The sequence below is a fragment of the Mercenaria mercenaria genome, unplaced genomic scaffold (genome assembly GCF_021730395.1).
Source record: "Mercenaria mercenaria strain notata unplaced genomic scaffold, MADL_Memer_1 contig_3414, whole genome shotgun sequence".
Lineage (NCBI taxonomy): Eukaryota > Metazoa > Mollusca > Bivalvia > Venerida > Veneridae > Mercenaria > Mercenaria mercenaria.
The window spans coordinates 1-62,939 of record NW_026461549.1 but is presented as its reverse complement, the minus strand read 5'-3'; the positions used below and the strand labels follow the sequence as shown (position 1 = coordinate 62,939).

Here is a 62,939-nt window from a genome sequence, read left to right as displayed (position 1 = left end):
CCGCTTTATATCAAAGACGCGAAAAATGGTACCAGTAGCTCCCTTGCTTGTTGCTCAGCATTAAAAGGGAAACTGGCCTTTTCTCTCATGGATTCCATCATGAGTGTAGAGAGTGATTAATATAAGTTGTAGAACTTCCTTCAAGATCAACCTAAAATGAATTATAAATGTATAAACTAAAACAATATTATTTTGGCCTTTGTTCAACGAGGCGCAGCAAGATAAATATATTAGGCCAGTCATTAATCGTTATGTTATAATATTTTATTGAAATTGCTGTATATAATATGATTCCTTTTTAGCTCCACAGTATTTGAATGTTTTGGATGGTACAGTTATTCACACTGGCCATAGCTTTCGCAGATTCCGCGGTTCCAACACTGCGATGGTGGAGGATTCATGGCAGAAATGGTGGATAAATATGGCGAATGTAATCGGTAAGTTTTCTAATGAGTTTTAACTTATTTTTTCATGTTTAGCTGGAAACAACAAGTGAGACAGGAGCCCACATATGTACTTTTCCAGTCAGAAGCGCTATTAAAATCTAGCTGGAACTGTTTTAGTGGAAGATTTGTCATGTATTTTGTCAATATTACTCCAGAACAGTCAACCACACAGAAATGTGATTGGCTAATAATGATACATGTTAGTAAATGTTAACCTTTTTAAAATTGTGAAGAATTTAATGCCTAAGCCGCAGATGAGATCCAGAACCATTAGTATGTTTTCCCAAAATTTTGACTGGTTCACTGAAAATTCAGGATGTTAACTTTGAAGAAGACTCTGAATATATATGTACATCACAGTACAAATGTATTTGACTTTGTTCTTGATGATAAAAGGGAAACAATATGCCCAATGAACAGTATGATGACCTGGACATAGCTTAAATTTATTTAGGTTTATGTAAACTAAATTGATAACTAAATTAATCTAACATTTTACAATAAGACTAATTTATTGTACCCCCCGACAACAAAGTTGTAAGGGGGGGTATACTGGTTTCAGGTTGTCTGTCTGTCTGTCCGTCTGGCCGTCTGTCCGTAGACGCAATCTTGTGCGCACCATCTCTCCTTATCCCCTTGACAGAATTTAATGAAACTTCACACAAGTGATCAGTACCAACAGTAGTTGTGCATGGGGCATGTTAGGTTCTTTTAGAAAAAAAATTGGCAGAGTTATGGGACTTTGTTTTTTTGTTACTATACTATATACATAGACACAATCTTGTGCGCACCATCTCTCCTCATCCCCTTGACACAATTTAATGAAACTTCACACAAGTGATCAGTACCAACAGTAGTTGTGCATGGGGCATGTTAGGTTCTTTTAGAAAAAAAATTTGCAGAGTTATGGGACTTTGTTTTTTTGTTACTATACTATATACATAGACACAATCTTGTGCGCACCATCTCTCCTCATCCCCTTGACACAATTTAATGAAACTTCACACAAGTGATCAGTAACAACAGTAGTTGTGCATGGGGCATGTTAGATTCTTTAAGAAAATTTTTTTGCAGAGTTATGGGACTTTGTTTTTTTGTTACTTTACTATATACATAGACACAATCTTGTGCGCACCATCTCTCCTCATCCCCTTGACACAGTTTAATGAAACTTCACACAAGTGATCAGTAACAACAGTAGTTGTGCATGGGGCATGTTAGATTCTTTCAGAAAATTTTTTTGCAGAGTTATGGGACTTTGTTTTTTTGTTACTTTACTATATACATAGACACAATCTTGTGCGCACCATCTCTCCTCATCCCCTTGACACAATTTAATGAAACTTCACACAAGTGATCAGTAACAACAGTAGTTGTGCATGGGGCATGTTAGGTTCTTTCAGAAAAAAAATTTGCAGAGTTATGGGACTTTGTTTTTTTGTTACTTTACTATATAGTGTATACATAGACAAAATCTTGTGCGCACCATCTCTCCTCATCCCCTTGACACAATTTAATGAAACTTCACACAAGTGATCAGTAACAACAGTAGTTGTGCATAGGGCATGTTAAGTTCTTTCAGCGACAAAAATTGCAGAGTTATGGGACTTTGTTTCTTGTTAACATACTATGTACATACAGTCTGCATATGCAATCTTGTGCGTGCCTAATCTACCAAACCCTTACACACAATTTAATGAAACTTTACACAAGTGATCAGTACCAACCCTAGTTGTGCATGGTGCATGTTACATTCTTTTAGATAAATATTCTGCATAGTTATGGGACTTTGTTTTTTGTTACTATACTGTATACATACAGTCTCTATACATACAGTAATTATGCAATCTTGTGTGCGTCAAATTGCAATGTACTGTGTCAGTGCATACGGGGGGTACATTCATCACCTTTAGTGATAGCTCTAGTTAGTTTCAGTTTTAAAAATGGTGCCAAGTATGAAACCACGTTACTTAAGCATATTAAGTGATTGTGTTGGTCAAAAGATAAAAATCTGTAATGTGAATGTTATCTTTTGACCCAGTGTCATTACATACATACATAGTGATGATAGTATTATATTAGTAATAATGAATACTATTATAGAATTGATAAAAATTATCACTTGGATGTCGATATTTTTCTATTGTATAGCATGTTTTAATCTTATTTCAGATAAACAACCTGGGTTATGTCGGAGTAGATTGGGTATGCTTGGGATATGTCCAACCTGTCATTGTGCTGAATTTATCAAGGTATAGTACTGAGATTATTTCTTGGCTGATAATACTTGTATTGTATTATATTGTAACATATTTATGTGTTAAAGTTATCAGCCTTAAACAGTCAGGGGTGTAACTGTTTTAAGTTATGTAACCTATTTCAGTTACTTTTGCAAGCATTTTATAACCTGTATTAGTTATAAAATATAGTTAACTCAGGTAAGTTATTCAAAAAATGTCTTCTTGCTGTTCTCACAAAGTGACCTTTAAAGTGAAATTAGTAGCAAACTGTGGTTAATCAAATTCTCTTTTAGTTGTATCCTGACCTGATAAGCATAATGAGATGTTAAGAGTTTTATAGCTTTAAAACTTTTGCGTAAAACTTCATCAGCCTTGCATAAAAAACTTTACTGCATAGCTGGAAAGAAAAGGTCAAGGATTCAGGAAATAATTGCATAAGTCTCATTCAAAATGAGGAACTGGCACAGGAGGGCTTTGTAGTATTTTATGATAACTGAAACAAGTTATGAAAGTATAAGCAATAACTCAAATGGGTTATTAACTGCGATAACTTGAAACAGTTACACCCCTGACTGTTAAAGGTCAAGTTTCATTTTAATATAAACTAAATGTATTGAGCCCACCCCATTTTAGCTCAACTATTCAAAGAATAGGTAGAACTGTTGCACTTGCAAACTTGGTCCGTAGCACCATTGTAAATAGGACTGGGATGATCACTCTGTTAATCAGGTCCGATTCGATTACTAGGTGAAACCGGTTTTAATTTTGCAAAACCACTAATCGCTCTCAAACAATAAACATCACAAATTGAACTTTATCTTTATACATTTCTTTGACCAGCACATAGACCCACAGTATATTTCCTCTAAAACACATCAATCAACACAATCAATAGTCTCGGATTTGCCTGTCATGATATATTAAAAATTTTTATGGCTTACAGTAAACCTCATAAGGAACTTGGATATAAGGAACACTCGGTTATAAGGAATAGTATTCGATTCCCCGATCTAATTCCTTCTTTATTCAATGTAAAAATCCTCAGTTATAGGGAACTCGGTTATAAAGAACACTCGGTTATAGGGAACACTTTTTCCAGTCCCAAAGTAAGAAATTCAATGGAAAACCCCTCGGTTATAGCGAACAGACAAAAAGAATAAAAAATACCGAAAACCGTAAAAAATCAACAGGTGATTCGCTGATGACGTCAGAGTAACATTGGCACTTTCACGGACATAAATAAACACAATTTATTGTACCCCCCGACAACAAAGTTGTAAGGGGGGGTATACTGGTTTCAGGTTGTCTGTCTGTCCGTAGACACAATCTTGTGCGCTCCATCTCTCCTCATCCCCTTGACACAATTTAATGAAACTTCACACAAGTGATCAGTAACAACAGTAGTTGTGCATGGGGCATGTTAGGTTCTTTCAGAAAAAAAATTGCAGAGTTACGGGACTTTGTTTTTTGTTACTATACTATATACATAGACACAATCTTGTGCGCTCCATCTCTCCTCATCCCCTTGACATAATTTAATGAAACTTTACACAAGTGATCAGTAACAACAGTAGTTGTGCATAGGGCATGTTAAGTTCTTTCAGAAAAAAAAATTGCAGAGTTACGGGACTTTGTTTTTTGTTACTATACTATATACATAGACACAATCTTGTGCGCTCCATCTCTCCTCATCCCCTTGACACAATTTAATGAAACTTCACACAAGTGATCAGTAACAACAGTAGTTGTGCATGGGGCATGTTAGGTTCTTTCAGAAAAAAAAATTTGCAGAGTTACGGGACTTTGTTTTTGTTACTATACTATATACATAGACACAATCTTGTGCGCACCATCTCTTCTTATCCCCTTGACACAATTTAATGAAACTTCACACAAGTGATCAGTAACAACAGTAGTTGTGCATAGGGCATGTTAGGTTCTTTCAACAACAAAAATTGCAGAGTTATGGGACTTTGTTTCTTGTTAAAATACTATGTACATACAGTCTGCATATGCAATCTTGTGCGCGCCTAATCTTCCGAACCCTTGCACATAATTTAATGAAACTTCACACAAGTGATCAGTACCAACCCTAGTTATGCATGGTGCATGTTACGTTCTTTTAGATAAATATTCTGCATAGTTATGGGACTTTGTTTTTTGTTACTATACTGTATACATACAATCTGTATACATACAGTCCACATAATTATGCAATCTTGTGTGTGTCAAATTGCAGTGTACTGTGTCAGTGCATGAGGGAGGTACATTCATCACCTTTAGTGATAGCTCTAGTTTCATTTATATGATATTTACGGATATGATAAATGGAAAACATATAATATCATCGTTAATATTTAACAAATACTAGACAATAGTAGACTTATATTCACTCAAGATTATGTTCGAGAGCTACATGTATTAGGTTTTTCATGCTACCAATAGTGAATGAAAATCAGACACGGTCACGGTCATACTATCCTAAAGAAATGTGCTAATTACGCGGGATAACCGATGGCAAACAGTCCAGTTTACCAAATTTACATTTGTAAAAAATATAGCACTGCTAAAATGGACAGTAGCAAAACTTTAGGTATAATTTACACTTTAATTCGTATGTTTGGCGCAGTTGCCTAGTCGTAATGCACTGTATCTCATAAACGCCCTACTTTTAAATTTTAATGGGTAGTCTAATTTAACATTTTTGTTAAATTTGAACGTTTATTTTATATTAGTATTGATGCCTTAAAGACAGAGTTATTTTTCACGCTTATTAATGTACGCTAATTGACAGATGTTTGTCTACTTTATCTGTTATAAACACTTTTTTGGTCACTTAATAGTGCTTTGAAAAAAAATCGTGATCGATTATTATGTCATGTACTAAAGAAATAAGTCTTTTTTTTTTGTTTTTTATTTTTGTTTGTTTATGTATGCCTTGACTCTCAAACTAACAAAACATTTTAACACTATTACGGCACAAATAATTTATCGCGGAAACGTCACAAAGATCGTGTGCGAAATATAATAGAAAACAAAAAAGATAATTTGCTGGAACCAATGTTTTTTCACATTATTTTGTGCCATAGTAGTCGTTAAACGGCATTGTTGTTCCTCCCTAACTTTCCAAAAATTGTCCAGTAACGATGGTGAGAAGAAGAAAACAGCTTTGCCCAACGTTGACAAACTGCAAAATAAAAAATTGGTTGCATAATTTTGCTACCAAATCCAAATGTTTCCAGTGTTACACTTGACAATTTCAGCATTTATGATGGCAGGTGATCTAGATCGATTTAACCCTCGACTAATGTCGGGGCAACTCGAAAATCTTAAGATTTTTATCCAAAGTAGACCCTCGACTTAGTAGACTTATGGCCGAGAATATACAGTAGTGGCTTTGCGACCAGCATGGATCCACTGACCAGCCTGTGCATCTGCGCACTCTGGTCTGGATCCTAATGTTCGTTTTTAGAGCCTATTGGAGTTAGAGAAACTGTTAGCGAACAGCATGGATCCATGCTGGTCGCAAAGCCACTATGTTGGTTTTCTCATGGCGTGGCTCATATATTGCAGACTCCGCTTGATAGAACCAAGAGAATTTTATTTTGAAGACAGTAATTATGTCTTTAAAAAGTCACCCGGGGATGGGTTACGTAACTATTAATTATATATTATCTATTTATTGGGTTTAAAATTATATGTCATCACAGTATTTGTTTTCCAGGTTTTGACTTTAGCCTAGCAAAGATGTTGAATACAGGTCAGTCAAACAGCAAAAGGTTTTATGCAATGATACCAGATACATGTAGTGTATGTTTTATAATTCAACATGCAGGTCTTTGATGCACCGGACAAGATCTCCTCGTCTTCTGAATAGAAGAAAACGTGAAACTACATTTGATAGGAAGTCCTTGCATACACAGCTAGGGAAAGAGGAAGCTCAGGAGATAGAAATGTTGGCATCTCTAAAGAGAAAGGTAGGATGTGTTTGCTTGAGCTATACTTTATTTGCCAAAGAATGCAAGAGAAGGATACGGATATTACGTAATCGCACGGAAATTGCCGAGCGTCATTACGGGTGCAGTACCGTTATGTCTCTCAGATGAAGTGGGGAGACATGTTGATTTAGTGTCGTCCATCAGCCGTCTATCTGTATGTCAGAACGTTTGGCCATCCAGCTCCTCCAACACAGCTGGAGGGATTTACACCAAAACTCTACAAGAGTGGTTATTGGCAAGTCTAGTTGTGCATATTGTTGGCATTTTCTGGTTCGATGATTTTCAGAGTTATAGCCTTCGATGTGTCAAACTATGACGTGTCATCCAGTTCTGTTATATCAGTGGGTGGTTTTCCACCAAACCTTACAGGAGTGATCATTACCAAGCCTCATTATGCATATTACCAGCATTTTCTGGTTCGATAATTTATAGTGGAGTCAAATTTTATGATGTGTCATCCAGTTCTCTTATATTATTTGGCGGATTTCCACCAAACTTTACAGAAGTGATCTTTGTGAAGCCTGTTTATGCATGTTACCAGCATTTTCCGGTTCGATGATTTTCAGTGGAGATGTGGCCCTTGACTCATCAAATTTTATGATGTTTTGGCCACTTCCCTTATATTACTGGACAGATTTCCACCAAACCTTACAGGAGTGATCAATGCCAAGTCTAGCTGTACACATTATTGGCATGTTCTGGTTCAGTGATTTTCAGTGGAGTTATGACCCTTGATTTTTCGTATTTTAACTTGTCAGCGCAACAGTCATATATTTAGCCTGTACTCATATATTGTAGGGCAGATTTACACCAAACTTCACAGGGGATACCACTACCAAGCCTATTACTGTACATTGCTGGATGTTATGGTCCAATGATTTTTCCTGTAGTAATGGTCCTTAATATGTGGTAATTTACAATTTCTGCATGGTAAGTGGTTGGAGACATACATTTTTCAAGAAAAACAATCTCAAGGCATGAAAGTATAGTTATTAGGCTTGATTTCATGTTTGATGTCTGTAGCTTACGAAATAATATATATATATATAATGTAAATGAGTTATGTGTCTATTATTGGATGCAATGTATGTTTGTAGAATATACTGAACTGTATCATAATAATTTAATCATAAGACGTAACGTGCAAAACAATGACCATTCAAACAATTGTCACGCACTACCTTCCCCAGATTTGCATAACAGAAGTCATGCGAACAAGACAAGTGCTATCTGGAAAGGTTTTATGAAAAGAAAAATATTGCATATAATATTTCCGCACATTTTAAGTGCGATATTTGAAATGTTTCAAGTAGTAGAGCTTTCGTAATCACCCTTTCATGGGTGTTCAGGTGTCCGCATCACAAAAGGTTAAAGTTTTGCATGTAAGCAGGTTTCTCAGAACTACTTTGCCAAATGCTTTCAAACTTCACACATGTTAATATAACATGATTTCCCAGGACAATTTACATAACTTTAGCTTTTATTTTGTCAAAATTATGCCCCTTTTTAACCAGTTTGCCTCTAGAATTACTTATGTCTCCCACCCCACAGTGGTGTGGAAGACATATTGATTTACTCCAGTCTGTGTGTGTGTGTCTGTCTGTCACAAAGCTTGTCCGCACTCTTAAGTCGAACATTTCTCATCCGATTTTCACCAAACTTGAACAAAATAGGTTTGACCATAAGACCTTGCCCATTTTTCGATAAGTAGCCAAATCGGTCCAGGCATATTAGAGTTATGGCCCTTGAATTACCAAAAATCGGCCTTTTTACTCTTGTCCGCACTCTTAAGTAAAAAATTTCTCATCTGATCTTCACCAAACTTGAACAAAATGTGTTTGACCATTAGACCTTGGCCAAGTTTGATAACTAGCTAAATCGGTTCAGACAGTTTGGAGTTATGGCCCTTGAATTACCGAAAAATTGGCCTTTTTGCTCTTGTCTGCACTCTTAAGTCCAACATTTCTCATCCGATCTTCACCAAATTGGAACAAAATTTGTTTGACCATAAGACCTTTGACAAGTTTGATAATGAGCCAAATCAATCCAGGCATTTTGGAGTTCTGGCCCTTGAATTGTTGTTAATAAACAGTATATAAAGACTGACTTGCTATTTCGATGATTAGGCAATTGTGGGAAACATTCGCTATTCCAAAAAGCAGCTCTAGTTCAAATGTTTGTTTTCTGATTCTCTACGCATCTTTGGCATCATAGGATGACCTCACAGGGCAAGTTTCATATCTGTGGCTTACATTTTAGCAAAATTATGACCTCGTTTTATAAGCCTGTCTCTGAAAGAGCAGGGCGTATGATGTGAACACCCATGGCGGCAGTCGGCGTTCAAAGCATGTCCATTTCTCTAAGTCAGATCTTCACCAAACTTGCTGACAATGTTTGTGGGCATACCTAGTATTTCGGCTAAGTTCGATAACCAGCTACATCGCCCCAGGCACTCTTGGATTTTGGCTATCGAATTACTCAAAAATACTGCGAATTTAGCTTTGTCTGCTCTCTTAGTCGAACAGCATGTTTGTGGGCATAATATCTCAGCAAAGTACGGTAACTTTCCAAATCCCCCAAGGCACTCTTGGATTATGCCTCTTGAATTAGGCCAAGTACGGTGACAGTCTGGCAATCTTGTTCTACTAAGAAAATTTTGCTAAAGGTTTTGTATGGAAGCTGGTATTAGATGGAAGAGATTCAAATAATCAAGCGCACTTTCATCAGACAGCTCCTATTTCCGGGTTTGATATACAGACTTAGCTTTCCACAATGCTTAAAAGTTCTGTTGTGTCATGTCACAAAATTATGAAAATGTTGTGAGATAACTATTATGTCCTTGATAATCACACTGGACAGTAACCGTTGTTCTAAGCTGTGCTAGCTGGTATATAACATAATTCTGGACTGAAATACCTGTTACACTAACATTTGTACTCAACATCTTTTCTAAGTCCACACTTCATTTCTTGTAATTGACATATTTCAATGAAAATTTGACACATTAGTTAATGATCAGTTAGATATAATGAAACATAACAATTACAGTCTGAGGTTAATAATTTATTGAGCCATGATTTTAACCAACTCTGTTACCTTCTTCCAGAGATTAATTGCCACATTGAAAGACAAAACGGGCACAAACCATGATAAAAAGCACCACTTCCCATGTGCGGTATACTAGACCAGCCGTGAATATATCAGATGACAGAGAAAGAGGTAATTGTGCATTATTTATATCCGGCAACGGTTTATGACATCACTATTGTCAATAAATATCCCAGTTTAATCTTTTTTAAAAGTGACAAATTGAGATACCTCTTAACACAAAATTTTGTATAAAATGTATAGTCGTAACTTATGAAAGGTAAAAGTTTGAAAACCCGTATTAGGTATTTGTAAAAGTGCATGTGGAGTGTTCATTTTGTCCACTCTTGACTGTTGAACAAGTTGCTTGTGCCAAGCAATTTAAATCTTTAACAAATGTTTAGAGGAAATCGTTTACATAATTTAAAAGTAAAACGTTTTAAGGCCTCGAACCAGTCTGATTCACAAGAAACTGATTTTTTTTTGTCTGACCGTTGATTATAAGCAGGGCTCAAGTTTATACATTTGGAGACGAGTCCAACGTCTAAATCATCTGATTGGTAGATTCTTAGCACAAACTTAAACTTAACCAATGACAGGCCAGCATTCCGAGACTGATGTCGAAACTTTGGGACTCTGATACGTTTAACAAAGGAAAGTTGAGGAAAAAATTAAAATTTTGCAAAAGGTGTTTCAAGAAAAATATTTTGACTGAATCCATACATCTTGTTTCCGATAGAAATACAAATAATGAACTGGTACAAACTGCAGAAACTGTAAAATAACACCATCAACAAAACTAAAATCAAATTTTACTTTGACAAAATTTCTACTTTAACATTTGAGAAATGGGCCCCGGTCTTAGCTGATCATGGATCGGGTTAAAATCAAATATTTATTGACATTTTACTAACCTCGAAAGGCCAAAGATTAGTTTCAATTATAATGGAAAGTCTAAATAAAAACGTGCTTTGCCTTGCAGCAATATCCAAAAAATATTAAATATTTTGATTTCTTTATTTTTCAGACTGGTTGAGTCCCAAGCAGCCGGATGGAACGTTTCTCACTTCTTGTGCTGAATGGCAGTTTTGACTGTATTTCATATCAGTTTCTGTCTTTACAGCATTAAAACTTTTATCATTTCTATGATGGTTTTGTTAAAGTTTGCATCATTTCAGTCTAAATCGTCTTTACAGCATTAAAACTTTTATCATTTCTATGATTGTTTTGTTAAAGTTTGCATCATTTCAGTCTAAATTGTCTTTACAGCATTAAAACTTTTATCATTTCTATGATGGTTTTGTTAAAGTTTGCATCATTTCAGTCTAAATCTGGTGAGAGAGGCTTTAATAGGGCTTTCCATATTCTATTGATCAAACACCTTTGACCTTTGATGAACTTAAATGTGATGAAATATATTTTACAAACACAGCATTTCCTCCAAAAAGTGTCCCCTACTTTTTATGCTCCCACATTTATGTGGGGACATATAGTGCTGCTGCTGTCCATAGGTCTGTATGTCCAAGAATTTTGTGTGTCCAACTCCTTCCACACTATTAGATTGATTTGCTTCAAACTTTCATAGATGAACAAGCTTGCTCATGATGTGCAGATGATAAAAGGAAGGATTTTTCTCTGTCACTATTTTTACCGCAGTTATGGCCTGTTGATAGTTTTGCTATAAAGACTAGTCAAACACTATTGAATAATGAAACACTATTTAAAGGATATGCTTTAAAGTCTCAGATGAAGGACAATCATGTGAAGATGATCATAAAAAATGGACTTTTCTGTGGCTGTTTTTAGCTCACCTTAGTACAAAGTTAAGTGTCGTCAACATTTGTGTTTATGACATCTCCAAAACCACAGAATGCATTTTGATGAAACTTGGCCATGATGTTCCTTGGGTGGTCTACCAAATTTGTTCAAACGGTTCCGCTTGGTTGCATGGTTCCTTTCTTGAACTGGCAAGATCCCATAATGGGTTAAAGAGTTATGGCCCCTGAAAGGGCCAAAATTAGCTATTTTGACCTTGTCTGCACAAAAGCAGCTTCATTTATGATTTGATTTTAACCCAACTTGCACACAACTTGTATCACCACAAGATCTTGGTTCCTTTTTTAAACTGGCCAGATTCCATCATGGGTTCAAGAGTTATGGCCCCTTAAAGGTCCAAAATTTTCTTTTTTATGGCATTTGCAGCCATATAGAGACATTTATGGTTTTATTTGATACAAACTTCCAAAATATCTTCAACAACAATAAATCTTCGATTCCGTGAAGAAACTGTCAGACCCAATTGTAGGTTCCAGAGTTATTTTACATCTGATTACCTCCCCTGATTGTAATCAAAATGGACTTATATCTTTATCAATGCCCCGGGGTCCTAGGGGTCACTTGATTTTACATATGAAAATCTTCAAAAAATTTCTAAAAATAAACCAGAAGGCCTAGAGCTTAGATATGTCACATGTAGCATGGCCTAGTGGACCTCTACAACATTTGTTCAAATCATGACCCCCGGAGTCAAAATTGACCCTGCCTCAGGGGTCACTTGATTTTACATATGAAAATCTTCAAAAAAATTCTAAAAATAAACCAGAAGGCCTAGATCTTAGATATTTGACATGTAGCATTGCCTAGTAGACTTCTACAAAATTTGTTCAAATCATGACCCCCGGGGTCAAATTGGCTCCGCCCCATGGGGTTACTTGATTGTACATAGAAAAATCTTCAAAATTTTCTAAAAAAAAACCCCAGAAGGCCTAGAGCTTAGATATTTGACATGTAGCATTGCCTAGTGGACCTCTACAAAATTTGTTCAAATCTTGACCCCCCAGGGTCAAATTGACCCTGCCCCAGGGTTACTTGATTGTGCATACGGAAATCTTCATAAATTTGCTAAAAATAAACCAGAAGGCCTAGCTGTTAAAGCTTTAGCTAAGAAATTTTTTCAAGGAAGCAACTCTACTCAGGTGAGCGATATAGGGCCATCATGGCCCTCTTGTTTGCCAAATTTGGAGAAGAATTTTGAAGGTAGATTCACACAGATACCTTGTAACGACCTTAAAAGCTTAATGGTGGGGCAAGAGCAAAGGTGGTTTCAGGTACTGGTATGCACCTCAAGAGTAACAAGAGGACCATGATGGTCCTGAATCGCTCACCTCTTCCCACATGACCCAGTTTTGAGTATGACGTCATTTTTTCTATTATTTGACATAGTGACCTAGTTTTTGAGCTCATTTGACCCAGTTTTGAACTTGACCTAGATATTATCAAGATAAAATTCTGACCAATTTTCAAGAAGATCCATTGAAAAATATGGTCTCTAGAGAGGTCACAAGGTTTTTAGCTCACCTGTCACAAAGTGACAAGGTGAGCTTTTGTGATCGCGCAGTGTCCGTCGTCCGTCGTCCGTCCGTGCGTCCGTGCGTCCGTAAACTTTTTGCTTGTGACCACTCTAGAGGTCACATTTTTCATGGGATCTTTATGAAAATTGGTCAGAATGTTCATCTTGATGATATCTAGGTCAAGTTCGAAACTGGGTCACGTGCGGTCAAAAACTAGGTCAGTAGGTCTAAAAATAGAAAAACCTTGTGACCACTCTAGAGGTCACATTTTTCATGTGATCTTCATGAAAATTGGTCAGAATGTTCATCTTGATGATATCTAGGTCAAGTTCGAAACTGGGTCACGTGAAGTCAAAAACTAGGTCAGTAGGTCTAAAAATAGAAAAACCTTGTGACCACTCTAGAGGTCACATTTTTCATGGGATCTTCATGAAAGTTGGTCAGAATGTTCATCTGATGATATCTAGGTCAAGTTCGAAACTGGGTCACGTGCAGTCAAAAACTAGGTCAGTAGGTCTAAAAATAGAAAAACCTTGTGACCACTCTAGAGGTCACATTTTTCATGGGATCTTCATGAAAGTTGGTCAGAATGTTCATCTTGATGATATCTAGGTCAAGTTCGAAACTGGGTCACGTGCGTTCAAAATCTAGGTCAGTAGGTCTAAAAATAGAAAAACCTTGTGACCACTCTAGAGGTCACATTTTTCATGGGATCTTCATGAAAGTTGGTCAGATTGTTCATCTTGATGATATCTAGGTCAGGTTCGAAACTGGGTCACGTGTGGTCAAAAACTAGGTCAGTAGGTCTAAAAAATAGAAAAAACCTTGTGACCAACCTAGAGGTCACATTTTTCATGGGATCTTCATGAAAGTTGGTCAGAATGTTCATCTTGATGATATCTAGGTCAAGTTCGAAACTGGGTCACGTGGAGTCAAAAACTAGGTCAGTAGGTCTAAAAATAGAAAAACCTTGTGACCACTCTAGAGGTCACATTTTTCATGGGATCTTCATGAAAGTTGGTCAGAATGTTCATCTTGATGATATCTAGGTCAAATTCGAAACTGGGTCACGTGCCTTCAGAAACTAGGTCAGTAGGTCTAAAAATACAAAAACCTTGTGACCACTCTAGAGGTCACATTTTTCATGGGATCTTCATGAAAGTTGGTCAGAATGTTCATCTTGATGATATCTAGGTCAAGTTCGAAACTGGGTCACGTGCGGTCAAAAACTAGGTCAGTAGGTCTAAAAATAGAAAAACCTTGTGACCACTCTAGAGGTCACATTTTTCATGGGATCTTCATGAAAAATGGTCAGAATGTTCATCTTGATGATATCTAGGTCAAGTTCGAAACTGGGTGACGTGCGGTCAAAACTAGGTCAGTAGGTCTAAAAATAGAAAAACCTTGTGACCACTCTAGAGGTCACATTTTTCATGGGATCTTCATGAAAGATGGTCAGAATGTTCATCTTGAATATATCTAGGTCAAGTGCGAAACTGGGTTACGTGCCTTCAAAAACTAGGTCAGTAGGTCTAAAAATAGAAAAACCTTGTGACCACTCTAGAGGTCACATTTTTCTTGGGATCTTCATGAAAGTTGGTCAGAATGTTCATCTTGATGATTTCTAGGTCAAGTTCGAAACTGGGTCACGTGCGGTCAAAAACTAGGTCAGTAGGTCTAAAAATAGAAAAACCTTGTGACCACTCTAGAGGTCACATTTTTCATGGGATCTTTATGAAAGTTGGTCAGAATGTTCATCTTGATGATATCTAGGTCAAGTTCGAAACTGGGTCACGTGCCTTCAAAAACTAGGTCAGTAGGTCTAAAAATAGAAAAACCTTGTGACCACTCTAGAGGTCACATTTTTCATGGGATCTTCATGAAAGCTGGTCAAAAACGATGTCATACTCAAAACTGGGTCATGTGGGAAGAGGTGAGCGATTCAGGACCATCATGGTCCTCTTGTTCTATTATTTGACCTAGTTTTCGAAGGTACGTGACCCTGTTTTGAATTTTACCTAGATATCATCAAGGTAAACATTCTCACTAATTTTCATGAAGATCTCATGAAAAATATGGCCTCTAGAGAGGTCACAAGGTTTTTCTATTTTTATACCTACTGGCCTAGTTTTTGACCGCACGTGACCCAGTTTTGAAACTGACCTAGATATCATCAAGGTGAACATTCAGATCAATTTTCATAGAAATCCATTGAAAAATATGGCCTCTAGAGAGGTCAAAAGATTTTAATAATTTTAGACCTACTGACCTAGTTTTTGACCGCAGTTGACCCAGTTTCAAAGCTGACCTAGGTATCATCAAGATGAACATTCAGACCAACTTCCATACAGATCCCATGAAAAGTATGGCCTCTAGAGAGGTCACAAGGTTTTTTTATTATTTGACCTACTGACCTAGTTTTTTAAGGCACATGACCAAGTTTCAAATTTGATCTAGATATCATCAAGGTGAACATTCTGACCATTTTTTATGGAGATCCATTCACAAGTATGGCCTCTAGAGAGGTCACAAGGTTTTTCTATTTTTTGACCTACTGACCTAGTTTTTGACCGCACATGACCCTGTTTCGAACTTGACCTAGATATCATCATTGATCAAGATGAACATTCAGACCAACTTTCATACAGATCCCATGAAAAATATGGCCTCTAGAGAGGTCACAAGGTGTTTCTATTATTTGACCTAGTTTTTGATGGCACGTGACCCACTTTCAAACTTGACCTAGATATCATCAAGGTGAACATTCTGACCAATTTTCATGAAGATCTCATGAAATATATGGCCTCTAGAGAGGTCACAAGGTTTTTCTATTTTTAGACCTACTGACCTAGTTTTTGACCGCACGTGACCCAGTTTCGAACTTGACCTAGATATCATCAAGATGAACATTCAGACCAACTTTCATACAGATCCCATGAAAAATGTGGCCTCTAGAGAGGTCACAAGGTTTTTCTATTATTTGACCTACTGACCAAGTTTTTGATGGCACGTGACCCAGTTTCGAACTTGACCTAGATATCATCAAGGTGAACGTTCTGACCAATTTTCATGAAGATCTTGTGAAATATATGGCCTCTAGAGAGGTCACAAGGTTTTTCTATTTTTAGACCTACTGACCTAGTTTTTGATGGCACGTGACCCAGTTTCGAACTTGACCTAGATATCATCAAGATGAATATTCTGACCAACTTTCATAAAGATCCCATGAAAAATGTGGCCTCTAGAGTGGTCACAAACAAAAGTTTACGCACGCACGGACGCACGCACTGACGGACGACGGACACCGCACGATCACAAAAGCTCACCTTGTCACTTTGTGACAGGTGAGCTAAAAACCACACAGGAACCTACCCCAATGGTAAGGGAAGTGATTCGAAGCTGGTCTTTAGACTATGTACATAATATTTATTTCGTAATATTCAACCCTTACCCTGCTAAATTTCTACAAGAGGGTCATCATGACCCTGGATCGCTCACCTGAGTAATATGAGCTACATGTTTCAAATGTCAAACTGATGTTAAAATATTTTTGTTTGTTTTTTGGGTTAAACGCTGTTTTTCAACAGTATTTCAGTCATGTAACGGCAGGCAGTTAACCTAACCAGTATTCCTGGATTCTGTACCAGTACAAACCTGTTCTCTGCAAGTAACTGCCAACTTCCCCACATGAATCGGAGGTGGAGGACTAATGATTTCAGACACAATGTCGTTTATCAAATAGTCATGGAGAACATACGCCCCACCCGAGGATCGAACTCACGACCCTGAGATCCGTAGACCAACGCTCTTACCTAGTTAAAATATTAAAAAAGTCCGTAGGCCACATTCATGGTCAATGAAATTCAGTTTTACGATCGGTGTGCAAAACATTACATGTCATCCAAATTTCAAGGCTGTATCTAAAACAAGAGCTGTCTGATAACAGCGCGCTCGACTATTCGAAGAATTGATTGAAGAATGGGGTCAAAATATTTCCACGGATATTCAGACAAAAGAAATAAATAGATTAGACAAACAATGTTCCTGTATTACTTTGATTTCGATAAGTCTTGCACTAAATGGCAATATATGAGCCAATTTCGATGTCCAAAACGGGCCATAATTCAGTCAAAATAGTTATGTACTCTTGCCTACTGATGTAAATCATAATGATAAGCAAGTGTTCAAAGTTTAAAAGCCATATGTCAAATAGTTTTGACAAAACATGGACTTGTATGAAAACAGAACCAATATCAAAGTCCAAAAAGGGCCATAATTCAGCCAAAATAGATGACAGAGTTAATATGTTCTCTTTCCTACAGATAGAGACTATTATACTAAACAAGTGATAAAAGTTTCAAAGCCATATGTCAAACACTTCACAAAAAATATGAACTGGTACGAAAACTTAACCAAGATTTTTAAGTCAAAAGGGGCCATAATTAAAATCCTCGATGGAGTTATGTACTCTTGCCTATAACTGGACATGTTGATGGTAAACAGGTGTTGAAAGTTTCAAAGCTTTATCTCAAAAGGCTTTGTCAAAATATGAACTGGTACAAAATATTAACCCAGATTTCTAAGTCAAAAAGGGCCATAATTCAGCCAAAATCCTTGATGGAGTTATGTGCTCTTGCCTATAACTGGACATGGTGATGGTAAACAAGTGTTGAAAGTTTCAAAGCTTTATCTCAAAAAACTTTGTCTAAATATGAACTGGTACGAAAAACTTAACCAAGATTTCTAAGTCGAAAGGGGCCATAATTCAGCCAAAATCCCTGATGGAGTTATGTACTCTTGCCTATAACTGGCTATGGTGATGGTAAACAAGTGTTGAAAGTTTCAAAGCTTTATCTTAAAAGACTTGTCAAAATATGAACTGGTACGAAAAACTTAACCAGGATTTCTTAGTCAAAAGGGGCCATAATTCAGCCAAAATCCTTGATGAAGTTATGTGCTCTTGCCTATAACTGGCCATGATGATGGTGAACAAGTATTGAAAGTTTCAAAGCTTTATCTCAAAAGACTTTGTCAAAATGTGGACTGGTACGAAAAACTTAACCAAGGTGTGACGCCGACGCCGTGGTGAGTAGGATAGCTCTACTTATTCTTCGAATAGTCAAGCTAAAAACTGAATTGATTCCAAAGACAAACAAGAGCACCGCCTTGCGGATGCTGACCCTCATTTTTTTTTGTATAATAGAAATATCGTCCTACCCATGATTTTTTAAGTCTAAAAAGGGCCATCATTCTTGCAAAAAGCAGGATAGAGTTATGTTTCTTGCTGTGCAGTGTCCACTTATGATGGGGAAAAACTGTTGCAAGTTTTAGAGCAATAGCTTCGATAGTTTATGAGAATAGTTGACTTAAACATAATACTCAACCAAGAAAATGATTTTCTAAGTCCAAAAGCGGCAATAATTTTTGCAAAAAGCAGGATGGAGTTATGTTACTTGCTGTACAAGGTCAGCTTATGATGGTGAACAAGTGTTAAAAGTTTCAAAGCAATAGCTTTGATAGTTTAAGAGAAAAAGTTGACCTAAACATAAAACTTAACCAAGAAAACTGATTTTCTAAGTCCAAAAGGGGCAATAATTATTGCAAAAAGCGGGATAGAGTTATGTTTCTTGCTTTACAGGGTCAGCTTTTGATAGTGAACAAGTATTCCAAGTTTCAAAGCAATAGCTTTGATAGTGAATAAGTGTTGCAAATTTCAAAGCAATAGCTTTGATAGTTTGAGAAAAAGTTGACCTGAACATAAAACTTAACCAAGAAATCTGATATTTTCTAAGTCCAAAAGGGGCAATAATATTTGCAAAAAGCAGGATGGAGTTATGTTGCTTGCTGTACAGGGTCAGCTTATGATGGTGAACACGTGTTGCAAGTTTCAAAGCAATAGCTATGATAGTTTATGAGAAGGTTGACCTAAACATAAAACTTAACCAAGAAATCTGATATTTCCTAAGTCCAAAAGGGGCCATAAATCTTGCAAAAAAGCAGGATATAGTTATGTTTCTTGCTGTACTGGGTCAGTTTATGGTGGTGAACAAGTGTTGCAAGTTTCAAAGAAATAGCTTTGACAGTTTAGGATAAAAGTTGACCTAAACATAAAACTTAACCAAGAAATCTGATATTTCCTAAGTCCAAAAGGGGCCATAAATCTTGCAAAAAAGCAGGATATAGTTATGTTTCTTGCTGTACTGGGTCAGTTTATGGTGGTGAACAAGTGTTGCAAGTTTCAAAGAAATAGCTTTGACAGTTTAGGATAAAAGTTGACCTAAACATAAAACTTAACAAAGAAAACTGAATTTCTTTAAGTCCAAAAGTGGCAATAATTCTTACAAAAAGCAATATGGAGTTATGTTTCTTGCTATACAGGGTAAGCTTATGATGGTAAACATGTATTCCAAGTTTCAAAGCAATAGCTTTGATAGTTTAGGAGAAAAGTTGACTTAAACATAAAACTTAACCAAGAGATCTAATATTTTCTAAGTACAAAAGGGGCCATAAATCTTGCAAAAAGCAAGATGGAGTTATGTTTCTTGCTACACAGGGTCAGCTTTTGATGGTGAGCAAGTATTCCAAGTTTCAAAGCAATAGCTTTGATAGTTTAGGAGAAAAGCTGACCTAAACATAAAACTTAACCAGGCAAAGCCGACGCCGACAACCGCTCAAGTGATGACAATAACAATTTTTTTCCCCCAAAAATCAGATGAGCTAAAAAGGGCCAAAATCAGACAAAATACTTGACAGAGTTATGTGCTCTTGCATAAAGATGGGGATCCCCACGACAAACAATTGTTAAAAGTTTCAAAGCCGCATGCCGAATAACTTTGACAAAACATTGACTTTTGTTAAAATGGAACTAATTTCCAAGTCCAGAAAGGGCCATAATTCAGTCAGAATACTTAACAGACCTATGTACTCATGCCTACAGATGAAGGTATGATGATAAGAAAGTGTTCAAAGTTTCAAAGCCACATGTCACATAGTTTTGACAAAACATGTACTTGTACGAAAACTGAACCAATTTCCAAATTAAACTAGAGCTATCACTAAAGGTGATGAATGTACCTGCATGCACTGACACAGTACATTGCAATTTGACGCACACAAGATTGCATAATTATGTGGACTGTATGTATACAGTATAGTCGCAAAAAACAAAGTCCCATATCTATGTAGAATATTTATCTAAAAGAACGTAACATGCACCATGAAAGCTAGGGTTGGTACTGATCACTTGTGTGAAGTTTCATTAATTTATGTGCAAGGGTTAGGAAGATTAGGCACGCACAAGATTGCATATGCAGACTGTATGTACATAGTATGTTAACAAGAAACAAAGTCCCATAACTCTGCACATTTTGTCATTGAAAGAACCTAACATGCCGCATGCACAACTACTGTTGATACTAATCACTTGTTTGAAGTTTCATTAAATTGTGTCAAGGGGATGAGGAGAGATGGTGTGCGCAAGATTGTGTCTATGTATATAGTATAGTAACAAAAAACAAAATTATGAATACCATAATGATGATGACGTTGTTAAAATGACCTGATTTGCGTTATGCTTTCTGTGACTTTTCCCGCGATTTTCAACATTCTATAAATTACGCCACAAAATAAGAGTTTTACACATGAAATAAAAAGAAAATTTGTTTGCGACAGTGAAATATCAATCTTACTTCACTTGTGAGCATCAAAACGAGTCATTTTCACTCATGGCTATGCCACTCATGCAAAATATCAGTTTTTGATGCTCACTTGTGAAATGAAATAGATATTTCTCTGAAACAAACAAATATCCTATATACGAAAGATGAGTAATCACAACACCCCAGCTGTGAGCGGTTGGCTCAGGTGAGGTAAATTTAATAGAAAAAAACATTTCATGGCGATTCTTGAAATTTCTTCATCCAAAAACATGTCTTCGTTACAACAGCAACAACAGCACCTGCAACACAAAATTTATATTCTTTTCAATATACATGTAAAATACAAGTGTAATCATAATGTCAATACATTTTATGGTATCAAGTAAATAAATTAAATGTACTGACATTGCAGACTGACTAAGCAGAGCAATAAATTCAACATTTTGTACTTTGAGTAAACCAGTTCACACAATACACTGCTTTGTATATATTCATTTAAAGCACATGCTAATTGGGAACAGAAAAACTGTTAAATATAAATATGAATTCTAAGAAAATAGTTTAGAAGACTTACAAATAATAACTACCAACTTCTGCAAAGCAAATGCTCTGGTAAAATCTCAAACTGAAATCAACAAACTAGAATAGAATAAAAACTTTTACAAACTGTCAGTTGCTGGTTTGCCAAGGTTGCATATTAAAACTTTAGAAGACATCTGATTTAAATCTTAACAGATGTCATAATAAAGTCCAACAGCAGCTTCAGCTCAACGTTCTCCTCATTTGAAAACTTAGATTTCAGGAACAATCTAAGAAAACAAATCAGTGTTTGTCCTTTATGGTATCCATCTTCATTCCAGGTACCTTCTACAAAATAGGATTCACCCTCATGAGTCATGTTGTAATAATAAATTAAACACTAAATATAATTAAATTTACTAGCAAAAGATGTAACATTTCCAACATTTAATGACTTGCTAGCATTAGACAAAGTGAATGAGATAGTAATTTGATAATATATTTGGTGAACAATGCTTACAAGTTTAAATTAATACAAGTATTTCAGTTCAAGTTAACTTCTGGTTAAAAATGAACACGTAACTTTTAATTGCTATTCGTCTGTAATGCTTTTGCTGTTTAGTCTGAATACCTATCTCAAGTCATGGCCATGTGGAAATGTATTACCTCTTCAGCTAAAATAATTCAACATATTCACCTTTACAGCATACTTATCTCTTACCTGCATATTCTGCAAAATGAAGCATGCATTTACAGTCATCCAGTAAAAACTTTTAAAAGGACAATTCTAACACGATAAGATTTAACTTCCTATTAAACAAAGAAGGCAGAAAACAGTGAATAATTATACAACAAATTACTGTTCCGACATCACAATTATTACGTCATGACGTCAAACAGCATAGTAACGCGCTGAAAAAAATAAACCAATTGAAAATGAATAGAATCAAGGATTTATTTAAACTTCCTTTGATAACGTGTTAGAATCGAAATAATATATCTCATTTAGTGATTTGTTGTTGAATAAATCATTGTTTGTCATTCAGACGCGTATTATCATATCACTCAGGCTGCACCCTCGTGATATAATTCCTTCGCATCAGAACTCAAAACAATGATTTATTCAACAACAAATCACTGGACGATATATACTACTTCTTAAGCAATTCTTACATTTGAAAAATGAAATAAATAACTTTAATCTTACATTACTCTAACAAAAAAATTATATTTAGTTTGGAGTAACTCAATGACATAAATATATTAATATAAGTGCTGCATACCATCTGCAGTGAATTTTCCACTGCTGTCCTCAGTTGGGCATCCTGCAATATTATACAAATGAACTTCAAACCTTAAATATAATATTTTGATACATTTATTGGCATATAAAATAAACACAACAGTAACATTTAAATACTGTAGCGTCTTTTGTATGGAATGAGCACATACATTTTTTTTGTTTTGGGTTTAACGCCGTTTTTCAACAGTATTTCAGTCATGTAACGGCGAGCAGTTAACCTAACCAGTATTCCTGGATTCGGTACTAGTACAAACCTGTTCTCCGCAAGTAACTGCCAACTTCCCCACATGAATTATCAGAGGTGGAGAACTAATGATTTCAGACACAATGTCGTTTATGAAATAGTCACGGAGAACATACGCCCCGCCAAGGATCGAACTCGCGATCCCGCAATCCGTAGACCAACGCTCTTACCTACTGAGCTAAGCCGGCGAGCACATACATTTAAAGGCAAGCATTTCCAGCACATGATATATTGGGGTTTCAATGCATATTTAATTTGTCTGGTAAGAACCAACGAATTGCCTTCAGCAATTTGGGATAAAAATAAGACGCTTACATACCAGTTATTTTTGAAGAAATTACAATGTAAAGTAAGCCGAGACATTTTATATCATATTATACATTGAATTAACTGAAGAAAAGCAAAATGTATGATAATAAAATCACTCACTTGCATGTCACAGGAAGTATCCAATTAACAGGAAAAAAAGCAATATATTATTTCAAGAAACTTACTAGCATGCCTGGCAGAACAACAGACTCTTGTACACAAATTGCTGGGCTGGCAATAAAAGCAGCTACGATCTGCAAGTGAAAAATGTCCAATTTTATGTAAACTACACAGTAACTCTGTATAATTTTATCATCTGATAGAGTATTATATCCTGTGCAAAAAGTGTCTATGTCATGTTGCAGATATTGACGACAACATAGGTGGTATACACCAGAGTATCCGTGACAGAGCGGTTACAGTTGCCGACTCACATGCCACTCAAGTTTGAACATCACTTGGCATGTGATGAAGCCATCCAACTGACTTACTAAAGGTCTGTGGTTCTATGTAGGGGCCCAATGGAGTGGTAACTAGTGTTCCTCTGCCATTATCTATAGGTGGAAAGTTACCAAATCACCTAAAGTTGTGTCCGTGCAATGTTAAACACACCATGAACAAAATCCGAAACATGATATAGATTTTCTGTATTTGATTGTCCTGTGAAGTTGTAATGAACTAATGATATGGGTTTATACTTTCTTTGGTTGGTGATTGTATGTCATGATGTTATGTGTCATGGGTTTTAAATGTCAAAGTCAAGTTTACTTCACCTACTAGTAGTCCCTGGGGTAAAAGGGAGAAGGGTCAGGGCAAAAGGATGTCTGTTAGGAGATAAGGCTATTAAAAAATAAAAAGTTGGAAAGAGGCATTAGTGAAATACCCAATAAACTGGAATTGCATGTCCCATCGTCCGTCCTCATGGCCATGGTTTCTGGAGTCAAGTACGAGCTTCTCTTGGAGTGGATAAGGTACCCTAAAATTTATAGTATTGATTAACTGTCCCATGGGATTGGGTGAGTGGGTGGGTGACTTACAGAAAAATGAACAGTGGAGGGTGGGATGTTGGAAAGTGTGAAATAAGCCCAGGGCGATGGGGATTAGTTTGATGAACCCGACAAGGAAGGGGGTGGGAGGGGGGTATTTGGAGGTTAACAGGGTGAGAACGGGGTCAATTTTTTGGAAGGAGGGGATTACAGGTGTGTGGGTTACAATAATCAATATTGATTACTTGTCCCATGGGGAGCTACTTACAATTACAGATAATAGAACAGTGGAGGTTCCAGGGGGGGATGGGATTCTGGATAGTGGACCAGACAAGGAGGGGGGTTGGATTTGAACGTTAATGGGGTGTGCAAGGGGATCAATTTTGGGTTTGTTAAAAAAATGATTCCAAATGGGGGATGGGGGAGCATACCTAGATCTTTTAAGGAATTTCAGTTCTAGTGGGAGGAGAGGGAGGGGGCTGTAAATTGGGGGATGGGGGCGGTTCACCTTGTGATGGGGGGATCTGAGGAAGGGGTATTTTACATGGTAGGGGATGGGGAGAGGATATGAGGCAGTTCCCGTTGAGATGGGAGATTCTGAGTTAGGGGAGGAGGTATTTTACATGGGTGGGGGGTTGGGAGAGGATATGAGGCTGTTCCCGTTGTGAGGTAGGGGAGGGGGTATTTTGTATGGGTGGGGGTGGGGAGGGGAGGACATTTTTCTGGAATAAGCCTTTGGTGGGTGGGGAGTGTAAACAAGCTAGCACTGGGAATTTTTTTAAAGTTTTTGCTTAACTACTTGTTTAATTTGATTAAGTGATAAATACACAGTAGAAAAAAAAATAAATAAACAAAAATATACACTTTTACGCAGATAATAAGGGAAACCGAAGGTTTTTCCGTCTATAGATAATGTGTACGTGTATATATGTCAAAGTAAACCTATATACCGTTCAACTTGGGAATATGTTCTATACCTTCAACGGTTTTGTTGTTGTTGTTCTATCCCATAATTCTACAGGACCTGCTGCCGTGCTTGCGCAATAAATAATTTAGGATAGCAGGATTATGTAAGTTCCGGTATCTATACTACAAAAGAATATCAGAAGAACATGTCATTGAGGTTGTTATGCAGACTTAATGTGTAATTTTTTTATTTTTTTTTGGTTGTTTAAAAAAAATCTATTTGTAACAAAAGAACTGAAAAGAAACTGTGCATTCCCGGATTCAGAAATTGTATTAGAGAAACAGATTGACAGCAAAGGCATCATCGTTGAGGCGCATAGTTGTACCGAAGAGGGTATACTGAACAGTTTTAAATAAACATACGTATGTAACTGGTGGCCTACTGGTACTGATGATAAACCCGGACAGATGATAATGTCGACCACCCGGAATTATTTGATTGCAATCGCTTATTTATATAATTGAACACACCATCTAATAGCAACCACTTACAACACCAACTGGTGTAAACAAAACAAAATTGATAATATTCTGTATAAACAAATGACTTACATTTATCTGTATAATATAATATTTATCCAGAATTACTGGGGTAGAGGTGTTTTTTACGCATGTTCACTGTCAACACATAATGGCCTTACATTGGGTCACTTTTCATTATTTGATCCAGAGTGGCTGTTGCAGCATTTTTGGGAAAGTTTCAATATAACACAATGAGGAAATTTTTGTAAATGACAAAGTCGTCGAATTTAGCATCAGACAACGTTCGTACAGTCCCCATTTTACATACCCTTTTCAGGCCCTCACTTCGTGCGAGTTTGCTTACTAAATATAAATTTGAATTATGTAAAGTTTTCAGCAAATGTTAAGCATTATTTTGATACCAACCATTGATAACAATTTGCAGAAATAAAAAAGTTACAGGTAAAAAAATCCCCCGTATTTTCTGTCCGGGTTTATCATCAGTACCAGTATGGGTATAAACATGATAGAACTGTTTTTAAACTGCTTTTCTTGTTTTTAACACTATCAACTGTATTTATACTGCAATACACACCGTGTATTACTTTTATCCTCCGATCCAATCTACTTTTAACTTCTTGTACAGGCGCGCAGCTGCACATAATACTCGCAGAGAGGAGCGCTGCAGTATAAATAGATAGATAGGGTGCATTTTGGGACTAGATCTAGATTCTGTGCACCCAAATATCACTATTATCTTTAACTCATGAATACTATTTTCCATTGTCTGTCTAGTCTCGACACATTTGAAGAAATGATTCGATCTACGTTCATTTAAACAAAACATTTTAAAACCTTTGTTACTTTTTATAACAAGAGCAAAACAATCAGGCTTACTGTCAAAACTGAAAGCCAAACTGAAAATATCAGAAAGAACAATTTATGCAGAAAAAAAGAAAGAATCCGTACAGTGCTTTAGGGTATAGCGGATAGCTAACTAATTTTTCCTGCATTCCAATTCAAAGAAATGACAATAATGGTTTTTTTTAGTATATCAGACAGAAAACATCTATTCTTCTAAAAACAGTCAGATTTTCATAGAAATTCATGTGTTTTTTCTCTCCACGCCATTGTTTACTTATGAGCTGATTTAGGGTGTACAGGATAGCTTTGGTCATTTTTTACATTATTAGTTCAAAATCCACATCTTAACAAACTTTCCAAGACTTCTTTACTATAAATCAGAATAATAATGTATTCTCTTTTCAAAAACATTCAGCTTTTTAAATTTCTATCAAATACTTTTCATTCACTGACGTTTTTTATATATACAGATAACTCGCCAATAGCGGGTCACTATCAACACTTTTAACATGTGGTGAAGACTGTTTAAACTTTCATGATATCTAAACTTACTAACTCTTAAAACTATTGCTCAAATTCATTTAAATGTTTGATTTATTTGAATCTATCTTTTATGTCTGAAGTTATAATGAAATATTTAAACCTGTCCGATTCACCAATAGGGGGTCACTTTTGCCATTAGAGGGTCACCTAGTTTATCATATTTTCTATCCATTTAAAATAGTCTTTTTTCTGACAAAACATGACTGTGGTATTGGAAATAAACATTTCAAGGCAGAATATAATGAGAATCAGTATATTTACATTTCAAACGTGAGATACTAGGTAAAAGGAATATAGTGCTAGTTTTCACAGTTGTATTTCTAAGCATAATTAGCACCAATTATATCTATACTAAAAACAAAATATTGATGCACAGAACCTTATTAATTTATCTAATTTTGCCAGTTCAGACCATTATTACATCAAATAAACCATTGATTTGTATTTTTAAGCAGAATAAACAATCTTTTGATTATCCCTGATATGGGTGACCCTTTATTGGCTAAATGACCACCTCTGCTTGATGGCATTTTTTTGTCGTCAAAGTCAATCTAAAATTCATAATCATATTATTCCTATGAAAGTGTGTGTTTCACTCTTCAAAATGGTACCAAATTTGTGTGGTTTTATCTAAGAAGCTGTGAGGTATGCTAAAAAATATTCTACTTCGAAGAATTCAAGACTCACTGTGCTAAAATCCAAGTCAGGAAACATGGTTGCAAGAGTTATCTACTCATGGAACTCATACTCATTAGATTAGATCCATCTTCTTTTGTGTAATAATTGCTAAGTAATAAGTTTATATTACTGGATACTTAAACATTGTATACTCTAATATGTATAAGAGAGATTAACATTTTATATTCAACAGCATGCCCATTCACGCACTGCAGTACGTGAATCACGTACAAAATATCAAATGCACGCATAAAAATCACTTGTTGGGGGTACATGCACGCAGAGATTCGGAACTCTAGTTCAGCTGCAATATCGCTGTTTATTTCATCGCGCACTTGCCAATTGTTTGGTATGGTCTAAAACGCAGATCCGGTCCAAGAACGTTATAATTTCGTTTCCATCACCGAATTCTCGGCGTAATTGTCAGCTGTATAGAGGGGTTTGGTAAATGTTTTAGTCGGACGTCATACGGGTCGTGTGCAAAAAAAGAATGGATACGAAACGCAAAAAGGCATTTTAGCTTTAATAAACTCAGCAAAAGGTTAACAGTATTTTATTTTTCGATATTTAACTGCAATTTTGATACACATTGCATATCTGTAATAGTTTGGCTATTTATTATTGATGGACGAATTTTACCAGTCTTCAGTTGACTGTATGTTATTTCGGACGAATCGTGTTCCGTTCACGAAATTGGGAATACATGAACCTTGCTGAAAAATTATTTATATTTAGTATAATATAGGGAGGGGTGTTTTGATTCAGAATTTCCTATCTTAACTTTGGAAAAACATTTTACTTTTTCTAAAATTATCTCATCTGTTATACCCCACCCACGAGAGTTCTGTATGAAGAAAACAACAACAAAAAACAAACACAAAAAACATGTAATATACAAATTTCAGTAGTTAAATAGAAAATTTTCAGATCTGCCATGTAGTGTACCCCCAAATTTTGAAGTGTACCCCTATTTTGCAAAAGCAGGGGGTACATGTACCCTCAACTTTAAAAATGAGTGGGCATGCTGTTCAAGTGACCCGCTATTGGCAGTGATTCTCTATTGGCGACTTGACTGTACTGGTACTGATGATAAACCCGAACAGAAAATGAGTTTTTTTACCTGTAACTTTTTTATTTCTGCAAATTGAAATCAATGGTCGGTATCAAAATAAAGCTTAATCTTTGCTGAAAACTTTACATAATTCAGATTTATATTTAGTAAGCAAACTACAGGAAGTGAGGGCCTGAAAGGGGTGTGTAAAAAGGGGACTTTATGAACGTTGACTGATGATAAATTCGAACCCTTTGTCATTTACAAAATTTTCTTGGTATTATTATATTGAAACTTTCCCCAAAAAGCTGCAACAGTCATTCCTGATCAAGTAATGAAAAGTTAACAAATGTCAGGCCTTCATGCTTCGACAGTGAGCATGCGCAAAAAACACCCTCTTCCCCAGTTATTTTGGATAATTTTTTTTTTATACAAACTTCTGTAAGTCATTTATTTATACAGAATATTTACCAATTTTGTTTTTGTTTACACCAGTTGGTGTTGTAAGTGGAAACTATTAGATGGTGTGTTCAATTTTATAAATAACCGATTGCAATCGAATATTTCCAAGGTGTTCGACTTTATCATCTGTCCGGGTTTATCATCAGTACCAGTATACTGATTTAGTCTATAGTAGTCCAAATAATTGTACTCGAGAGTTGAATATCGTTATATTTATTTGACTTGTCGATAGACAACGTAAAATATCAAAATGTAAAATCGGTCTGCCCGAGGTCTCATTATTTAGACTAAGTCTATAGGGGATAGTTTTATTTTACATTTGATGACATATAAAAAATAACACAACAAGCAAATATTTAAAATGTATGTCAGAATGTCTGTTTGCATGCCAATAAAAGAAAGATATGAAAATTTATACAATAATTCAAGTCTAAATATAAAATTTATCAACCTATCCCTAAAATCCGCTATACCCTAAAGCACTGTATGACTAGGTTTTCCCGTATGATAGGCCGCGCCTAATTTCATATTATGACAACACTTTGAATATATCTGTAAATTGATCGTGTTTACCAGTATAAACGTCATTACGACCTCCATTTGGAGTTACAGTTTGTAGGGAGATTGCACGCGCGATGTTATTTTTAGCGTGACGTCATTACAGTTTTATGTTACGAAGCTAAATATCGTTGTCATCTAGACGTTATATATTCGCCGTTGTGCGGCCTAAATACATAAGCGTGGGGGGGGGGGGGGGGGCACCGGAGGGGTATGTGAACTCGTCTGTGTATGGCCTAAATACAGGGGCGGAGCAGTCAACTGTCATTCTGCGGCCTGAATACACAGCTTTAGCAAAAAGATATGTTGGGAGAGTGGGTCTGGGAGAATACACAAGCGTACCTAGGCCGGCTGGGGTGTACCTCAGGGGAGGAGGTTTATGTGAACTCGTCTGTTTTTTGCCTAAGTACAGGGGCGGAGCAGTGAACAGGTCATTGTGCTTCTTGAATACACAACTTGAGCAGAAAGGTGAGAGAGGGGCTGGGAGAATACATAAGCGTACCGAGGGGGGGGGGGGGGGGTATGTGAACTCGTCTGGTTATGGCCTAAATACAGGGACGGCGCAGTGAAGACAGGGGGAGGGGGTACGGATCTGGGAGATTAAATACAGTGTGCAGCTTAAATACAGGAGGGGTATGTGAACTCTTTACGGCCCAAATGTCACCTGCACATTATATACTCGTCGTTGTGTGGCCTAAATACATAAGTGTATACATTGGGTATGTGAATTTGTCTGTTTATGGCTTAAATACAGGGGCGGAGCAGTGAGCAGCCTTAATACACAGCTTGAGCAGAAAGACAGGGTGGGGTACGGGTCTGGGATACTAAATAGAGTGTGGAACTTAAATACATTAATGGAGCTGGGGGGAGTGAACTAGTGTGGCCTGAATACACTGCTTGAGCTTCCAGAGACGTGGGGGTGGGGGTGGTGTAAAGTAAATTTGTCTGTGTGCAACATAAATACATTGATGAAGCAGGTTGCGGGAGGATGGGCAGCCTAAATACACACATGGAGCAGGTGGGGGAAGGTGTCTGGATCATCTCTCCCCACCCACCCCAAATTTGCAAGGGGGCTGGATATGCTCCCCCACCCCTATATTTCGACCAAAAAACTGATTTGTCTCAGAATGACAGTACATAACTGATCAGAAATTAACGTGATGTCTATTTTTAACAATGGAATTTAAAGAACGAGGAAATTATGGGTTAGCATAGCTTGCAAGTCCCCTCCCAGCCCTCGCCTCCTCAAACGCGCAACGATGAGATATCTGTTACAGTAATGAAATGTGATTATGCAATTCCTGTAACTGTTTAAGGAGCTCAACACCATCTTCTTTCTAAGGATGTCATAAAATAGACATATTTAGTATTAATATACTTCCATTATATTATATTATATAAGTAATTTCTATAAACACGCATTGCATAACTAGCTATCAAATGTTAATCCAGTATAATTTGCAAGAGATTGAAATATCAGTTTTGTTTATGTTTTCGCGCAATAATTACCTAGCGGAGGTTGCATTGCTATTAAATCAGTCGGGCGCCACGGACAAGCCGGTACATCATGGGCATGCGATGAAAATAAACGAAGAGATTAGCTGATCTTAGTCAGGTAATTATCCTGTTTTCTCATATTCTCGGGGGCCTAAGGGGTTGTTTTTATTCCCAGTAACAGAATAACCATTTCATCAGCATTTGGGTGTTATTTTGTAGAAAATTCACTTGTCTTTCAGATGGAGTCATAAAATGTTACAGAAATTATCCCAATTTCCCGGACTGATTTAATTATTTTGTTACTGTATTTGATACCACCCTCACCCCCAGAAATGGACCAAGAGTTTCTCGTATTCCCGTGGTTAGAGCTATACATAGTCTCATAGAGTTTCGAATTTGGCTATTCCTTAACGGGTACGCCTAAAGTGCGCAATGGAGTTAAAGTACGCAATAGTCCAACTAGTTGTACGTGAGCCATGATATTGTGATAATTTTTGTATAGGTCAATATCTTTCCTCCATATATATAATGTATGATCCGTAAAGGAGTGATTATGACCAATCACAAAAATATCTCAGAATCACTTTTGACGTCAAATTATTTGGACTAAGTGCGCAAATGCCAATGGAACAAAAAATTTTCTTTTATTTTATTTTTATTTTTTTAAGTAACGATTTAATATCAATCTTAAGAATATGTCATTGAGAAAATAATTAACACAAACGTCGGATATCTTATATATTTTTTTTTTAGATTTCTGTTAAGTTTAAGGAAGTGTCTTGGGGTACAGATCGTGGTGGAACCTATGCTAACGGTATTTTGTACATATAAAATCTTTTTAAGAAGCAAGAAAAAATTATTATTTCGATTTGCCAATGCAAAAACATAAAGTTATCCTCTTTTATCGAAAAATGTAGTTGATGTGCGTCATGATGTGACTTAGTCGTCTCGTGAGCTATCGACACGGCATACGTGAAAAGGTGAAAATTCGCCCTGAAGGGAACCTATGCTGGCGGTATGTAATATTGATTAAACTAAGGGTGAAAAAAAATCAGCAGGCTAAAAATGAACAAACAAGCATTTCGCGGGCTTAGCGCAAAACGGTTGTAACTCCTTCTTTATTTCATATCAGTTACAACCGTTTTGCGCTAAGCCCGCGATTTGTGAATATAATATTTAGAACATTACTCATTTATTATGCGAAAAACAAGAGAAATGAGGATAAAATTTAGTATGTGCCTCTATGTGTATATTTCCCTTACAGAAATGGAGTCATTATTGGAACAAAGCTTAAAAACGTATAATAATGTTGTTTAAAAACAGAATGTTCAAGTATTAAAGATTCAGACAAACGACAGTGATTAACTCGCTAATGTTTTCTACACTTCTTTTGTGTGTAGGAAATTTACTCCTCTCTACATCTCAGAAAGAACCATTTGGACTTTGTCAAAATACTAAGATCAACATCGATCTTTCCATGGTCAGAAAGGCACTCATAGTGTAGCCAGGCGTCACATTCATCACATCTAAATTCTTGCTCTTAAATATATCTTATATCTGAATGTAATGCATGATTTCTAAAAAACTAACTTTAGTTGAGTGATTTTGACATATTTGTGTAAGATTTGTGCGACGGATACAGACTGCGTAAAATGTATCGGCTGCTGAACAGGTCACGTGAGCGGCACTCGCGGCTATCGCTACGTATGTTGTAAAGGCATTTCACCACTGGTCGGTGTTGAACATAGCACGATGAAATATTTTTATCAGTGCTTCTGCAGAGAGCATATTTATCGAAATGACCTCTCTAGAGGCCATATATTTCATGAGATCTTCATGAAAATTGGTCAGAATGTTCATCTTGATGATATCTAGGTCATTTTCGAAAGTGGGTCACGTGCCGTCAAAAACTAGGTCAGTAGGTCAAATAATAGAAAAACCTTGTGACCTCTCTAAAGGCCATATTTTTCATGGGATCTGTATGAAAGTTGGTCTGAATGTTCATCTTGATGATATCTAGGTCAGTTTCGAAACTGGGTCACGTGCGGTCAAAAACTAGGCCAGTAGGTATAAAAATAGAAAAACCTTGTGACCTCTCTAGAGGCCATGTTTTTCATGAGATCTTCATGAAAATTAGTGAGAATGTTCAACTTGATGATATCTAGGTAAAGTTCGAAACAGGGTCACGTACCTTCGAAAACTAGGTCAATAGGTCAAATAATAGAAAAACCTTGTGACCTCTCTAGAGACCATATTTTTCAATGGATCTTCATGATAATTGGTCAGAATTTTTATCTTGATAATACCTAGGTCAAGTTCAAAACTAGGTCACTATGTCAAATAATAGAAAAAACGACGTCATACTCAAAACTGGGTCATGTGGGAAGAGGTGAGCGATGGTCCTCTTGTTATTTTAGTGAGCAATCCTTTGTGTACTAATAACAGTTGAAACGGTATCCATTTCATGTACCAAAATCTTGTACTTTTTTGCAGGTAAATTTTATCATAACCCACCCACTTTTTTCTAATTTCAAAGTATGCGTCCCCTTAACCAGTGTTCACTTAAAACTTAAATCTAAATGGTTTACAGATACCAGCATTCACCCGCTTGTTTACCTTCTCTTTCAAAACTCCAAATGAATACACTGTTCAGGGCTCTCGTTCGGCAAAATTTGGGGCTGAATATTGGCCCTATTCCCCCCCTCAAAATAGTATGGTGGAACACATTTCTCAGCAATTGTTTATTTTTATTTCTTTACAAATGGCATTCATTTTCAAAGGGGGACAACTTTTTTAGAATATTTTCAGTACGGGACAGTACGGCAGAACATGTAATGGTCAGGTAAAATATTGGTAATGATGTTGTTCGTTTATAAAATATTTCTGTGTTTTGGTGATATACTCCTTAACCTTAACCGACATTAAGTAGAAGAAGCTGTAAAAACGTCCCTTGTATCTCGTAACGGCTACCAAACTTGCACACAACTTGAATCACCATAAAATCTTGGTTCCTTTCTTGAACTGGCAAGATTCCATTATGGGTTCCAGAGTGATGGCCCCTGAAAGGGCCAAAATTAGCTATTTTGACCTTGTCTGCACAATAGCAGCTTCATTTATGATTTGAATTTAATCAAACTTGCACAAAACTTGTGTCACCATAAGATCTCGGTTCCTTTCTTAATCCGGCCAGATCCTACAATGGGTTCCAGAGTTATGGCCCCTGAAAGGGCCAAAATTAGCTATTTTGACCTTGTCTGCACAATAGCAGCTTCATTTATGATTTGATTTTAACCAAACTTGCACATAACTTGTATCACCACGAGATCTCGCTTCCTTTCTTCAACTGGCCAGATTCCATTATGGGTTCCAGAGTTATGGCCCCTGAAAGGGCCAGAATTAGCTACTTTGACCTTGTCTGCACAATAGCAGCTTCATTTATGATTTTATTTTAACTAAACTTGCACACAACTTGTATCACCATAAGATCTTTGTTCCTTTCTTGAACTGGCGAGATTCCTTTATGGGTTCTAGAGTTACCTCCCCTGATTGTAATCAAAATGGATTTATATCAGTAAGTACTTATAGGACTTATTTGAAATTTCATTATTGTCATTAGTTGGACTGAGACAATCAGGGTAAATAACTATGGACTGATTTTATGTCAAATTACCTCCCTTTATTTCAAATTAAAATTGGTATATCTCTGTAACTAATGAAGATACTGATCTGAAATTTCATTTATGTCAGCAGATTTATTTGGCAGAGCCTTCTTTTGTTCACTTACAGTATTTTTTTTTAAATACTTCCCTTTTACGATACTATAAATAGCTTATTTTTAGTAACTTTTTTATTATTGGCCGTAGGGAAAAACCGAGACCACTTTTCTGTGGTACAACATGGATGGTACCTCCAATTTTTAGTTGTATTTTGACAAGATGCATAACTCTGGCACAATTTTTCATGAATTATTCCCCTTTTTACTTAGAATTTCAGGTTAAAGTTTTATGCACTTTCACTCTATCTCTGTTATTACTGAATGGATCTGATTCAGACTTAAACAATTGTTCAACATCATTACCCTTATCATATGACACAAGGTGCATAACTCTGGGACCAATTTTTCATGAATTATTTCCCCTTTTTACTTAGAATTTTAGGTTAAAGTTTTGATGCACTTTCACTCTGTCTCTGTTATTACTGAATGGATTTGATTCAAACTTAAAATAGTTGTTCAACATCATCACCCACACCATATGACGCAAGGTACATAACTCTGGCACCAATTTTTCATGAATTATTTCCCCTTTTTACTTAGAATTTTAGGTTAAAGTTTTGATGCACTTTCACTCTGTCTCTGTTATTACTGAATGGATTTGATTCAAACTTAAAATAGTTGTTCAACATCATTACCCACACTATATGACACAAGCTGCATAACTCTGGCACCAATATTTAATGAATTATGCCCCTTTTTGCTTAGGATATACTTATATAGTGTTTTGATACATTTTATCTTTACCTCTCTTATTACTTTAAGTTGATATTTTTGACATAGACTCAGGCTATTGTGCAATATCTTCATCCACAATTGGAGTCATTAAACACTCCAGTGACAGCTCTAGTTTCCTCAGATGTGCCCAGTTTCACTATCCAGCATCGAAATAGTCGAGCGCGCTGTCTCCTGTGACAGCTCTTGTTTATTATTGGCCTTAGGGAAAAACCGAAACCACTTTTCTGTGGCAATATAGGGCCATCATGGCCCTCTTGTAAAATTATTGGGCATGAATGTGTACCACAGTAAGACGATGTGTCGCGTGCAAGACCCAGGTCCGTAGGTCAAAGGTCCTAAACTCTAACATCAGCCATAACTATTCATTCAATGTGGCATCGGGGGCATGTGTCATCCTATGGAGACAGCTCTTGTTTATCTGGGTCCGCCCCCTATTTCTAGAGTTATGGCCCCAGAAATAGTCAAAAATGCACATTTTCACCTTGTGACACGCCTAGCTCAAAAAGTATTTGATATAGATTAATGAAACCTTGCATGAGTCTTTATCATGATATGAACTTGCGCACCTTCTATTTTTCGTCTGGCTCCGCCCCTAATTTTAGAGTTATGGTCGCTGAAATAGTCAAAAATGCATATTTTCACCTTGTGACACGCCTAGCTCAAAAAGTATTTGATATAGATTCATGAAAGCTTGCATGAGTCTTAATCATGATATGAACTTGGGCACCTACTATTTTTTATCTGGGTCCGCCCCCTATTTCTAGAGTTATGGCCCTTGAAATAGTCAAAATTGCACATTTTCACCTTGTGACACGCCTAGCTCAAAAAGTATTTGATATAAATTGATGAAACCTTGCATGAGTCTTAATCATGATAGGAACTTGCGCACCTACTATTTTTTATCTGGGTCCGCCCCCTATTTCTAGAGATATGGCTCCTGAAATAGTCAAAAATGCACATTTTCACCTTGCGACACGCCTAGCTCAAAAAGTGATATAAATTGATGAAACCTTGCATGAATCTTTATCATGATATGAACTTGCACACCTATTTTTCATCTTATTTCCCTTATGGCCCCTGAAATAGTCAAATGCACATTTTCACCTAATTATGTGCCTCACTCAAAAAGTATTTGATGTTAATTCATGAAACATTGCTTGAGTCTTTATCATAATGTGACCTTGCACACTTGGCATTCTTTTTGAGACATTCTTCTTGAGAATTTTAGCGTTTTTTATAGAGTTATGGCCCTTGAAATAGCCAAAATAGTGGATTTTTTGTTTTTGATGCTCATAGCTCAAAAGGTATATGGTATAGAATAATGAATCCATTTCATAATTTTTAGCTCGACTATTCATAGAATAGAAGAGCTATTGGACTCGCCCATGCGTCCGCATCCGCGTCCGCGTCCCGATTTGGTTAAGTTTTTGTATGTAAGCTGGTATCTCAGCAACCACCTGTGGGAATGGATTGAAACTTCACACACTTATTCACTGTGATAAACTGACTTACATTGCACAGGTTCCATAACTCTGTTTTGCTTTTTTACAAAATTATGCCCCTTTTTTGACTTAGAAATTTTTGGTTAAGGTTTTGTATGTAAGCTGGTATCTCAGTAACCACTTGTGGGAATCAATTGAAACTTCACACACTTATTTACTGTGATAAACTGACTTACATTGCACAGGTTCCATAACTCTATTTTGCTTTTTCACAAAATTATGCCCCTTTTTCGACTTAGAATTTTTTGGTTAAGGTTTTGTATGTAAGCTGGTATCTCAGTACTCACTAATGGGAATGGATTCAAACTTCACACACTTGTTCACTGTCATGATCTGACATGCACAAAGCAGGTCCCATAACTTTATTTTGCTTTTTTACAAAATTATGCCCCTTTTTCAACATAGAAATTTTTGGTTAAGTTTTTGTATGTAAGCTGGTATCTCAGTATCCACTAATGGGAAAGGATTGAAACTTCACACACTTGTTCACTGTCATGATATGACATGCAGTGCAAAGGGTCAATAACTCAACTTTGCATTTTACAAAATTATGCCCCTTTTTCAACTTAGGAGTTTTTGGGTTAAATTCTTATATTTAAGCTGGTATCTCAGTACCCACTAATGGGAATGGATTGAAACTTCATACACTTGTCCACTGTCATGAGCTGATAAGCACTATGCAGGTTCCATAACCCTATTTTACTTTTTTACTAAATTATGCCCCTTTTTCGACTTTCTTATTCATTCAAGCGACAAGGCTGTTAAAAAGTCGAGCGTTGCTGTCCTCCGCACAGCTCTTGTTTTTTGAGGTTATGCCCCATTAAGACTGCAAACATTTGAATGCTTTCCCCTTATTTGTGACAAATGTACCAGTGAGGGGCACACCCTTGTCCTACAGACACATTCTAGTTATTTATTCATTCGCAAGCTAAAACCCTTTGGATTATTATGTCTCACATATGACCCCATATAACAAACATCTTTTTTAAAGGATTCTTGACATTTCATTTTTGACCAAAAATGAGACAAACTTTCTCTATCTGATCTTGTTTTAGCTGTGAAGCATGCTAAGAACTAAATGATTATCTTCATTATAGTATTAGATCTAAACAATGCTGTGATCCAAACCCTATGAACGGAACTGACCAATCAACTGTAGTGGAATCATTTCAATGCCCTTAATGCTAGTCCAACTAATTTGACACAATCTTAGGAAATGGACAATATCTCCACTCGCATCAACAACTCGAAAGACCAAAAAATTTCCAATGAAATTGTCATGGCTGCCGATTTGGGTTTAAATGCTGATTTTGTTGCGAATATGAGATAAATTCAAATAAAACTTACCAGGCTGGTCACATTGCTCGATCAGGCTTAAAAACCCAGTTGAGCTGTTATTGCCCAAACACTGGTACCAGCTGGTTCACTGTGCGATGATAGTACATCGTATGAATCCAGAAATGACACAGCTGATGTAGTCGAAAGATCTTGTAAATAGAGCAAAATTTGTGACAATTATAAAATTTCTTGCGCATTTTGTTGACAGCTGTGAAGACCAAGTAGTATCATGAACATCATTGTAAAGAAAAATATGTACTGTATTGAAGAACACCAAAAATATTTGGAAAATTTGCAAAAATAGTAAAACATAGATGGTTTTCAAGGTAGAGGTACGAAAAATTTCTGGCGAACTTCCATATCTTGTGTGTTGAATTAAGCCACTGAGAGATGCCTTTTGTAAACAAGTTATAATATACGAAGATTTATCAAAGTTTCGCTAATTTTTGCCCCTTTTTGACAAGTTTTACCTCTGTTGTATGGTAAGTGTCTGCGTCTGAATATACAATGTAGATGAAAAAATGTTACAGGGGCATAGTAGTAGGGAGGTGGGGGTCAGGTGTTTTACACCCCTAGAAGTAGGTTGGTATGTCAGGTTTAGGATTTGTAGTTTTTACAGACATTCTGTAAATATATGAACAATCCATAGATTTAAAGATTTTTCAGTCTATAAATTTACAGACTGGGTATATGAAATCTGTTAAGATAAACAGCATAAACAACTGATCAAACATAGACCTGAAAAAGTCGTATGTACTCAATAACCAGGGCTCTTTCAGGGGGTTTTGGGAAAAAGGCCCCTGGTCATATTTGGAATTTTTAACGCGGTAAATTGTCAGTTTGGGAAAATATACTGACAAATTAAGTGAGTTTTTAATTAATATATATTAGTTTAAATCTTCAGTTTCAAAATTTACTGGTAAACAGTAGCCTATCCCCTTGTGAAATTTTGAGATTTTTTTTCAGGATTGTGTTCCGATATTGCCTAAAAATACAGTAACTCTTTATTTGTCATGCTAAAATTTTTGTTTATAGTTTGTTTTCACCAAAGTTATAACTGAAATTATGCAAAAAGTAGAATGGCAAAGTGTGTGTATTTTCGAGTGTAAAAACTTGGTCGCGAAAATATGTGACAATTGAATTTAATAGTATAAGAACTATCTGTCAACATGTTTTGGGTACTTTATTCAATTTATATTTGTGTTTTAATGCATTTTGAGAGGTTTTTGCATACAAATCATACATTTCTTCAGCAAAATCTTGTAATTTACTCCGCAGACCTAAAAATAAAAACGAATTGGTTTTTCCAACATTTTGTTTGATTTACTTGGCAAACAAAACCGGTATGACTTATTACCGAATATGAGTCATATTCGCGAATATGAGATTAAATACCGAATATGAGATATATTTTTTTTATTTGTGAACTTAATTATTTTTTGTTAATATCAAACAATAAAGCATATTAATAAGATATTTCAGGCGAAATTTGGGTGGATTTGAAGCATTTTTAAGGTATTTAATTACAATAATTCATCCGAGCGCTTAGAATCTCATATTCGTGTATGCGGATAATGACCGAATATGAGATGTAAATATTTTTATTATGATCTAAATGAATTATTTTTTATACAAAACTTTTATGTATATTATCATTATATTTCAGGCGAAATTTGGGTTGATTTGAAGCACTAAAATGTATTAATATGAAATAATTCATTCAAGCTGTATCAGTGTCATAATTTCTTGAGTCGTGGTAAAGACCGAATATGAGATTTACTGTTTTAATCTAAGAATTAAATGTTGTTGTTTTTGGGGTTGTTTTCATATCAAACTATAATATATGTTATCATAATATTTCAAGCGTGAATTGGGTTCATTTGAAGAACGAATCAGGTATTTAATTGAAATACTTCACTCCAGCAGCTAGAATTTCATATTCGTGTATGCGCAGCAAAGACCGCATTTGAGAAGTATTCTTTGTATTTATAAATTAAATTATTGTTTAAATAAAAGAAAAACATATTAATAAAATATTTCAGGCGAAATTTGGGTTGATTAGAAGCATTAATACGGTATTTTATTAGAATACTTTACCAGAGCCCTTAGAATCTCATATTCGTGTTTTTATATATATATAATGTATTGTTTTTAATATCAAACTGTAATATATATTATCATAATATTTCAGGCGAAATTTGAGTTGGTTTGAAGAACTAATAAAAGTTTTTAATTGAGAGTGTTCAGTTATTGCATTTCGCATTTCGAAATTATATATTTCAAGGTATATTTTCTACACACACAAAAAAAAATTGTTTCAGTCGTTATCAAGTTTATATTCTATAACAATGAAACGATTCCATTGATCGTGGAATTCAGCATTCTGTTCTTTATGCGAAATGCAACATCCAGGCCACACCACGAGGAGGAACTCTCTTCATGGCCCATTACTTTTAATTATTTTAACAATTTTGAAAGTAATAAATAGTTACTTAAAAATGTCATACCTATACCTACAAAAGTACGAAAACATAAATTTTCTTTGTAATCAAAAATAACAAAAAAGTGGTTGTTGTTGCTATTAAATGACGCATTATCTCTGATGCATGAAAATTTTAGAAAATTTGATAGATTGACAGAAAATAGTTTAAAAGCGATTAAGATCGGCAATTAAAACAATGTTATTTTTTTAAAAACAAAACAAAAGCGTAATACATGAATAATACATGAACATTGGAATAAAAATACATTAACATTGGAGTACAAATACATGAACAATGGATTACAAATACATTAACAATTGAATAAGAATACATGAACATTGGAATATGAATATGAATAAAAACACATGAACACAAGAATGTTGTTGCTATTATATGACGCACTGTCTCTGAAGCTAGAACATTTTAGAAAATTTGATAGCATGCTGGAAATTGGTTTAAATGCGATTAAAATGGGCGAGTAAAAATGTTGTCTTTTAAAAACAAAACACAAGCGTAATACATGAACATTAGATTACAAATACATGAACATTTGAATATAAATGCATGAACATTGGAATATTAATGAATACAAATACATGAACATTTGGAATATGAAAAATACATGGACATTGGAGTACAAATAGATGAATAGTGAAATACAATATAAATAAATAAACATTGGAATATAGATACATGTACATTGAAACATAAATACAGGAACATAAGAATATAATTACATGAACATTGTAATATAAATAGGTTAACATTTCAATTTAAATACATGAACATTGGAATAAAAATACCTGGTCATTGGAATACAAATACATGAACATTTTAATATAAATGTATGAAAATTGGAATATAAATAAAAGTACATGAACATTGGAATATAAATACATGAACATTGGAATACATATACATAAACATTGGAATACATATACATGAACATTGGAATATAAATAAATGAACATTGGAATATAGAAAATACATGAACATAGAAATACAACTACATAAACATTGAACGATAAATAAATGAACATTTGAATATAAATACATGAAGACTGGACTACAACTAAAATACATGACAACTGGAATACAAATGAATGTACATTAGAATATAAATACACGAACATTAGATTATAAATAAAAAATACATGATAATTGGAACATAAATACACGAACATTAGAACACAGTATAAATACATAAAAATTTGAATCTAGCTACATAAACATTGAAACACATATACAGGAATATTGCAATATAACATGGAACATAAATACATTGTAAATAAACATAAGAACACAATATAAATAAATAAACATTTGAATATTGGTACATAAACATAAATTCAGGAACATTGAAATATAAATAGATTAACATTTGAATATAAATACATAAGCATTGGAATATAAATACAGGAACTTTGGATTACAAATGCAGCGAACAGTTCAAGCTGTCAGTTACTTGCGGTATGTAAAGGTTGCAAACTGCGCGGACTGCATGTGGTATTACACGTATTTTATGCATATATATATCAAACTGTTGAATGACAATAACATAAACGAAAATCATCGTTCACTATATATTTCAAGACTATTACATGCAAATAAAATAGATAAAACGTTCAAGCAGTTAGTTACTTGCGGGATGTAACGGTAGCAGCTAGCACGGTCCGCATATCGTAACTGAAATAGTGTTGCCAATAGACATAGTTCAAACTGTTCGTTACGTGTGGAATCAAATAAAACATTAGATACGGTCCTTGAAATACCCAAAATCAGCCCTATTGATCTTCAAATGTGTGTTAGTAGTGAGTGGACAGTACATATGGACTGACTTACTTTTTAAATGATTAGACAGTTGTGGGAGACGTGCGATTTTCTCAAAACAGCACTAGCTTAAAGTATAATGTATGTGGATTCTTATAGTTAATGTAAGAATATTGGGACTATTCAGACGATGGTTGATGATTACAAAGCGAATTACTAACTTGCGACTGAATCGATTTCATAACAATACATTAAAAATAATATACGTAAATGACTTTTTATATGTCAAATTTATGAACTATGTAAAAAATACGACCCATGTTATAACGTATTCACTAAGTTCAAACAATACAATACAGTATAATACGTTTATTTCGGCATCAAACATTGTATACAATTTATAGTCACATATGAAATATTGGTGAGCAAACGAAATTATTTTCAGTTATAAACCGAGATTATCAGAGACACTAAAAAAATTAGCGGTTAAAAACACTTACAATTTACATAGTAATAGCAATGAAATTTAGCAAGTAAATATAGTTACAACGTATATAATGTTTTCTGATACGATCCAAGAGGAATAGAAGAAAGTGTCAAAAGTTACACGTTACACAAGTTATATATCAAAGCTTAATGCCGAAATAAGCCCATACTGCACCGTATAATCAAGCAAAGTCTAGATTATAGCCAAACATATGAAAAGGCAGTGAGCAAAAGAACAGACAATAATATTAGCTAAAATATTTCCGTCTTATTTCTATGTAGAAAGGACAAACTAAGAGAAAATGATATTGTTTATACTATTCATAGAGGAATACCTTATTGAGGCGCTCTTGAGCCATTAGATAATCATAGCTACCATCGTCGTTAGAACGACATCTCACACATATGAATGGGAGTTTGATGTTGTGTCGCCATTGATCTCTCTCACCACGATCAATTCCCTGACAGCGATAATGACTCCAAGTTTTGCAAGTCTGTAAATCGTAATTCCATTTATAAGTAATAAAATTTATTAGGCGTGTTTAACAATGAAAACTGCAGCTCTGGACATGAACACGGTCATTTGAGTACAATATGTTTAGAATGTATCTGTACAAATATTTCAAATCTCCCAGTATATCAATATTTTCTTAAATACGTAGTCATTATAAATAAAACATACATGTCAGAGATATAAGTAAGAAAAGAATAGTATAAATGATATCCTACATTTATCTATTTAAGTCTCATTCATATGAATAATTTTAACACTAAATATGCAAGCGTAATACTTCTTGAATTTTGATATGACAGTGACGTTTATTTACCTAATGGTTAAATCATTTAATGAATTGTCAATACCAAAGAAATCTCTACATAAAGATTGGGTTAGCGATTTTTTGTTTGCAGCCATTCACTAATTGGCATAAACGTAAAATGCGATACAAATAATAAGCATTAATAAACGCTTATCTATAATTATACCAGCTGACGTGTTAATTGAGTAAACAGCGTCACATTATATGCACTGTATAAAAGCATCAAAACATGTCAACTAACATTATACAATCCATCATGGACCGATATGCTATATTTGGTGATAGCTACATTTCCCGACTTGAAAACTATACAGGTGGCAGACTAGATTTCAGAAAACCTCATAAATTCTTTGGTGTTTCAGGCATGTCAACAAGAAGAAAATTTAACGAGATGTTTGATCGCTTATTAAGCTACAGACCAAGGTAAGTAATCACTCATAATTTTATATATATATATAAATAGAAATGTTTACATGCATGTGTATGCAAATGCGTATAGTTATAAGTAATAGCTTTAATTTGTACAAATATATTATTGAATTTAAAATCTCGTCTGTAATATTTGTGATATAATGTTGTTTCGTTTTTATATTTCCAGATATGTGTTCATAAACTTAGGAGGAAACGATATTACTGCTGAATGTGATGCCCAGACGATCTACCTGGATATAATCGACATTGTTGGGAAGTTGTACAATTCTGGCGTCGAACGTGTATTCGTTGCCAGCATAGTGGAGAGGGGGAAATTTCCTCACTGGACAGGGCTGAACCATAAAATATTCACTGTTTGTAGAAGATATATCAACAAAAAACTGAAAAAATACCTCAGAAATGACTTTGTGCAAGTTGGAAAGAGGCTAATGTTTCCAAGACATTATGATTCGGACTTAGTGCACCCTGGATTTCAAGAAGGAGGAATGAACATATTTAAGCACGAAATATTGAGGGCATTTAAACGGACTTTATAAAGATAATGTTAATGAAAACCGACGCATGATTGTATAATGCCATATCAGATTTTTTCGTAATAAAGTATTATTAATAAATTATCTGTAATTTAACTGCCTCCTGTAAATATCCTGGGCGTCGTCGCCTAAACCTTCGAAACATGGAAATGCTTAGTAAGTTTATGCGTTTCACTTAAGCTATACCACATCAAATTAAGAGAAGTGGAATGAAAATCTATCTTTATATCTAAATATTAATTGATAATATAATAGTATGAAATTATTTATCTTATCAACATATGCCTTAAATAATTTTTTATTGATAATGTAATAATGGTTTTCAATCTGCAATTTAAATATTTCACGATATTATCAAAGGGTAATATTAGATTAATATTATATGCTAAAAGAAAGGGAGTTAATTACGAAATACGATAATATGATCATTTTAATAAGTGTCGTTCAAGAAGTGAGGATTTTTTCTGCTAATCGATTAATTTCAATTAATTTTAGCACTGAGGAAATTGTTCCAATGCAATTCGCATATCAAAAAAATACAGTTCGTATTTTTTATTTAATTACTTAAGCTCAAATTTCCATTTTCTATTTATCCCGAAAACCCGTCTTAGATCAGTTATTCCTTACTGTACATCAATATACAACATAGGTAAATACATTAATACAGTGTTTCCTACAATGTCATTCATATCAAAGAGCTATAAAAATAAATGTATTTTTAGTTCTTTGTTCATATCAAAGAGATTGCAACAGATAAAAATGACTTCTACTATAAAGCAATACATAATTTTAAAACATGCTTGTACCATTTTGGTAGATCTATGTTTACACTGTACATATTTTTGTATAGGCTATAAACATTGTAATGAATGTTTTATGCTTGAATAAATTATTCGTATTCGTATTCGTATTCTTCTCAATCCCAAAATAAGGAAATATTATATTTGTAATTCCATTTAATAAATACTGTTTAAACCGATAAACTGGGTTAAAATAAAGACTTACCTCACAGTAGATGCAGAAGTCTTCGCAATTATCCGAACACACATAACAAGGATATTTTGCCATTATAGATACTTGGATAATTCAATGAATACTAAAGAAGGCACACTATAAAGGATATATATCTAGCATGTAGTTTCCAGAAATGGAAGAGGGATTATAATTGAGATTTAAAGTATATATATACCAAGGAGTTATGACAAGTGGAACGAGCTCGAGATAATTGATAATACCTCATGCAGTCGCATGCTGTTTTTCCTTCGAAATCCTTTTAGATCAATCTTTGCAGACATCTAATTATCGCCATTTAACATGTGATTGATACATCATGTGTGGTAACGGCTCTTGTTTTAAAGAAATGTATAGATCTGATAACTTGTGAAGGGTGGCATGTGCGCACGTAACTCTGTTTGAAACCAGTTTTACATTCGTATACGCATTGCGGGGGTTGATCTGTTGAATTTTTCTTCTTTTAATCAATATATCTTCTTCCACTTTTCAGTGACTGACAAAACAATTATCTATGTATATACGCAGAAAATAATGAGCAATGTCATTATAACATTTAAAATAAAACGATTCCCCATTGAACACAACTTATCAAAAAACGGAATACAAGTATCATGTCAGGGAATATATATCACTTCATATGTACAAGTCTATATAAGTACCGCGCAGTATTATGGCGTTTTTATTTATTTTGCATTTAATTTATATACTTTGTGTAAGTTTGTTCTTCTCTGGTTTCTAATTTATTCACGAAAGCCGCAAAAACATTAGATCATATTAAAGATGACGCGTATTTAAATATGATTACGTATTAACGGTGACATATATACGTTGCGTATTGACTTAAATGTCTGCTATTGTTTTGTGAAATATTGTAGACATTCATAATATATCACAACATTTTATGGCACACATTTTGGCGGGAAACAGAACTGACGAAATATTTCTTCAAATTCTTTTTTCCACTCAGAAGAAAGTTATCCAAGTTGAAAAATAATTGTAAAAATATCACTCGAATGAGCGAATAAGAAGTACAAAAACGATGACATTTGTATTATTTGCGAGGATACCGAATAAATCGTGTTTATTGGGGCCACATAATTGGGACGTGTGCCCGTGCTCAGTTGACACAGTTGGAAACAATTAGCGCAATTCGAACAGCGGAGTTTAATCTGGTTAGTTCAGTTATTATTGGATGTTCTGATTAATTATGTTATATCATTGTCTTAAAGGGATAATTAACACCAATTTATCACTGATTATCAGATTAACAGGGTTTTTTTTGGCAAGAACTAACAAAAATCCACTTATAGCAAAAAAAGCGCGACATTTGTTTATCTTTTACTTTATTTACATGGTTGCTGTTTTTTTTTTTTTTTTTTCATATCGTTAAGCTATATACACAGAAAAATGATAAAATTATTTAATGTCTTCAAAGCGCACCATGAAAGAATCTTTTCCCCCTATTTTCACATATGATGTTTAATAGCACAAAAAGATCGGTGTTTGTTTATTATTCCATTTATTTAAATGTTTTGTTTTTTTCTTGAACACAGTAACTGACTCATATATACGATAACTGACCATGACATATCAAAGTTTAAGTTATTAAATGTTTTCAATGCGTGTCATTAAAGAATTTTTTTCGCAATTGAAGATAATAATATGATAATGCTCGTATACGATATTTGAGCTATATATATATATAACTGATAATGTATCATTGATACAACTTTGGTGAATTATTTCATATAAATAGCTTATAAAAATGCTTTAATGAATTGACGATTAAGAAATATTACATCTCGGTCTTCGGTCTATTCCGCGCACACGCGAATATGAGATTCTGACTGCTGAAGTGAATTCATTTAGATATCTGAGTGTTTTAATTCAATCCAAAATTTGCCTTAAATATTATGATAATACATATTACAGTGTGATGATAAATAATAATTCATTTTATTCATAGATGATATTTTTACATCTTATATTCGGTCTTTACCGCACATACACGAATATGACATTGATCAATACAGCTTGAGTGAATGATTTAAAATAAATACATTATTAGTGCTTCAAATCAACCCAAATTTCGCCTGATATATAATGATGATATATATTACAGTTTGGTTTAAAAAAAATAATTCATAAATACATCTCATAATCGGTCTTTGTTGCGCATACATGAATATGAGATTCTCACTGCTGGAGTGAATTATTTCAATTAAGTACCTTATCCGTTCTTCAAATGAACCCAAATTTCGCCTGAAATATCATGATAATATATATTACAGTTTAATATGAAAAACAATACATTTAATTCATAGATTTAAACAGTAAATCTCATATTCGGTCTTTACCACGACTCAAGAAATTATGACACTGATACAGCTTGAATGAATTATTTCATATTAATACATTTTAGTGCTTCAAATCAACCCAAATTTCGCCTGAAATATAATGATAATATACATAAAAGTTTTGTATAAAAAATAATTCATTTAGATCATAATAAAAATATTTACATCTCATATTCGGTCATTATCCGCATACACGAATATGAGATTCTAAGCGCTCGGATGAATGGCAGCATTCGCTGAGTTATCTTCCCACATGATTTGATAGGTGTCGCTACGGGCGAATAGGTCCTATCATGCGTATACTCTCGGCTTTTATCATAGTTAAACTCTTTTTCTTAACCTTTCATGCATTTGACAGCTGAATAAAAAAGTAATTAAAGTATTTAAAAAAAATCTAATCGTGCAATTTATCAATATAATCTATTTGGATAGCTGTTTCTTCTGTTTTTAACATAAAATTTAAAGCCTGGTAAAATTTGCATCATTTCAAAATGCTGGCTTGTAATATATAACTGAAATTATTATTGTAGCTTTAATTTAAGCGAGTCACATTTCCGTAAAATTTATAAGCAAAGTGGGGCTAGCTATAGTAGCTAGTTGAAAAATATTGCTAAATTTTACCCCTGAATGGAAGCTTTGTTTCAAATAGACAATGGTTTCTCTGGAAACATTTAGTTTGCATAAAATTGCCTATCCATTGGCTGCATACTGATTGTTATCATAAAAATGTACATGCCATGTGTCCTGTTAACTCTAGGGGGTTTAAGAATATGTCCTTGAAGCAGACTTAACACTTCCTGCTCCCACTTAGGTGTTAAATATAGGTCAGATGTTAATGTAATGTGTATAATAAGTTTTCTTAATACATTGCAATTTGAAATAATGTCTAATATGTCTCACATTTGTTTTTATTTTTAAAGCTTCACAGATTTGTGGTATGTGTATTATAAATCCTGCGGGTGTTTTTATTAAATGTAGAGATTTATATTTTCACTTTATGTGGGCAAGTTGCTGTGAACTGAATTGACTGAAAATTAAAGAGGCAGCATCATAAAATTAAATTAACACGTGGTATGTCAACTTGTCAATAGAGATCATTTATGCCTCATGGATGATATTTTCATGAAATACATGAGAAAACACCTATAATAAATTAATTGGGCTGATGGAAAATTGAAGGGACATCTTATCACAAGAGTATAATTATATTCTAACATTTTACAGTAATTATTATTATAATTTCTATATTATTCAAGATCTCATTGCATTAAACTGTGTATGCAGATCTTTCCGATTAATTTGTAACTTTAGGAATATATACTGTCTAGTATACTGATCCTTATTCTAAGAATATAGTCTGAATACTTGTACAATGATAAAATGACTTTCCAAGGAGGCATTTCAATATTGAAAAATACTTTAAAGCTAAATAAAAGCATTTATTGTCACAATTAACAAACATAACAATCATACAGTCCATATATAAACTGACACACAGAAAATGCACTTTAAAACAGTCCTTACAGCTAGCCTCACAGAGTATCAATAAATATAAATAAAACTCTTTCCTCAATTGCTCAAGGGATAAACAGCTGAATTTTGATAACATAATCGGATATTTTCCAAATCTACTAATATAGTCTGAAGTGACAGCGACTATATAATGTAAATTATGTAAACAAAATTTTCTAGGACCTATTCGCATGTAGCGCCACCTATACGCGCACCTGTTTAATCAGGGGAATTAACTGACCGATATCGCCCATTATTGTAATTAAATACCTTAAAAATGCTTCAAATCCACCCAAATTTCGCCTGAAATATCTTATTAATATGCTTTATTGTTTGATATTAACAAAAAATAATTAAGTTCACAAATAAAAAAAATATATCTCATATTCGGTATTTAATCTCATATTCGCGAATATGACTCATATTCGGTAATAAGTCATACCCAAACAAAACTAATTGTGCAAGAATTGAAGAACAGAAAGTAACTGATTTCAGTTGGGAAATTTTTCATTGGATTGGGAATTTTTTGCTCCAGATTGGAAAAAATAGAGCAAATCTGGCATTGGGAATGGGGCCGAATATCGGCCCCGTGTGATAGGGTAACATAAACAAACATAAATTAATCAGTAATTATAAAATTAATGTAACCACTAATTCTTTTAGAATTGTTAAGTTACTGTCATAGAGTGTGATCAGTCAAAATTATCTCTGTAACATTGCCAACATATAAGTAATGTGAGAATCAATTAAATTGTAATTATTAACATTTATTAATACATGTAAAGGTTACAAAAAAAAAATGCCAGGCCGATTATCCTAGTTGCAGATGTTATAATATGAATGATTATTAAATTCTTAACCAATTTTACAAAATTTAACCCCAAGTTTATTTGAATTATTATTAAAATATACTTAATTTTTTTCAGTTAAAGTGTCTTAGTAGTCAGTGTTTGGAAGAAGAAAATTTGGCAGTTGAAAACAGATTGAACAACTGACAGAGATTGAGCAGGTCAAGCAACTGAGGTCTCGCAATTCCTAAATCGGGTAAAACATTGGTTAAATTTCATTAGGATGATTTCCTGTGGTCTGTAGATGATGCATGGATGTTTAAAATACTTTGCAAAATCATTCAACTAACAAGCTAATTTGTCATATATGGTATAATGAACACAATTCAGAAAGGTTTGTAGGTTTATCAGGGATTGACAGATCTACTCATTTGTAAATACGACCTGGGCGAGTGGAACTTGCTGTAGGACAAGACAGTTTTGTGCCATTTTGCCAAAAATGCCATTTTCACAATGTGCACATCATTAGTATGTTCTTTAATAAAAGAAAGGTTGACACACACTGTCCAATGAGAGAAAGTTACGGTGTCAGTTGTAACCTGAAATAGCAGCATAATTTTTAGCTTTGTTGTACGAAGTATATGGAGAGCTTTCCTACTCGACCTGGCATCGTTGTTGGTATCTTTCTGCATCCTTACCTTGGTTAAACGTTTGATGCACTTTCTCTTTATCTCTGTAATTACTTCATAGATTTGCTTCAAACTTAAAATGGTGATTCCTCATCATCCCCCAGATATGACACAAGGGAGCTAAAAGGTCAAAACTGTCCATCATATTTCGTGTCTGGAGCCTAACTAAACAATCATAAAAGATGTTGACTTAAAACTTGGCATGTAGGTAAGTGGCGATGAGAGGATGTGCAGAACACATGAACCGTGTTTGTACGTCAAAGGTCAAGGTCAGAATTTGAGCTCAAAGATCAAATGTGTGTGTTTTATTTCCTGACTGGAGCTTAACTTTACTTATTAACCACTCAAGATTCAAACTTGGGATGTAGGTAGGTGGTGATGGGACGATGTGCATGAACCAGGGTGGTAGGTCAAAGGTCAAGGTCACAGCAAGGTGAAATCTGCCATCATATTTCATGTTCAGAGCATAATTTAAAAACTATTAACGATATTGATTTGCAAGATGGGTGTTACTTATACAAATTTGCAACCTGAGGAACAATTTGTACTCATAAATTAGGTCAAACTGTTGGCATTTTCAACCCATTTTTCATTAATTTGCAAAAATTTTCCCAGACAACTTCTGATTTTTTTATTGATCAATAACATTAATTTCCTTCATGAGACCCTTTACTTAGTCCAGCACTTTCACTCCAAATAAAAGAAAATGTCAGCATCTGATTTGGTTTAAAGGCTATGGCCTTCAGATTGCATGGCAACAAAAAAGAGAAGAAATAACATTAAGGTATCAGGAAATTCATGTTGTATTTTTTAAGAACAATGTTGGTAAAAAGCCGGTCAATACTCATATTGACCGGGTCGGCGGTCAATTCTGGTTAAAACCGGTCAATACTGGTCGATTCAGTACTATGGTCATTCAACATTTTTACATAATGTACACTCACAGAATAAAGCAGGCTGTAATAGTAATATAAAAATAAAAAAGCAATTTGAATAATATAAAATTTTGCTCATTAAAAAGTATGGTCGATTCAATTTTGGTCCTTGGCAATAAGTCCTGGTCAGGCTGCATTTTGGACAATATACTTAGACTGGTCAATACTAGTTTTTTCAATACCTTTATCTTCTTACAGTACTTAGCTTTTATCTTAAATTAATTAAAGATTTTATTACTGTAAATTACACTCATTGAAATGGAAATACTGGTCAATTCAAATTTTTGTCCTACGCAGTATTCTTCATCAGTACATGTAGATTGTAAATACTGGTCAATTGAATACTTTGATTGCTTTACTTATTTTTTAAAATAAAGTTACGATGTTCAAGCATTTAGAATAATACAGTTGGTTTATTGATCATGACATTTTCAATTTACCACTGACTTTATGCCAGCTAATAAGTGACTAGATAAACAGGCTAGCAACATATCTATTGTACATTGTAAGAAATGGTGTCAATTAGGCAATGTGACAATTGCTATCAAAACACAGACCACACCAATGATACCATTAAAAATAATTAGATTTATCACTTATGAATTGAACACTTACTGCTACAGGTTACGAAATACTTCCTACAAATTCTGTTCATTTAAATATGCAGTGTTTCCACTTGTTGTGACTGTGACATTTTGTAGTAAAATAATATATCTTTGTAATCTAATCTAACAGAAAAGGTTCACTGACCAGTATCAACCAGTATTGACCAATCGACCACTTCTGACCAATTTGGGAGTATTGATTAGGTTGCTTTAACTAAATCCACCTTAATCAAGCCCCAAATGCTCTTAAACAGTCATTATTTAATTGTTTGCAAACTCTGCAAAATATCTTAACAGTCAGTATTGACTAATTGACCAGTATTAAGAATGCTTTGAAACAAGTAAACATATGTTATGGAAACACATGATAATCAGGTTTTTTTTTTACTATTTTTTTACAAGGAAAAGCGCATTGTAACATTTTACTCGAGGTAAACTGCCTTGATTAGAAATACCTATATTTAACAGTAACTGTTGTTAAATATATAATCCTCCATGGTGGTATTGGTAATGAAAAGTGGAAATTTTGTTATTGCTGCGGCAGCCAGGGTTCGAAACCTTCTTAATTTGGTATTTTTAAGATAGTTTTGAAACAAAAACTCAATTACTCTTATGTTCATAATATGACCAAACTTCAAATTTAAAGAAAGATCAGTCTTAGCCAAAATCTGGAGATCATTGCCTTTATGCTGTAGGTAAAATGCCAGTCAGAATCAATTTATAAACCTCAATGTGACAAACTTTTATTGTTGAATCTTGTTTTGTTGTTGCAACAAAATCAAACTTCAGATGATATTAAAAATGTTTATTCATTCTCCAAAGCTGAAAGCAAAAACTGGGTGTTGATGAAGTTGCCCTGTTACATCAGTAAACATAAAAAATCTTGTACAGCATGCATACACTACTGAAGTTTTAACAAGAAATGAAACTGAGTCCTGACTAGCATTACAGACTGGCAAGTCCGTCTGTCCATCAGTCAGTGTGTGATTCCTTTCCAGAAGCATATCGTGGAAACAATTTTATCTACACTTATATGTTCACCATCATAATACATTGAAGTGCAAGCACAACCTAGGTCACTTTAATAGCTTTATATTATGTCTGCTTCATAACTTTTTTTTAGAAAACTAGTATCAGTTGTTAACTTCATCAGTATGTGCACGATGCAAGACACGGTCCCTTTAAAGGTACAATGTTAAAGTTGCACTTGGAGGTCAACAGTCAAATAGCTTTATTATGCCCCCCTTCGAAGAAGTGGGGTATATTGTTTTGCAGATGTCGGTCGGTCGGTCGGACTGTAGACCAATCCGTTTCCGGATGATAACTCAAGAATGCTTGGGCCTAGGATCATGAAAGTTGATAGGGAGGTTGGTCATCACCAGCAGATGACCCCTATTGATTTTGAGGTCTGTATGTCAAAGGTCAAGGTCACAGTGATCCTGAATAGTAAAACGGTTTCCGGATGATAACTCAAGAACGCTTGGCCTAGGATCATGAAAGTTGATAGGGAGGTTGATCGTGACCAGCAGATGACCCCTATTGATTTTGAGGTCAATATGTTAAAGGTCAAGGTCACAGTGACCCTGATCAGTTAAATGGTTTCCGGATGATAACTCAAGAACGCATAGGCCTAGGGTCACGAAAGTTGATAGGGAGGTTGGTCATGACCAGCAGATGACCCCTATTGATTTTGAGGTCAGTATATCAAAGGTCAAGGTAACATTGACCAGGAACAGTAAAATGGTTTCTGGGCAATAACTCGAGAACGCTTGGGCCTAGTGTCAGGAAAATTGATAATTAGGTTGGTCATGATCAGCAGATGACCCCTATTGATTTTGAGGTCATTACATCAGAGGTCAAGGTCACATTGGCCAGGAACAGTTAAAACGGTTTCTGATCTTCTTGTCTAAAACCACAGAGCCTAGGGCTTTGATATTTAGTGTGAAGCATCATCTAGTAGTCCTCTACCAAGATGATTCAAATTATTGCCCAGGGATCTAATATGGCCCCGCCCAGGGGGTCACATGGTTTATATAGACTTATATAGGGAAAAACTTTGAAAAACCTCTTGTCCAAAACCACAGGGCCTAGGGCTTTGATATTTGTTTGTGACATCATCTAGTGGGCTTCTACTAAGATTGTTCAAATTATCCCCCTAGGGTCAAATATGGCCCCGCCCCGGGGGTCACATGGTTTACATAGACTTATATAGGGATAAACTTTGAAAATCTTCTTGTTCAAACCACGAAGACTAGGGCTTTGATATTTGTAATGTAGCATCTCTACCAAGTTTGTTCAAATTATCCCCCTAGGGTCAAATATGGCCCCGCCCTGGGGGTCACATGGTTCATATAGACTTATATAGGGAAAAGTTTTTAAAGTCTTCTTGTCAATAACCTACAACATTTAACATGGTTCGCACAGGTCCTTGAAAGTCCTTGAATTTGATCCTAAGTCCTTGAAAAGTCCTTAATTTTTTTCTTCCAAAAAATCCCCTGAAAAAGTACTTGAATTTTGAAAAAAAGGTAGAAAAGTCCTTAAATTTTGCTAAAAACGGGGGTGCAATCGTATTGTAGGGGAAAAATACAAAAAATAAATAAGTCAGAACGAGCGAAAAAACGGTGTAAAATAAAAATACATGCACACCCACGGAGGGAACGCTAGTTGAACACCGTTTCGGTAGGGAAGTTAGATATGGAATAGCGATTTTCACAACGTTAAAATATTATGCGCAAGGTCATTGTAGCGTGACTTATCAACAACAACAATGAGTGGCCCAAAAAATAAATGTACTAATAAACTTTGATAATGTGGCAGTTGAGTCCAATAAGTCCAGGGGTGTTCAAAGATAATCCGTCATAGCTCTATTGTAAAGCAAATATTGGATTTACCTGTATTGGAAAATAAACAGAGTCAATTGGATTTAGGTCAACTGCCACATTATCAAAGTTTATTAGTAGTTTCGCCAATAAATGGCTTACACAGGATGATTATTCATCGTGGTTAAAGGAGTTTAAGTCAGACAAGCATAAGTGTATGTGATAAACTCATTGATCAATGTCGGAACTATGGGAGAAAGTGCGTTGAAATCACACGCGAAAACAAGAAGTGAAGTCCCTTGAGGACAAATTGAAAACTAGTCTTGAGAGCTTGAAAGACTTATAAGAAACATGTACTAAGTATGTATACAGGCACATATAGCTCATAAAAGGTAATCCCATTGAAGATCTCATAAAGGTTAAGATAGGCTATTGTAGCTTATGGAAAATAAAACTGTTCTGTAACTTTTCTTCTATCATAATGCCTTATGAAGAGCCTAAATGTTTTTGTAATTTAAGATTTAAAGCGATTAAAATAGTCCTTGAAATCGATAAAAGTCCTTGAAAAGCCCTTGAAAAGTCCTTGAATTTTTTTTTGCCAAGTCCTTTATGAACCATGTTTAAATTTTGACCACATTTATGGTTTTGAGTTGCAAGATGAACCTTGACATGAGTTGACCTTGACCTTCACCTAGTGACCTACTTTCACATTTCTGTAGCTACAGCCTTCAAATTTGGACCACATGCATAGTTTTGTGCACCGAAAAATTTTTTGACCTGGACATTGACCTAGTGACCTACTTTCACGTTTTTGAAGGTACAGGCTTTAAATTTGGACCACATGCATAGTTTTGTGTCAGATTAAACCAGAATGGTAGAACTTTTGTTTACAGTGAGCATATAATTTCTGTTCCTTGTGCAATTACTAAATGCATCAAGGGGGGCATTTCGTGTTCGAAGAGCTCTTGTTATGTGTCTACTGCTGAAAGGATTTTCATTTAATTAACATCAATTGTTTACCTAATCAAGGCATCATGTAGAGTGCTGACATTCCCTGTATCAAAGGGGAGTTTGGGTATTAATCATCTCCTGTGATAGCCCTAGTTCATAATATAGACTATATAATTTTAGAAGTATCTGTTACAGTTATGTTAAGCTTAATTTGTTACCTGACAATTAACCATTTCAGTTGACTGGCTATCCTAGTTGGTATTGATAGTTTACAAAGGTGATAATACAATCTAGCAAAGTGAGGAATTGGGACATACAGCTTGCTATAGATTTAATAGGTGAGAGTTTTGAAGTATAATCATGATTTTACATAATTATTAAAGCTTTTCCCATCTTCATCTCTACATGTCCTACAAACCTTAACTTGAAATACTTGATTAATAAGACAAAATCGGAACCAGACAATTAGCTATTTTGGCTTTTGCAGCCATAAAAAGACTTCATTTATGGTTTTATTTGATACAAACTTCCAAAATATCTTCAACAAAATTAAATCTTGGATTCCATGACAAATCAGATCCAATCGTAGGTTCCAGAGTTATTTTATATCTGATTACCTCCCCTGATTGTAATCAAAATGGATTTATAACTTGAAATACTTGACTAATAAGATAAAATCGGAACTAGACAATTAGTAAAAATTAGCAAAGTGGTGTTTAGGTATTAATCACCTTCTGTGCTTGCTGTACTTCGTAATATAGACTATAGTTTTAGAAGTATCTTTTACATTGTCATGTTTTTGTGTTGACATTTGATTGGTTGCAGTTATGTTATTTCAAGCTTAAATTGTAACCTGACAATTAATCATTTCAGTTGACTGGCTATCGTAGCTGGTATTGATAGTTTACGAAGGAGACTAGTTTGTTAATACAGTCAGTAAAGTGAGGATTTGGAGGAGGGACATACAGCTTGCTATAGATTTAATAGGTGATTTAATAGGTACCACAGGGCCCTCACTCAAATTTGGGGGAAGGGGTCCGCAGCCCTCAGGCGGGGGAATTTCGTTTTGATTTTGCCAAACGGGGGAATTATCAGACAACCTATATCTTAAGAATTTTTCATTAATATTTATATTAAGCTTATGGTAAAAACAATTTTAAAGCAATATTTGGTGATATACATACAGATAATTATCTATAAATTGGCTATTTCTTGTCCAATTTTGATCAAATTTTTTTTCAGCATGGCCAGGACATTCAGGGGGGAATTTTTAACCTTGTAAGGGGGAAAAAATAATACTATTTCAGTGGGGGAAGCAGCCGAAATTCGGCGGTAAAAACAGTCGATTGAGGGCCCTGTATCAGTTCATACTTTGTTGAATGATATTAATGTCTGCTTTGCAGGATTTTTCTCTGGTTTTTCCTAAATTAAATAGGCAAAATTTTGAAATATTCATGATTTTACATAAGTATTAAAGCTAAAATTTTCCCATCTTCATCAACCACATGTCCTACGAACCCTAATTTGAAATACTTGAGGTTAGAATCGGAACCAGACAATTTAGTAAACGCAGTTTGTATGGCTGTATTGTGTTTTAACTGCCTAAATGTAAAAAATTCAAGTCAGATATTATTGTTTTATTGTCGCACCCACTTTTGACGCCTTTGACAATTCACAAAAATGAAAATTTCTCAAAAAGCCGTTACATATTATTGCTTTGAAACCTTGTAGGATGGTTCAAAAACTCATTTTACGTCCCGGTGGTGAGTTCTGGCCCCTTAGTGACCTTGAAGAAATTAGCATTTTTTTTTAGATTTTTTTGACACCTTTGAAAATTCACAAAAATACAATTTCTCAATAACCGTTACATATATTGCTTTGAAACCTGGTAGGATGGTTTGAAAACTCATTTTACACCACTTATCAAAACTTTAATTTTTGCAATAGTCTTAAGAATATAATGTGAGTATAAGACCCCCTAGCATGTGTCCAATAATTGAATTTCCCTTGGACGAGACACTTTCTGGCGGCGGCCTTTTATTATAAAAAAAAATAAGATATAATAAGATCTTGAGTCTGTAACCCAAGTTCAATTATTATTCTGTTCCATTTGCACAATTTATAGCTACGTTTCCTTGAAGGAAGATCTATATTGTTAGCTCATCTGATTCTTGAAAAAATATCTACAAAGTATTGTCGTCACTTGATCGTTGGCGTTGGTTAATTTTTTTGTTTAGGTCCATCTTTTCTCAAAACCTATAACAGCTACAGCATTGAAGCTTTGCACACTTGTTTATCATCATTAGGTGACTATGTAGGCCAAGAAACATAACTCGAATATGCATTTTGTCAGAATTATGGCCCTTTTTGTACTTAGAAAATTTGAGTTTTTTGGTTAATTTTTTTGTTTAGGTCCACCTTTTCTTAAAAAGCTATAAGAGTTACAGCTTTGAAGCTTTGCACACTTGTTTATCATCGTTAGGTAACTATGTAGGCCAAGAACTATAACTCCGATATGCATAACCTGCATTTTGTCAGTCAGTCAGTGTTTAATATATATTAACGGTCAATTCGCCCTTTCAGACACAATGAAGCATAAAAATGCCACATTGAGTAATATTAGACCGCACCTGCATTTTGTCAGAATTATGGCCCCTTTTGTACTTAGAAAATCTGAAATATTTTCTTACATAATTTTATTGTTCGGCACTTGCAGACGAGCGATGGCACCCGCAGGCAATGCTCTTGTTAGCTTACCTGTCACTTAGTGACAAGGTGAGCTTTTGTGATCACCCTTCGTCCGTCGTCAGTTCGTCCATCCGTCCGTGCGTCAATAATTTCTTGTCTGCACAATAGTGGTTTCATTTATGATTTTATTTTAACCAAACTTGCACACAACTTGTATCACCATAAGATCACGGTTTCTTTCTTGAACTGGCCAGATCCCGTTATGGGTTCCAGAGTTATGGCCCCTGAAAGGGCCAAAATTAGCTATTTTGACCTTGTCTGCATAATAGCAGCTTTATTTATGATTTGATTTTTACCAAACTTGCATACAACTTGTATCACCATAAGATCTTGGTTCCTTGCTTGAACTGGCGAGATTCCATTATGGGTTCCAGAGTTATGGACCCTAAAAGGGCCAGAATTAGCTATTTTGACCTTATCTGCACAATAGCAGCTTCATTTATTATTTGAATTTAATCAAACTTGCACAAAACTTGTGTTACCATAAGATCTCGGTTCCTTTCTTGAACCGGCCAGATCCCATTATGGGTTCCAGAGTTATGGCCCCTGAAAGGGCCAAAATTAGCTATTTTGACCTTGTCTGCACAATAGCAGCTTTATTTATGATTTGATTTTAATCAGACTTGCACACAAATTGTATCACCACAAGATCTTGCTTCCTTTCTTCAACTGGCCAGATTCCATCATGGGTTCCAGAGTTATGGCCCCTTAAAGGTACAAAATTGGCTATTTTGGCTTTTGCAGCCATATAGAGACTTCAATTATGGTTTTATTTGATACAAACTTCCAAAATTTCTTCAACAACAATAAATCTTGGATTCCATGACAAATCAGAACCAATCGTAGGTTCCAGAGTTATTATCCCCCGAAGGGATATAGTTTTGGCGTTGTCCGTCCTTCCGTCCGTCTTTCCGTCCGTCCGTCCGGAGCCATATCTAGGAAATGGTTGGGAATATTTATTCAAAACATTATATAAATGTTCACCACAATGAGTTCTTGCGGCCCGTCAGGTTTCAGTCAGATTGCCCAAGTAACACCAGAGTTATGGCCCTTAGAAGTTTCTAGTGTTAACTATATAGGGTACTATAAATATGGCAATTTCTGCATCATAACTTTTGATATATTTGACCTAGAACTATGAAACTTAAACAGAATTTAGATCACCATAATGTGGTTGTGTACACACAATTTCATTTGGATTTATTTGTAAATTAAGAGTTATTGCCCTTTAATTGTATAAAAATCCACATATTTGTACATAACAAACTTACCATTTGGTAGAATTTCATTAAATTTTTATGCCCCCAAAGGGAGGCATATAGTTTTTGAACCGTCTGTCTGTCTGTCGGTCTGTCAGTCTGTCAGTCTGTCGGTCTGTCCGCAATTTTCGTGTCCGGTCCATATCTTTGTCATCGATGGATGGATTTTCAAATAACTTGGCATGAATGTGTACCACAGTAAGACGACGTGCAGTGCGCAAGACCCAGGTCCGTAGCTCAAAGGTCAAGGTCACACTTAGACGTTAAAGGATAGTGCATTGATGGGCGTGTCCGGTCCATATCTTTGTCATCGATGGATGGATTTTCAAATAACTTGGCATGAATGTGTACCACAGTAAGACGACGTGCAGTGCGCAAGACCCAGGTCCGTAGCTCAAAGGTCAAGGTCACACTTAGACGTTAAAGGATAGTGCATTGATGGGCGTGTCCGGTCCATATCTTTGTCATCGATGGATGGATTTTCAAATAACTTGGCATGAATGTGTACCACAGTAAGACGACGTGCAGTGCGCAAGACCCAGGTCCGTAGCTCAAAGGTCAAGGTCACACTTAGACGTTAAAGGATAGTGCATTGATGGGCATGTCCGGTCCATATCTTTGTCATCGATGGATGGATTTTCAAATAACTTGGCATGAATGTGTACCACAGTAAGACGACGTGTCGCACACAAGACCTAGGTCCGTAGCTCAAAGGTGAAGGTCACACTTAGACGTTAAAGATCATTTTTCATGATAGTGCATTGATGGGCATGTCCGGTCCATATCTTTGTCATTCATGCATGGATTTTAAAATAACTATGCATGAATGTGTGGCACAGTAAGACAATGTGTCGCGCGCAAGACCCAGCTCCGTAGGTCAAAGGTCCTAAACTCTAACATCGGCCATAACTATTCATTCAAAGTGCCATCGGGGGCATGTGTCATCCTACGGAGACAGCTCGTTTTCATTCTTTTCCATGAACATTTATTGTAAACATGTGAAGTTGTGTACCCACACCTGGTCACCCCCTTACCTTGATCACACACCTCCCCCCTTATCCCCTGACCCCCCCCCCCCCCACCACCCCAAAAAATTCATTCCTTATTTTAGATATTTTTCAAACAAACTTCATATACATGTTCACCACTATAAGGTTATGGGGCCCATCAAGTTTCAGACAGATTGCCCAAGTAACACCAGAGTTATGGCCCTTAGAAGTTTCTAGTGTTAACTATATAGGGTACTATAGATCTATAGATATGCAAATTTCTGCATCATAACTTTTGCCATATTTGACCTAGAACTATGAAACTTTAACAGAATTTAGAGCACTATAATGTGGTTGTGCACAGACAATTTTGTAAGGATTTCTTTTTGTAACTTCAGAGTTACTGCTCTTTAATTGTCTAAAAATCCACATATTGGTACATAACAAACTTACCATTTGGCAGAATTTCATTAAATTTCTTTCATTCTTTTCTGTGAACATTTATTAATTATAAACATGTGAAGTTGCGCACCCACACCTGGTCACCCACTTGCCTTGGTCACACCCCCTCCCCCTCCCCTCCCCAAAAAATTTTTTTTTTTTTTTGATTTCTTATTTTAGATTTTTTTCAAACCTTCCAAGTTGTACCATTCCCCCACCTCACTTCTCCATCCAGTCATGCCCACCACTGATCATGCATCCTCTGCCCCCCCCCCCCCATCCAGCTTCACCCTTTTACCTTTTTTTTTTTTTTTTTTCATTTTTAATTTTCAATCAATATTTATAATCAACATGTGAAATTTTGTTTCCTCTCCCGTTCCCCTGCACCCCCACCCCCTTAAAAAAATAAATATATACATATATCTATATATAGATATATATATTTCCATTCCTTTTTTTTTTTTAAATGTTCAAACCTTCAACATGTTAAGTTGTGACTGCACAAACCTTGTCCTCAGCCATGTTGAAGATATCTTACCTGTGTTCTCTCAAGGACATCTGCTCTTTTAAGTTCAAATGTACATGTTAAACAGCAACACCTGGTGCCAAACCACTCAAAGACAACATTTCGTTCCAGTTAAACTTCAAGCTCACATTTCAATTAACTGCATTTAATTTTAAAAGCTAAGCTTATTACAGTAAGCATATCCCATTCAAATTAAATTCTTTAGTCAGGATC

The 62,939-nt window shown here is 35.1% G+C and overlaps 1 protein-coding gene and 2 long non-coding RNA genes across 7 annotated transcripts; 2 read left to right on the top strand and 1 right to left on the bottom strand.

The window, feature by feature from the left end:
- Window positions 1-282: 282 nt before the first annotated feature.
- Window positions 283-11,061, top strand: LOC123533732 (uncharacterized). 2 transcript variants are annotated; one of them, XR_008369233.1, is made up of 6 exons: window positions 283-437; window positions 2,619-2,698; window positions 6,522-6,663; window positions 7,483-7,614; window positions 9,791-9,903; window positions 10,799-11,061. It is a non-coding gene; the product is annotated as an uncharacterized LOC123533732 (long non-coding RNA). The 2 variants fall into 2 exon arrangements; XR_008369234.1 differs by lacking the exon at window positions 7,483-7,614 and having other exon boundaries at window positions 284-437.
- Window positions 11,062-20,954: 9,893 nt separating this feature from the next.
- LOC123533909 (uncharacterized) lies at window positions 20,955-23,410 on the bottom strand. Its single transcript, XR_006682903.2, has 4 exons — window positions 23,340-23,410; window positions 22,582-22,623; window positions 21,354-21,404; window positions 20,955-21,078 (listed from the first exon to the last, which is right to left on the bottom strand). It is a non-coding gene; the product is annotated as an uncharacterized LOC123533909 (long non-coding RNA).
- A 4,292-nt stretch (window positions 23,411-27,702) lies between these two features.
- On the top strand, window positions 27,703-57,753 carry LOC123534501 (uncharacterized). 4 transcript variants are annotated; one of them, XR_008369230.1, is made up of 6 exons: window positions 27,703-28,194; window positions 31,238-31,339; window positions 32,139-32,236; window positions 50,903-51,020; window positions 57,002-57,101; window positions 57,637-57,753. XR_008369230.1 is itself a non-coding variant. In XM_053534146.1 (3 exons), exons 2-3 carry the CDS (start codon window positions 44,493-44,495, stop codon window positions 45,094-45,096), a joined length of 429 nt encoding a protein of 142 aa, XP_053390121.1. In that variant the 5' UTR covers window positions 27,703-28,194; window positions 44,491-44,492; the 3' UTR covers window positions 45,097-45,984. The 4 variants fall into 4 exon arrangements, 1 of the variants encoding a protein (XP_053390121.1); XR_008369232.1 differs by lacking the exons at window positions 31,238-31,339; window positions 32,139-32,236 and having other exon boundaries at window positions 27,714-28,194; XR_008369231.1 differs by lacking the exons at window positions 27,703-28,194; window positions 31,238-31,339; window positions 32,139-32,236 and adding an exon at window positions 50,426-50,575.
- The last annotated feature ends 5,186 nt before the right edge of the window (window positions 57,754-62,939 follow it).

What these genes read in the sequence shown, in the direction of transcription:
- LOC123534501 (XM_053534146.1), top strand. Translation starts at nt 44,493, where the DNA reads ATGTCAACAAGAAGAAAATTTAACGAGATGTTTGATCGCTTATTAAGC. An exon ending in TTATTAAGCTACAGACCAAG is followed by an intron (nt 44,552 to 44,726) that starts GTAAGTAATCAC and finishes TTATATTTCCAG; the next exon opens with ATATGTGTTCATAAACTTAG.